The sequence below is a fragment of the Ruditapes philippinarum genome, unplaced genomic scaffold, assembly GCF_026571515.1.
Source record: "Ruditapes philippinarum isolate M1 unplaced genomic scaffold, ASM2657151v2 ctg2120_1_1_1_1, whole genome shotgun sequence".
Taxonomy (NCBI): domain Eukaryota; kingdom Metazoa; phylum Mollusca; class Bivalvia; order Venerida; family Veneridae; genus Ruditapes; species Ruditapes philippinarum.
The window spans coordinates 40,174-112,262 of NW_026855979.1; the positions used below are offsets into that span (position 1 = coordinate 40,174).

The following is a 72,089-nucleotide window of genomic DNA, read 5'->3' on the forward strand; positions in this document are numbered from 1 at the left end:
AACTATATTTGGTTTTTACTTCTAGTGTAATTGATTTATAGTTACAGTCTTTTTATGTGACAATTTGTTCCATGCATGTCGTTTCCTGGTTTGAAAGGAGTGATCTTTTGTTAATGGGCACGTATCTGAAACAAAAGTCATTGATGCTGGTATAACATCACATGTACAGTAAAGACTGTCTTAGCGACCCCCTGTATATAGCGACGTTCTGTCTATAGTGACCATAGTTAGGTGCGCCGAACAGTATTTACTATATAAATGGTCTGTATGTAGCGACTCCCTGTCTAGTCCGTACAACGACCATGATTTAGTCACCCGTTACGGTATTTGAGCCGTGAACAGGGACTTTTGCAAGGGGAGCATGGCTTGAACTAGGTGACGACTTTGGCGAAGAAGTCGCCTTCGGATCAGCGACTTTGCTTCAGTCGCCCGATTTTTATAATTTTCCGTCATACTTATTTACGCCGCTAGGTCTGTTAATAATTTGTTTACCTCTCAATTACAACCAATTACCGTTAATCCGCTAATTAAGAACGCGTGTCAACATCAACAAAGTTCAATACACGCCGCAAGGCAAGAGTTCACTATGTTTATCTATCTCATTACGTATTCATGATTGACGAATCAGAACGCGCGTTGTATCTACGGCAGTTTGCATTGACCAATCGGCGACACGCTAATACACTGTGGCTGTTTGTTGACAATTACACAATATGGCGACAAATTCAATAAATTTTCGCCGATAAAATGATTAAAGACACATGAATATACATAATTGCTGCGGTGTTTTGGCGAGTAAAGATAAACAATGCCAAACGTCTTAAAGGTGTGGTTATGTTTGAAACCTCGATTGTTAATTTTTTTCGGAGCACTTATCTAGAAATTATGTGGAGATTTGTATCTAATGTTTTATTAATACATTGAACTCCGTAAAGTAAACAGGTTGATTATACAAAATTAAATGTCTCTACAGTAACATCTCATTAGTAAAATTGAAATTAAACATTTTTTTACAAACAGATTTATTAATATAAATTACATTTTAATGAATATGTAACTTTTAGATACTAATGTTATGGTGTAGTTTATAATCTTAACCAATTATACATGCAATTTTAACTTTAACCCTTAGTATGGTACTATCCTGCTTTTCAACAAAATATTGGTATGATATGTTCATATATCCGAATTATATAGAGACTGTCCACAGTGACTCCCTGTCTATAATGACCTTTTTTCTTTTCTCCCATCGAAGGTCACTGTAAACAGTCTTTACTGTATAACTTTATTATGCCCCCATTTCGAAGAAAAGGGGGTATATTGCTTTGCACTTGTCGGTCCGTCGGTCCGTCGGTCCGTTGGTCCGTCGGTCCGTCGGTCCGTCGGTCCGTAGACCAAATGGTTTCCGAGTGATAACTAAAGAACCCTTAGGCCTAGGAACTTCAAACTTGGTATGGTGATTGGTCATGACCAGTAGATGACCCCTATTGATTTTGGGGTCAAGGGGTCAAAGGTCAAGGTCACATTGACCTTGTAAGCAAAAACGGTTTCCGATCAATAACTAAAGAACCTTAAGGCCTAGAAACTTCAAACTTGGTATGGTGATTGGTCATAAACAGTAGATGACCCCTATTGATTTTGGGGTCAAGGGGTCAAAGGTCAAGGTCACATTGACCTTGTAAACAAAAACGGTTTCTGATCAATAACTAAAGAACCTTAAGGCCTAGGAACTTCAAACTTGGTATGGTGATTGGTCATGATCAGTAAATGATCCCTATTGATTTTGGGGTCAAGGGGTCAAAGGTCAAGGTCACATTGACCTTGTAAGCAAAAACGCGTTCCCATCAATAACTAAAGAACTTTAAGGCCTAGGAACTTCAAACTTGGTATGGTGATTGGTCATGATCAGTAGATGACCCCTATTGATTTTGGGGTTAAGTGGTCAAAGGTCAAGGTCATATTGACATTGTAAGCAATAACGGTTTCCGATCAATAACTAAAGAACTTTAAGGCCTAGGAACTTCAAACTTGGTATGGTGATTGGTCATGATCAGTAGATGACCCCTTTTGATTTTGGGGTCAAGGGGTCAAAGGTCAAGGTCACATTGACCTCTTGGGTAAAACGGTTTATGGTCAATAACAAAAGAACCCTTAGGCCTAGGAACTTCAAACTTGGTATGGTGATTGGTCATGACCAGCAGATGACCCCTATTGATTTTGGGGTTAAGGAGTCAAAGGTCAAGGTCACATTGACATTGTAGGTAAAAACGATTTCCGATCAATAACTAAAGAACCCTACGGCCTAGGAACTTCAAACTTGGTATGGTGATTGGTCATGACCAGCAGATGACCCCTATTGATTTTGGGGTTAAGGGGTCAAAGGTCAAGGTCACATTGACTTTGTAGGTAAAAACGGTTTCCGATCAATAACGAAAGAACCCTTAGGCCTAAGGACTTCAAACTTAATATGGTGATTGATCATGATCAGTAGATGACCTCTATTGAATTTGGGGTCAAGGGGTCAAAGGTCAAGGTCACATTGACCTCTTAGGTAAAAACGGTTTCCGATCAATAACTAAAGAACCCTTAGGTCTAGGAACTTCAAATTTGGTATGGTGATTGGTCATGACCAGTAGATGACCCCTATTGATATTGGGGTTAAGGGGTCAAAGGGCAAGGTCACATTGACCTTGTAGGTAAAAATGCTTTCAAATCAATAACTTAAGAACCTTTGGCCTAGGAACTTCAAACATGGTATGGTGATTGGTCATGACCAGCAGATGACCTATTGATTTTGGGGTCAAGGGGTCAAAGGTCAAGGTCACATTGAGGTTGTATGTTAAAACAGTTTCCGATCAATTAACTAAAAACGCTTAGGCCTAGGAACTTCAAACTTTGTATGATGATTGGTCGTGACCAGCAGATGACCCCTATTGAGTTTTGGGTCAAGGGGTCAAAGGTTAAGGTCATGACCAGTAGATACTTGATAACCCTTATTAATTGTTTGATCACTGGGTCAGAAGTCATGCATAATAACCTTATCACATGACTAATTGGCTGCTGATAGGGGGCATACATGTTTTACAAACATGAGATTATCATAATGTCAGGTTTAAAATACTGTATTGTTTTATGCAAGAAAACAGTAATTTTATAACGTTAATAATACAAAATATAAAGAAAAAAGCATAAGCAATTTAAGAGTATGTTGAGTATATACAGAATTTATTTTAGTTAGATTTTGTAGAAAGCTAAAAACTTTTAGACATGCTTTTGAATTCCTTCCTGGAACCAATCAGTTCTGAGCAGTGAGTGTCAAGTTTTTTGCTCAAGGAAACATTGGCTTGCCCTTGATGGGCTTGTCTGATGTAGCCTAGGCTGACATAGGCTTGTCTGATGTAGACAAGTCTGACATATGCTTGTCTGATGTAGCCAAGTCTGACATAGGCTTGTCTGATGTAGCCAAGTCTGACATATGCTTGTCTGATGTATCCAATTCTGACATGAGCCTGTCTGATGTAGCCAAGTCTGACATAAGCTTGTCTGATGTAGCTAAGTCTGACATAAGCTTGTCTGATGTAGCCATGTCGGACATAGGCTTGTCTGATGTAGCCAATTCTGACATGAGCCTGTCTGATGTAGCCAAGTCTGACATAAGCTTGTCTGATGTAGCCAAGTCTGACATAAGCTTGTCTGATGTAGCCAAGTCTGACATAAGCTTGTCTGATGTAGCCAAGTCTGACATAAGCTTGTCTGATGTAGCCAAGTCTGACATAAGCTTGTCTGATGTAGCCAAGTCTGACATAAGCTTGTCTGATGTAGCCAAGTCTGACATAAGCCTGTCTGATGTAGCCAAGTCTGACATAAGCTTGTCTGATGTAGCCAAGTCTGACATAAGCCTGTCTGATGTAGCTAAGTCTGACATAAGCTTGTCTGATCTAGCTAAGTCTGACATAAGCTTGTCTGATGTATCCAAGTCTGACATAGACTTGTCTGATCTAGCTAAGTCTGGCATAGGCTTGTCTGATCTAGCTAAGTCTGACATAAGCTTGTCTGATGTATCCAAGTCTGGCATAAGCTTGTCTGATGTAGCCAAGTCTGACATAGGCTTGTCTGATGTAGCCAAGTCTGACATAGGCTTGTCTGATGTAGCCAAGTCTGACATAAGCTTGTCTGATGTAGCTAAGTTTGACATAAGCTTGTCTGATGTATCCAAGTCTGGCATAAGCTTGTCTGATGTATCCAAGTCTGACATAGGCTTGTCTGATGTAGCCAAGTCTGACATAAGCTTGTCTGATGTAGCCAAGTCTGACATAAGCTTGTCTGATGTAGCCAAGTTTGACAAAGGCCTGTCTGATGTATTCAATTCTGACATGAGCCTGTATGATGTAGCCAAGTCTGACATAAGCTTGTCTGATGTAGCCAAGTCTGACATAAGCTTGTCTGATGTAGGTTAGTTTGACATAAGCTTGTCTTATGTAGCCAAGTCTGACATAAGCTTGTCTGATGTAGCCAAGTCTGACATAAGCCTGTCTGATGTAGCCTAGTCTGACAAAGGCCTGTCTGATGTATCCAATTCTGACATGAGCCTGTCTGATGTAGCCAAGTCTGACATAAGCTTGTCTGATGTAGCCAAGTCTGACATAAGCCTGTCTGATGTAGCCAAGTCTGACAAAGGCCTGTCTGATGTAGCCAAGTCTGACAAAGGCCTGTCTGATGTATCCAATTCTGACATGAGCCTGTCTGATGTAGCCAAGTCTGACATAAGCTTGTCTGATGTAGCCAAGTCTGACATAGGCTTGTCTGATGTAGCTAAGTCTGACATGAGCCTGTCTGATGTATCCAATTTCTGACATGAGCCTGTCTGATGTAGCTAAGTCTGACATAAGCTTGTCTGATGTAGCCAAGTCTGACATGAGCCTGTCTGATGTAGCTAAGTCTGACATAAGCTTGTCTGATGTAGCCAAGTCTGACATGAGCCTGTCTGATGTATCCAATTCTGACATATGCTTGTCTGATGTAGCCAAGTCTGACATGAGCCTGTCTGATGTATCCAATTCTGACATAAGCTTGTCTGATGTAGCCAAGTCTGACCTACGCTTGTCTGATGTAGCCAAGTCTGACATGAGCCTGTCTGATGTAGCCAAGTCTGACATAAGCCTGTCTGATGTAGCCAAGTCTGACAAAGGCCTGTCTGATGTATCCAATTCTGACATGAGCCTGTCTGATGTAGCCAAGTCTGACATAAGCTTGTCTGATGTAGCCAAGTCTGACATAGGCTTGTCTGATGTAGCTAAGTCTGACATGAGCCTGTCTGATGTATCCAAGTCTGACCTAAGCTTGTCTGATGTAGCCAAGTCTGACATGAGCCTGTCTGATGTAGCCAAGTCTGACATAGACTTGTCTGATGTATCCAAGTCTGACATACACTTGTCTGAGGTAGCTAAGTTTGGCATAAGCTTATCTAATGTAGCCAAGGCTGACATAAGCCTGTCTGATGTAGCCAAGCAAATCAGCAATCACTCTTAAATAAGATAAAATCTTTAACTATCAGTTGTAAGTAAAATATTCAAAAATAGAAATATGGAAGAACAATTTTGATAATTTTTCCATAGCATTTTTATGTGAAAAAAAAAATGTTGATATTCTATTACAGCCATTTCTGTCTAAAAGATAGATATTCATATCATGATTTTTGAGCAAGTTATTTGATACTCTGGTACTGCTGAATATATAATCCCATGATACATTGCTGTAAATGATATATTTTCCTTTCACAGACATGTTTTCATGAGTTATTGCAAGCAAAAGATGTGAATAACGCCCACAAAATGTCAGCTTACAGTGTAGACAGGAAAAATACATATTTTACAATTCTGGCAAAATGTAAGTTCTAATTTTATTATAGAGCCATAACTCTTACTTTTTTCAGTGAAGAATTACTTCCCTTGTCAGGAAGTCTGGATTATAAGAGCTCATTTCACACACTTGCAAGGAGAAAAAAAAACATAATTTATTGTGACGTAAAGATGAATTTTATGTAATAAATGAAAAGTGTATGCCAGTACTGAATACACAAATAATTCAGCGGGATGTCTTTTTTGTTTTGACAAATCTAATATAAACGGTATGAAGCTGCTGGAGAACGAGGAGATGTGAGATGACATATGTTTGGTTTTATCTAATCAGGTTAAGAATTGATGTGTTCCGAAACTGTAGACTAAATAATGTCTTATTTCACCATTTGTCTGTCCAATCATAAAATTGTAAAATACGATTTTCTTCTTCATGAGTTGAGACAGAAGTTTTCTGTTTTGCAGACTTTCCAATCATATCAATTGCAGTAGAAAATTTTCTGAAAACTCCATTTGTTTTCTTTTATCAAGTGAAATGATAAAATTCCAGCTATTTACAGAAGTGGTATATTTTAAATACAGTACAAAACTAAAATTTGAATGAAAAATGAGTGAAATAAAGAGATTAATTTAAGAACCTGATATTTACAGTGGAATTTCTACAGAGCAGCTTTCCAAAGAGCACTTTAACAGTTGTAATACCAGGGGCAGTATCCTAAAAGCAATATTTTTAGGAGCTATGCCCCTTTTTGCGACGGACGCGCCCTCAGGCGCGTTCAGAGCTAAGTCATCTACACATGGGATTTCGTTGGCTACACTCGCGCAATGTGTCCTAAACCAATTAACAGCACAAGAAATAGTACATAAATTTGATCCTTCAAAACTCCCATACTTTGTCTGGATATCTTAATGTCTTCCATATTTAGCCTTTTCAATTTCAAATTAAGATTTTCCAAGTTAAAATATGAACGTATATTATTGATAAAAACGTTGTAGTCCCGTAGTATTAATGCGCAATATGCAAATTACTGCTGAAACGATTTACCGCTGTCGAAAAAGTAGGACAGCAAAATATACTTCAATAAAGGTGTAACCTCTGAGTTCCAAGACATTATTAGTAGGAAATAAATATTTTTACATTATACTAAACATTATTATTAACAAATCAAAAGTTTTTCGTGACTAGGATAATCGCGCATTTATAAAAGAAGAACTATTTTCGTGACTCATACCGCGGGTTTAGCTGAATATTCAGCAGTTATTAATACATTAATTAGATACAGTACAATGGCTAGTATAAATATCTATTTTTGAAAATGCATGTAAGACACTTTACCGCCATGTAGTCTTTCATGGTAAGGAAGTTATAATATCAGTTCTACATCCGATTCTTGTGGTTTGTTTACATATTTTACTAGGTCATGATATGAGTTAACCTTCGCTATTCTAAAAATAGATTCTGCTTCACCTGTTCTGATTTTTGGACAGGCGATTATAGGAAGTACACATTAAACATGTAATTAATAAACCAGCGGATTGTAATGCAATACTTTTAGAAATGCTATACAATTGTAAGAAGCAAACAAGTTGAAAATGGAATTTAGTGTGAAGTTGAAAAGGACAACTAAACACTGTAGTGCTTAAGTGACATTTAAATTAAAATAAAAACGATGTGCTCTGGCCTCTACATCTTTACCTTGTAAATAAAAATAATCTAAGAAATACACTATTAATTGCTGATGATTTTAACCAATTTTTTTTAATGAGACATATCCAAGAGAAATAAAAATACAAATGACTTATATTTTATTGTCTGTATGCCCACTATGATATAACACGAAGCAATTCTAAATAGCATTCTCAAATGTATAATGTATTATGTTTGAAGTTTATTTGCCTCGATTTATTCTAGAAATATTTCGTTGATAGTTTTTTTTCTATTTACATATCATTTCTTAGAATAAATCGATAAGGACACTGATTTACAAGTTTGACCAGAGTTTTTAGGCATAAATTGCATTCTGTATTTAAGTGCTTGAAAGTAGAAAATCTGAATTATATCAATTTGGAACACAAAATATATTGCTGTACAAATCTCGAACTTGTATGAAACAAATTTTCTCTGTTATATATTTTGTGTTTGTTTTGTTTTGTTTTTTTTAAAAGAAGCCTTAATTAATGTCTCTCCGGTTGCATGTCCGTCGCATTCAGTGCTGCAGCACTTTGATTAATCGGTAGTTGTTGCGCTTAACACACCAGCAGTAACATGACTTGCAGTGCTTTATTGTCATTTGATTGGTTGTTAGTTCCAAGGTGATATTAAAATCAGAAATATAACTATATGATGGCTTGCATGCATGCTCATTCGGGTCTTAATCCTTGATTAACATGACTGTGTGGTGTATTAGTTTAAATTGTAATATGCAAATGGTTGAAAATGAATATCATTTTCTTTTGATTTGTAAATGAGAAATAAATATCAAAAACTTTACTGGTCATTAAAAAAATTTTTTAATTTATTATCAACAGAATTAATTGGTTTAAGCAAATATGTTTATTTTGCAATAGAAATGGAATTTAGTTTCATCCTGCTATCCTTTTTTATTTGTATTTGAACATTATATTATTATTTCATGTTTATAGCTATAATGTTGTCTAATAAAATGTTATTATAATTATGATATCAAATTGGTATATATATATTTTGTATGGATTAAAACATTTTAATTATATATCTTTCAGGCATGAGAAAACGTTAAATAAATATAACCGAATGAGAGTTGCTATACCTGGAGCAAACTTGACAATTTAAGGAACGTACACCAAAATGTTTGTTCACAAGATGAAAGAAATTGGGATCACATGAGGTACATAATAATAAACTATATAGAATTTGCTATTTGTATAAATTAAGTAAGTCATTTAAGAAGTGATACACCAATTTCGTTTATATAGAATTTATGTTAGTTTGTGTTGAAGAAATACTAGCCAGTTGAACAAGCCTGAGTAACTTATTAGTAATGAGTTCAAAGAAAGGATGGCTAATCCTACAATTTTGTATGTCAAAATAACTAGAATACATACTATTTTGTATATTAAAGCTAAACCAAATTAAACAATGTATATTTTGCATATATATTGCACTAAAGTTACAAAATAAAAATTGCAATAAGTAATTTGTATTATCTATGTTGCAACATTTAAGTTTTGTATGTTACTATGGAAAAGTTTCAATCCATGATTGGTATAAATAGCATATAATTTGTTCCAATTATTAATTGGATCAGGAAATGTGGTTCCCAATTTTCTCCACACAATCTTATCTATATGGACAAATTGATGTTTTTCATGGTCAGTGTGATCTGAGAGTATGCAGTGACAGGAAAGTGGTTTATAGGGGGCTCAATCTCTGCTAATGGCCCCTTATCTTTGACCAGGACAAGTTCACTGCAGGGGTTAATAGGGTGTGGAAACTTTGCACTCTTTAGAATTCTACATTAAAAGACGTGGCAGTGGTATAATGGAATTTGCAGCTTGTAAAGTGCCTACAAACTTAGGTAAGTGGTGCCTTTTATTCTTTTCTTTATGTTACCATTTGATGAACCAGATAGGTTAGAAACTAATAGATATTAATAATAATTAAAATATTGTTTATATTTATCTGGTGTTGACTGTGGTTTCTTTGTATTCTTCTTATTCAGCCAGTTTTTCAGAAATACTTGTTAAAGGCCCATTAAGCTACACAAAAGCAATTATTTTTATTTTCAAAAACTTTTTTTGATATTTTGTATTCTGTTACAAGTCTCCAGAAAGCTACTTGTTGGCTATATGACTGGACTGTTTGGGGAGGGGGGGGGGGGGTGGGGTGTTATTTTTATTTGGGGAGGGGGTGTAATTTTTGTTTGGTGAGGGGGCTGTTATTTTTGTTTGGGGAGGGGGTGTTATTTTTGTTTGGGGAGGGGGTAGGGGTGTTATTTTTTTGGGGGGAGGGGGGTGGGTGTGTTTGGGGATAGAGGTTGGGGTGTTATTTTTGTTTGGGGAGGGGGTGTTATTTTTGTTTGGGGAGGGGGGTAGGGGTGTTATTTTTTTTGGGGGGAGGGGGTGGGTGTGTTTGGGGAGGGGAGGTTGGGGTGTTATTTTTGTTTTGGGAGGGGGTGTTATTTTTGTTTGGGGAGGGGGGGGTGTTATATATACAGTGATGGTGATTTTTGGTACTTTGGATGAAAGTCAAAATACTAAATTGTTTACAATTTGTTACCTTTAAGAACAATTGCTTTTCATTCAGCAATATTTTTTCAGTTGACAATCACTTAACATGTTTTAAAGCATTATCAAGACTTAATGAAAACTTAATGTTTGCTCTTTATATAGAAAAAATTTGTACACATATTTCTGGGGCATAGTGTGCCTTTAAGTTATTTAGAATTATTAGTTAATAATTATAATGACACTATTTACACTTCTCATCAATGGGGTTTCAACATGCTATAATGTTTTTTAACTCTTCGGTCAGTTTATAGTATTTAAATGCATATAGTGTTCAATATTTTTATAGCCCCACGCAACAAATTGTGCACCAGGGCTTTTCAATATATAGACGATGGTCACCCTTCGTAAAGACTGACAACTACGTAATTGGTTGTTCTTCCAGTTTAAACATTGAGACTAATATATGCTTTTCAAAGGAAGTTCAGGCAAGGTGTTGAGAGGGGGGAAGGAACATTGTAATGTAATGAGAGACAAGGCATGTATTGAAATAATCGAAACTAACAATTCTTTGAAAGTTAAAATTTCAAAGCATGACTATTTCATTTCATAAATGCAGTGGTGTAAAGATTTGGAAATTTCTGACTGTAAACTTAAACAGAAAATGTACACTGAAATCAATTTTGCACTAGATTTGCACCATACGTTTGAAACATGCCCCATATGTTTCAGTACTTGTTGATATCTAATCCAATTTGTTTCAGTTGTCTTCAAAAATCTCAGAAGATTATTTGAGGTAATATTAAATTCCAGTTACTTCATTTCCTTGGTAATATAATTTGATGTGATTTATAGCCTCTTGTCATGAAAGAAATTCTTGTAAGATCACAGTGAACATGTAGAGCATTTATCTGTACAGTTATGGTCTTTTATAATATTATAAAACACAGAAAAAAAGACATCAAATCCAAGGTCTCGTTATATTTCAATGTTCTGATCACATTTCGCACACATTTTTAGCTAGACATTTTTTTAAAGACAAAAAAAAGAGGTATTTTAACAGTCATGTCATGTTCCTGTTGCCTTTGCCGTTCACCCAAACTTTAACATAGATAACTTGTATTGTCTTCATACTTGGCCACACCAACCTGGGACAAAAGCCTCAAGTAGACCAGACTAAATTTGGCTTTCATTCATAAATGAAATGTGTGGGATAGTTGCTTTAAACTGATTTCTTTCATTCCATACAAAACCAATTATCATTTATCGGGAAAATATGAACCTATTGAATAGCAAACAATTACCATACATTATGATCAGACAAGACAACTATCTGTGCTGACTGTTTTTTGGTCTGCAGTGGTCGCATGGGTAGTAGCCCAACAAATGATCCACCAGGCCTTTCTATTATATATATGACGGTCACCCTTAAAATCCGACATCTATGTAATATCAATTTGTAAAATCCGTCAGTCTTGCAGTCAAAATATTGTGACTACATGGGTATATGAAGTTGCCACCAACAGGTGTAAGGTTTCTTAACATTAAAAATCTTGTAATGTGGCGATCCCTTGGAAGCAATCACATACATGCCAAAACCTCCTGGACATCTGGAGCTGTCCCAGAAATCAGATGTCTGCAATAAAATCAACAAGATTATTATTCATATGAAAATTTTGGACTTGGTTTGATATTCAGAAGTTAATGTAAAAGTACAACATCTCCTACACCCTCTCTTGTAAGTCACACAACTTAGAGTGTACTTGAAGAACATTTGTTTAAAATTTACTCATAGCGTTACTTTCATTGGTCATCAGGGACCTGCCTCTTTCAGAAAAATAGTTATAATTTACCATTTTTGACCTATTTTTATCATTTAATGGAAACCCAGTGTTTTTGTATTGATCTTTGGGTCATTGAGGAAGAGGTTTTAGCTGGAGATGACACCTTGTCAGCTTTAATATGTACAAGGTGATGATGACTTAAATACTTAAAGCATTCCTAACTAATGTAAGTGATCTACTCCCTCCAGTTCTCATCACCATTCAGGAAACTTTCAGAGCTTGGCATTTGTACTTGTTTACTTTTCCTGTATTTGATAGTGATCGGTGGTTTTTCTTGAATGGTTTTTCTTGAATGGTCGCTGGTCAATCAGTAATTTGAGTTTGCTATAGAAATAAAAGTTTTTTTTGTGTGAAGAGTAATATTGTTCATTGAGCATGACGTTAATGTTAAAGGTATCGATATCAGACATTAATGCTATTTTATAAGATAAGAATATTTGAATATTTTTCAAAGTTCATTAAATAATGATACATTTCATTATTGATGCCCCTTTAAAATAAAAAATAAATAAGATGGTTTGATTTATCACCTTTGGTAGATTTCATCAGTAGTAAAGTGTATAAAGCTATTTATTATACACTTATAAATTCCAACAATTATAAATACACCAAAATCATGAAGCACTAATACAATTCAACAGATAGAAAAAGTGCCAGACTTTTTTTCTAAGTTGGTTCCCATCTTAGCCGTGCTTTATGTAGCATCTCAAAACGGGTACCAATACTACTTTGGGCTTGGGCTCTTTTGCATAAAATACTGTGTATGTATTCCTCTGTCATTCATGAAATTTATTTCTTGATAGCTATATTTTTGTTTCTGAAATAACTGAAAAATAGAAGTTCTGTAAATTGAAACTCTTTTTGCTTTAAAATGTTTAGGTATAATTATAATTAAAGGAAAATAATGTTGTAGTAGCTCTCTGAGGGCATGTATTTTGCTACTCCCAGCGTGGTAGTAGCTCTCTGAGGGCATGTATTTTGCTACTCCCAGCGTGGGAAATTGATATCCAACTCAACCTTAGTTCTTGCAATTTTAAGATATCAATTTTCCAACTGTGCCGATAGCAAAATACAATATCTCAGAGAGCTTCTACAGCATAATATTCTGTATATTTATCTGATGCCTGTAGTTTACAAAATTATTATATGAATTTTTTAAAGGAATAATTCAAAAGTACCTATAATTATGAAAGAAATATGTTGGTATAATATTATATCATAAGGAGCCAATTGTGCATGCACATGGATAAAATCTCGAATGATATTTTGTCAGTACATTTTTATTGTTATGCCCCCACAATGTGGGAGCATATAGCGTTGCACTTGTCCGTCCGTCCGTCCGTCCGTCAGTCCGTCCGTCAGTCAGTCCATCCGTCAGTCCGTACGTCCCGAAATCTTGTGAACGCAACTCCTCTTAAACCGGATGGCAGATTTTGCTTAAACTTACAGGGATGAACAACCTAAATGTGTAGATGGTAGTAAAGGAAGGAATTTTTGCTGCGACCAAATTTAACAGAATTATGGCCCTTTGTTGATTTTTTCACTATATACTATATAGAAATTTTGTGAACGCAACTCCTCTTAAACGGGATGGCAGATTTTGCTTAAACTTACAGGGATAAACAACCTTCAGGTGTAGATGGTAGTAAAGGAAGGAATTTTTGCTGCGACCAAATTTTACAGAATTATGGCCCTTTGTTGATTTTTTCACTATATACTATGTAGAAATTTTGTGAATGCAACTCCTCTTAAACCGGATGGCAGATTTTGCTTAAACTTCCAGGGATGAACAACCTTAATGTGTAGATGGCAGTAAAGAAAGGAATTTTTGCTGCAACCAAATTTTCAGAATTATGGCCCTTTGTTGATTTTTAGTTTTCAACTTGTGGCACATGTAGTCCAAAAAATATTTGACCTAGAGTCATAAGATTGACAGAACAGTGGCGTGTGGGGGCATCCGTGTCCTATGGACACATTTCTAGTTTTAACATGCAATATTTGTGTGTGTTAAATAATAGAGACATTATACAACTCTTTTTGTGATTCCAGCATTCGGTAAAGAAACAAAATAATTTTACTATTTATAAATTTTATACAGAAAATTATTTTTTTTGTGGCCCCTTCTGGGTAACCTAATTATAGATATAGAGTTAAACACTTTTCAATTTTAGTTGATTAAATCTTTAAATGCTAGTAATAATTACTTTCATAATTATGCTACTTATAGCATATGTCCATTTTGAAATATTGTTTGTTTAGTCAATATAATTATAACATTGGCACAGGGAACTTAGTGGGGACTTAGATTATCAAATCCTTAGTCAAACCCTTCCCATCTCTTCATCCCCATCACTGTTGTGGTCAGTTTTATAAAATAAATACCCTGCTGCATGCCCCAGCACTACACAAAACCTCTGAATTGACTGGACAGTGCAGGGACAGGTAGTAGGTAAAACCTGGCTCATTTTCCCAACTTTTGACCCCCAGCATGGTTTCGGTTAAAGGCAACCTTTTTATTCAAAAGGCATTCTAATCTGTAATAGGATAATGGTTTCTAATTTTGTTTATTATATTGTACTGGTCATTGAGTTGAATACAAAACTTAAACAGCTAATAGCATTGTTAGTTTTATGATATAACTGTCAATTTAAATCAGAAAAGTTAACAGGTGGATCACCTCTCTACTTCAGGTGGTTAATTACACATGGCAGGGCACTTTATAATCATCATTAAAAAATAAAGTTCAAGTCCTGTCTGTGTGTAAAGATTTTCCTGTGAAGAGAGACAAATAGATTTGGGAAATGATGCTAACAAAATTTTAGTAGATTTGTTGAATGAGTATTATTACCAGTATTTATTCCTATTCTGTATTTGACAGCATAATGCCCTGTATTTAGTGGTTAAGGTATTCCAGTTAAATGTAAACATTGTATAAACATAATATTGACAGACATAATTTGAGAATTAATAAAAAGATTATTATGAATTAATAAAAAGATTATTATGAATTAATAAAAAGATTATTATGAATTTAAATTATATTGACTATTGCTTAATCCTAACAAAAAACCCTTAGAATACAGTCACATGTATAGATCTTGAATCTTGTGTCTAAGAAACTATTACAAGTAATTGAGGTCCAATTCAAGGTTGTTTATAACTATTTGTGGTGGTTGTGGTGGTGTTGATAGTTTTCTTTTAAAAAAATGGTTTGAGTCAAGGTTGTAAATAGTGCTTGGTTTTTGTTGATTTATGGGTACCAATTTTATAATTTCTAATGTGAGTAATTTCTGTCAATTTTCTATTTGAGAAATACAATGTAGTATTAACTGTTTGGATTGATTTGCTTTCCATGCATCTTTGAAATATGATTTGTTTCTGCATTATTTTAATATTTATTTATTTAGTAGTTTAATAAATCAAATACATGGTTGTCAAAGTTGAAGTTTAAGTCTATTGGGGAAAATTCAGTTTTTGCTAATATGTTCAATAATTTAGACATTTATTAATTTACACAATTTGATGATGAATAAGTTTTCTCTGTTCATTTTTCATTCAAACCCACTCCTACTGAAATTTAATGATTCATTTTGGCTGCATGATTTAAATTTTTGAAAAGTTAAATTTTTGAAGCAATCATTATCAGTTCATGTGCAGATCCATAGGGTTTAGGGGGGGGGGGTTTATAACCCTTCAAAGGATCAAACCTCTCTGAGATTTGGGTATCAATTTGATATGTTTCTAAAGTGAAACACACAAGTCCAAGATACATCACTGTCCATGCCTGTCCTCTGTAGGAATCTAACTGGGGATGTGTTCTTCATGTCTTGCTCTTCATTTGTTGGTGGAAGGAGTAGACAGTCTATCCAAAGTTGTTTGCACCTGGACCTCCAGAGTTAGTCAAGAAATCTCACCTACAATAGCTCTAAAGGTGGAAATATTTATGAGAGTACTCTAGAAAACTTAATTACAACAATCAAACACCAGAATAAAATAGTTCCATTGTTAATAATTATTTCACTATGGAAGTTTTTGATATACTGGATAAAATGCTATTATATCATTCATAAAACCAGTTAAATCAGTGCCTTTTAAAACAAACCGTAAAAAAAAAAAGGAAAAAAGTATAAAAGAGCAGGCATAATTGAATGAGCAATTAAAGACATTTAATTTGCTGTATTTGCATAAATCAATTTACAGTGAAGTGAAGAAGCATGTCTATTACTGTATAAATAACCCATCAATAATTTACCTGACATTTATTCTATCAAGTCAGTATCATAATATTTGTGACATCTAATGATGATGAACTGTCTGTACATTAAAAAGTTATGTTTTATCATAGATGACTTCTTTTTTTTCACAACCATGAAAATGATCAACATACAAAAGCATTATGTTTTAACAAAAAAACATGTCATAACAAAAACCTCATAACAACCATCATAAAAGAAAAATAATCAACAATAACAAAACATCTTAAAAAATAAAACATGTCCATAATAACAAAAACTGATCCATTATAACAAAACCTCACCATTAATAACAAAAACCTCACAGTTTATGTTATAGCAAAAAGCATACCAATAATAACAAAACCCTGTCAGTAATAACAAATACCTCAAAGTTATAGCAAAAACCATACCAATAATAACAAAACCCTCTCAGTAATAACAAATACCTCAAAGTTATAGCAAAAACCATACCAATAATAACAAAACCCTGTCAGTAATAACAAATACCTCAAAGTTATAGCAAAAACCATACCAATAATAACAAAACCCTCTCAGTAATAACAAATACCTCAAAGTTATAGCAAAAACCATACCAATAATAACAAAACCCTCTCAGTAATAACAAATACCTCAAAGTTATAGCAAAAAGCTTACCAAAAACAATAAAAACCGCACCAATTATTACAAAAACCTCACCAATTATGACAAAAAGCTCACAATAATAACAAATACCTTACCAATAATAACAAAAACCTTAGTACCAATAATAACAAAACCTCACCAATAATAACAAAAACCTTAGAACCAATAATAACAAAAACCTTAGTACCAATAGTAACAAAACCCTCACCATTAATATCAAAAACCTCACAAAAAATAACAAAAAAAAACTCTCCAAAAATAACAAATACCTCTTCAAAAATAACAAATATTACACCAATAATAACAAAAACCTCTCCAATATTAACAAAAACCTCACCAATAATAACAAAAACCTCACCAAAAAATAACAAAAACTCACCACTTATAACAAAAACCTCACCAATAATAACAAAAACTGCACCAATAATAACAAAAACCTCATAAATCATAACAAGACCTCACCATTAATAACAAAAACCTCATAAATCATAACAAGACCTCACCAATAATAACAAAAACCTTACTAGTGATAATAAAAACCTCAAAACTATCATCAGAATCATGCTGTAATACTGTATAAGCATCAATAATTAAGTCATTAACTGTATCAAAATAAAGTAGTACTATATTACTAATTCATTGTTTCAAATTCAACATATGTTAGGTATGTTTTCAGAACAAACTAATATCAAACAATTTACCAAGTATCGTTGTAGAATCACTAATTGTTTATATATTTTTTTCTGTTAATTGATTTTACTATGAAACTTGAGTGTTGTTGGTTGTTTATTTGATTGTAGAGAGATAATTTTTCCATCAATTAATGAAGCTGTTTTATCAACTGAAAGTGAAAATGTCAACTTTGATGCAGTGTTTTATTTTAGCGGAGGTATATTCTTTATATACAAGACTTTTGCCGCTATGTTCTGCATTTAAGTAAAATTTAGTTTGCCATGGCAGAGTAAAGTTGTGCAAGTACCGGTATAAGTTGGTGTTTTTATATTGTAGACACACCTGCGTCTGGAAAAAATAATGTACAGAGGTGTGTGTATGCGGTAGGGATAGTACCATCCATTATCAGTAAATCAAATTTTCATTTAGACAAACCCCTTGTGCATAATGTCAAAGTGAAAATATTAATCATTAACTAAGTGTGATTAATTTGACTTGGAAAATTTTGATACAAAGCTCATTCCTAGTGCTGTAGAATTAAAGTAATTTGGTTTGATTGCAAACCTTTGGCGTCATCTTTATGCTAAGTAAATAACCCTTGCACTGGGCGAGCAGTGCGTAATTGTGTCACCAGGCAAGCCCCGCCTTATTATATTGCCGTTTTCATACACGGCTGCATTCATCTAAAACTGTTTATGAATGAGAGGCAGGTAACGTAACATAATATAAATATGATATCTAAAACAAACATTGTGGCTGATGTTTATTAATTCTCAGTTATTTTTTTAATGGATTTGCAGTGCCTTTTAAGTCTTGTTGTGACCTTATAATTTAACCAAATTAATTTGGAACCATCCCTTATTTCTGTTAATAATTTCAATCACAAAAAGCTTTAATTTTGCAATATAGTTGAATTAAATACAGTTTTACTGTTCAGACAGACATTCAGTTTATATAATTATGGCACTATGTACTCGTGTCAAATTTACAAGAATTTAGTATATGTAAATAAAACTGGAAAGTAATATATATTATAAAAGTGCACATTATTTCCTGGAATGATATTTTGATACAAACTATCATATGATAATCAACAGTCTGCTGGGAAGATAAGCCTAAATAAAAGAAACAGTAAACACATACAATTGTTAGTAAAAAAAAAAGGCATTAATTTATTATTATCCTGTCTATGGACTTCAGAAATCTCTTGCCTATTTTTGCTGTCTTCAGAACCGCTGGACTAAGTAAGTGTCAGATAACTGGTTATCAAAAGAAGGATTAGTTCTCTAATTTTAATTTAAGTTTTATTTATGTATCTATTAAAATATTTTTTTCATATTTTTACATATTGCATGTTCTTTATTTTGAATCACTTTTGAGACCACTGAGACCACTGTAATAAAAGCACTGAGATAAACCATAAAGAGGCTGGAGTATATCATCAGTGAGTTAATTGATACAGGTATAAACGTGACTGACTCTATCTACAACTACCTGTATTGTTAGTGGTCCATTGCTACGGCTAAGCTGTCATTGAATTGGTTAGTGCATTCAACTGCATCATCAAGTAGTGAAATGTTTCTCCTCTGTTTTTCAAATGGACAGTTATTGTCTGAATGAATCGTGTATTTTCCACACTTACTGCTATCAGAGTGACAAAATCGACAATATCGTTGGATACGTTGTGCTGTCAGTGTCTCAGCTAGTGACATCTAACTTTGGTATGTTATCGGAGAATATTGAGAGCTCCGATTCTACGTGGTTTATTTTTTCCTTTTGAAGAGTTTTAAAACTGTAACTTTCCATTATAATTGAGGATTTTAGTATGTGATTGCAAAATATAAGGTTTTTTTTGCATTTGATATTTATATAGGTTTTTTTTTTATTTTTGTACTTGTAATGGAACTCTTTTTTTTTTTTTGGTATTGGAATTTTTTCTGTCTAACCAATAATCTAATGATGGGAAATTGGCTGTTGGAAAGACAAGATTCTCCGACTAGATCTACCAACTTGCCATATATAAAATGCATCTAATATCATTAGCTACCTTCTTTTAATTAAATGCGTAATTTTTTTAGAGGATAGAGTAAATGTGCATTTTTTTAAGTGGATAGAAATAAGCAGGACTAAAAATGATAATGATTAAGTTTTGAAACAAAATTTGAATAACAAGGACAAAATATTGTTAATTTATGATCTAATGGATTTTATTTAACAAAATTACAAAATTTTGTGATTCTTATGTTTTTTGTTATTTTATTTTTTAATTTTAAATGAGGTTGAATTATTAACACTGAAAAGCCGGAAAAAAAAAATTAACAGAAACAATTTTATTATAAGTATGACTAACAAAGATGTTTTTGACAGATTAATAACCATTGGGGTAAAAAGGAACCTAGGGATAACATTTTGATTGGATTTTTTTTATCTTCGATGGAACATTTAAACTTTGACGAGGTAAGTGTAACGCCAATGTCAATCATTAAAATTGTTATGTGATATAGAACTAGATTTGATTGAATTGTTATTAAAATTTCATTTCATGTAATTTCATAGTATTTTAATGCCTAATTTGATTATTTTCATTATGTTTCAATTTATATTGATACTGGTCTCCAGAAACGATGTCGATTTAATAATATACTATAAGTTATAAAGATTTTTACATACTATAATTATGGCTTATATATGCTATTTGAAATGTATAATGTATATATTTGTTATGTATATGCTGAGGCCCACATGGAAGATCGGGAAACCGAATGTGTAAGCATCACTAAATAGTTGTTACCTACTAACTATGGCTCTATATTTTCAAATTATAATTATGGCCCAATATAAACAGTTGTTATATATAACCCAAGTAGCTAGGCTATGGTTATTTTGCAAAAAACTGTTTATATAAATAAGGTCATATAACCTGTCCAAAATCTTTTATAACAAATTTAAGGTAAAGTAAACTTCCTTTATGTTAGAGAAAAATGAAGTAACTTCATATAAATTAACATCAACCTTAAGTATCGTAAATTTAAATTTAATGATTAACCAATGAAAAGCAATGTTACAAACATGTAGTTCTATACAATGTTGTTGCATAATCAATTGGATGTTACAAGGGTATCATATTTTTGTGAATAAAATAGGCGCCAAAAGTATAGGATTTTCCACACAACAAAAAAAGTGAAAATTTTCTCCAGAATTGTGAAGATTCCAATGTGTACACCTCAAATTTGTAGGCATATGTGGCTTTTATTAAAAGCACTATTGATATATAATTATGTGAAAAAAAGTGAATGTTTTTACTAGTTTATTAAATTTTCCCTTTTTTATGGGTGCAGTTTAAAAGGCATGTATTAATGCAGAGAAGTTTCATCATAATTGTGGATTATGTGTAAAATATGGTGAAATTTGGAATAGTTTTTAAAACAAAAGGTTTATATTCTGAATGTGAATATATTAATGTATTGCTGTTGGTTTTAAGAGTGTTTTTTTTTTCTCTAGTATTTGAATTATAAAGTTGAATCTTATAGTTTTGAGTAAGAAATGCACTAACTCTTTTATATATATATTACTTTAAGTTTCTTTGATTTGTGGCTGTATGTTTTAATTAAGGAGTAATTGGTCCTCTATAAGTTTAACCGGATGAGATAAATAGGATTACCCTCTGTTTGTCTGTACACACAGACATAAGTCACATTATGGGTCTTGACTTGCACTTGTGTCCATCTGCAAAAAAATGGATCCAATGATAACTGCCTACCTATGTTGAAAAATCTGGTTGCTATGACAACAAATTAACCTTAAATATGGCTAAAATACAAATATATTGTGATAATTCGTTTAGTCTTGAAAATATTTTTTGAGGCTTAAAAATATGGATGGATAGCAGTATGGAGATTATGTACATCATTTTGAGCTCGTCAGTGTTTTGAAGAATAAATGGAGCAATTATGATCGATTGCTTATCATGACAAAAGGCAGTTGTAAGACAATGGCAGTTGTAAGACAATGGGCATTATTCTGAAAGCTATATTTCTGGAGTTATGCCACTTTTTAACTTATTTTTTTGTCAAAATTGCTTATTATAAGTAAAGTGATTTCAAAATAATCAAAGTTATTTACACTTGATTATAATGACAAGACACAGTTTTTTTTACAGTAAACATTATTATTTATATATACCAATACTTTTAGAAGTTATACACTGGCTTAATAACTGATATAGATTAAAGTTGTCTCCCTTTATGCCTTAATTAAGTACTATATAGAATACATTGTATATTCATTTCAGTTGTTTCCCTTTGTTTTAAATGTCCATTTGTAAATTATGACATGTACTTAATATATGAAATTTAAAGTTCTCTCCCTTTCTTATCAAATTTGTAAATTAGGTCCATAAATATACAAAATTTATAAGTGGTTCCCCTTTATTGTTTGTTTTAATTTGTAAATAAAATCAAGCAATATATAATATAATTATCAAAGTTGTCACCCTTTTTATCAATTCATTTCATATTCTAGTAATTAAGAAAGTTGCTCCCCTTTTGCGTAAGCTTTCATTTTGTTTATCAGGTTAAATATTATTTGATATAATTATCCCCCTTTGTTTTTAGTCTCTTTTGTAAATAAACTTTGATATAGGCCATGAAACTGTTCTTTAAATACTGTAAGATTATGAGGTGCTAATAAAAAAAATAAAGAATTGTGGTCCTTTTCTACAGTCAATGTATACTGCAAATGAAATTATTAATTGATTGATTAATTAAAAGTTTTAAAAATTCATGTATATAAATTATGCAGTACTCTAACCCCCATTTCAGTAATGACTGCTAGCTACTCTAGCATAGACTGGGACACTATATGATATTTCATGTGTTAGTTTGTTTTCTATAGATAACCAGTCTATAGATTGATTGTGATTGATTTTCAATAAAGACACATTAATTTGCCGTAACTGCTGGGTGAGATGTTAAATGGTGCGAGAACAACACCTACAACCTTGCTGTTGTATGACACTGTTGCTGTAATTGTTCACGGTACAAGATAACTTTAATGTTGTTCCTGATAATGGCTAACTATATATATAAGGTTCTCCATCCATTGATAGATGTATTAGTCCTTACCCTGTTAAATACCTGAAATGGAATTGTCCATCTTTCTATCTGGACAAAACTATTAATCATTTTAAGCAAAAATAATAAGATATGAACTGAATAGCAAACATTGCCAGCCATGATTAAGGCAGCATAAGATGTTCCTGTTGATCTTGGTTCGCACTGGTTATATGGTTAGAATAACTTGCATGGATGTGCTGGCTGATCTTGGTCAGCATGGTTATATGGTTGCAATCATTTGCATAGATGTGCTGGTTGATCTTGGTCTGCACTGGCTATATGGTTACAATCATTTGCATGGATGTTCTGGTTGATCTTGGTTTGCACCAGTTATATGGTCACAATCATTTGCATGGATGTTCTGGTTGATCTTGGTTTGCACCAGTTATATGGTCACAATCATTTGCATGTATGTTCCGCTTGATCTTGGTTTGCACCAGTTATATGGTTACAATTATTTGCATGGATGTTCCTGTTGATCTTGGTTTGCACCAGTTATATGGTTACAATCATTTGCATGGATGTTCTGGTTGATCTGAGTCTGCACCAGTTATATGGTTACATATCACCAGCAATAGGCTATGGGTTAATGTGGCAAAGACACTCCACATATTTGTACACAAACATATCTAGACAAAATTTTACTTCAATCTCACAAAAGATTCTGTCCTATATTTCCATTGACAGAATGCAGTAAACTATTTTATGTGTCTTCATGTTTCTCTAGAATAACCCGTAACCTTGGAAGATGGGTGCTTCATTACTGTACTAAAACAATCGTAATGTAGCAGGATATCTTCTTGTAGAAGAATACTTGGATATAAAGTTTATTGTTGAACTGTATCATTTTTCATTTGGTGAGGATAATGCATACAATCTTAAGATATCATACTCACATATAAGAAATTTGTTCAATATTATTCCTTAATTTGGGATATTAGATTTATTTTTCTTGTTGTTTTTTTGCAAAGTGGTTTGGATTCTTCACTATTAATCACTTGCCAGTTACGATTGTAGGTTCAAACCCCACCCTGCAAGAGACATGCATTATCTCCGTTGTGAGAAAACTACACTTCCCGAGCAAAAAGAAGAACCCACTGACACTCAGAAAATGGTTTACAAAATTTTATAACAATTTCATTGTTTTGATGCATTGAATTTCATCATCTAAGTATCTTGCACAAAACGGCCATCAAAAACTGTTCTTTTTTCTCTCCATTTCAACACAGATACTGCAATTTAAAAGTGTCAAAAAATGTGTTGAATAAATTTATTATTACAGAGCAGTCATGCTAGTTACACATTGCATGACATTATTACTTACTCATGCTTGTGGAATATTCAGCCACACTTGGGAGCATTCTCAGTTAAGGTTTTTGGCTTCAAACTACCCCGCACCACTGTAGGTTCAATCCCAGGTGTCACACTATGGTTAAAGTTTTTGCATGCAAGTTGATATCTCCACAACTGCTGAAGGGAATTGCTTGAAACTTCAGAGTAAAATAGGAAGTCAAGACCTATAACTCTAACATAGATTTTGACAGAATTATGGCCCTTTTTGAACTTAAATTTTTTTACATTAAACAAAAATCGTCGAGCACACTGTCCTACTCGCATCTCTTGTTGTAAATCTATAGACTGTTCAAAAATACAAAGCTGTACCAATCATGAGGTAATGAATTATCAGTCTGACTTGAAGGATTTTATAGAAAACTTATCTTGTGACCTGTCAATGAACAAGTTATTTTTGGGGAAAAACCTCATACATTTATAATGTAGATAATGTAACAGTAGAAAATGGAGGATTATTTAACAAAATATATTTCAATAGTTTGAATTGTAAATTAAATTCATTTGTCAATTTAGAGCAATTCACATGCATCGAGTTTTTAAGTTGATTGGAATATTCACAGTGACACTTAAATGGACATATTAACTCATTCATAAGACATTCTATTTAGAGGGTTGTACTAAAGACATTGTCTAATCAGCGTATTCGGCCATTCTCAGTTAGAATTTACACCCCTATCAAAATTTGATAAAAAATACAGATTAGCAAAAACGCAACACTGTTAGTCTTTTTACAAACTTAAACCATCTGTGAAGTTCTACTGAAATTATTTTCAACATCATATAAGTAGTTTTTGTAAATCGGCGGTTTGAAAAGTGTATCCATTTTACCTTTTTAAAATGCCGGAAATGTTCGTGACAAAGTACCTTTTACTTTAAAAAGGGCTGCTTATAATTACATTGATGATATCTTATTGGAATTTACTTTTAAATATCACATGATACATAGATTTCTAATTGTACAATTGATATCACGAATTACTTGCCTAATTAAGCTTATATACTTTTTTAAAAACCCATATGCAAAAAGTGCAAATCAAGATATACTGCTTAATTGTGATTACGATTTGTCTCATTATTATAAAAGCTACGACCCAGTGTAATTAGTATAGTTCTTGGCATAAATAAAAACCGTAGTATCACTGCTAGCAATTGTATGCGATGTATATGCTTTATTATTAGGTAAATGATCACCTTGCTAAAAATTTAAGTACTATGTGAAGCTAACGAACCTTTCAACCATAAACGCAAACAAAAAAGAAGCCCACTTAATACCCCAAAGCATACATATAGACATCAGACAATGATATTTAGTATAAAACCAATTATCTTTCTTGACTTTATAGTATACTGGTTCACAATTTGTAGTATAATAAAGCATCGAATAGTATCTAATGTAAAATGATAGTAACTAAAGACATAGCAATACAGCATATCAGTCTAAAACAATTGAAACAACAACACCTTAATTAAAAGATAAACATGTATCAAGAAGTACAACAGTTTACCAGATCAAATACATTGCTGGTGCTAAGAATTTAATCATAAATTCACTAACTTTTTCAATTCAGATATGGTATATAAAATAACGAACCTTTCATTGTCAAATCAAAATTTTTATGCTAATATAGATACATTTATATTCAGATATAAAGTTCGGATAAAAACATTCGAATACAATTATATTCATTACCTAATGATAGCTAAAGTAATCTTTTCATTTCTCAAAAAAGATATTAAATTGATATGGCATCTGTAGTAAAACAATTTATAAATGTTTTTTGAAATCTATAACAACTAATTCAATCAAATGAAAACGTATCAATATGGTAATAATACTAGATTCTACTTTTAAAACAAATAAACATAAGCTTTTTGCGAAGAGAAACATTCAGCTAGTATAAAATACTAGCTATAACATATAACGCAAGCATATCAAATGAAGGATCGGAGTCAATCTCGCTAATGATATGTCCGTTATTCACTGAAACTGCTTTTTTGCAGCAAACAAAGAATTGACCAATTCAATGTTGTCACCTCCCAATTATTTAAATGACCTCCGCGAATATCTTGCTTCTCTTGGCTTCATAACCTTTTAGGGTGTGTCCTTGGGTTCAGCCATATCTTTTCTTCGCCTTCTGGACATTGCAATATGTCACGCAAATATTAGTTTTCAAAAGGTTAATCACAATTTCACTACATTGAAGAAGCAACGAATTTTTCCATGCTTGTAAAAATATATTCTTGATTTTTTTTTCCGAATCTTCTTGTTTTATTAATTTACTGAATTGCCGCATGTTTTCAGGTTTAGATGTCTGCACTAAAAGTAATTCCAAAGCTACATTCGTCTAGCTTGAAAAAGACGGGTGTTTTTTAATTGAAAGGTTCGTGGCCCAAGACAACGAACCTTTCATTGAGTTAAATGTTTATTTTATCATGTTTCCCTCATCATAATAATTTATCTTTATAGAATTGTTTTAAATTCACTTCATATTTTGAATTTATAATCACACAAATATAATGTTTATTTGTTTTTTTTTATAAAACAAGCTTTTCAGGCGAGTACGAGGTTTATTTTTTACATAAATCTTTTTCAGTTGTAACGTCTTGTAAAAATCAGACATTCTTTTGATGTTCTTTTTCTGTATAAATAAGATATACTCACAAGATTTTTCTTAAATAATATTATATACATTGCAGGATAAGATATATTATTTTATTCATATAAATTATGATAGGAAAGGTTCGTGACTAATGGTCACGAACCTTTCCTTGTTTGTAATCCGACATGGTTTTGATGAACATCATACAAATATAAATCCGCTTATTTCATTTGAAAACAACATCGTTTGTGATTCAGTAGGCAATAGAAAATTTTCTTGAAATTTAATAATCATGAAAAGTATCAATATCACTTGCCAAAGGATTTTGATGGGAATTTCGATCATGTTTATAACATGCGCTGCGAATAATAAGCAACCATTATAGAAAGAACTGAAACATTTCAACACAAATGACTTCATAGAACATATGTTTGTTAACCGCAGCCGTTTACAAACAATTATAGTGTATGCGGCATCGAGTAAAATATATCACCGCACGAACCTTTCATCACGAACCTTTTCTCAGCATATTTCAGATTCAATAATGTTGTTTATACAGCTTCAAAATGTTTCATTTTTGGCATAATATACTAATGTTTACGCAACTTAGAACATTTCATGTGCTGGGAGTACATATTGCAGTCATAAACCCTTTAAATAAGATAACGAACCTTTCAATTTTAACCCAAACCACGTCACAACGATAAATTCTACATAAATAATAACAAAATTGTGCACACTATGAACATGGTGATAATATGAAAGTATTATATTGTGATATTAATACAAGAATGAACATGTAATGTTGTTTCAATGATAAAAACACTTCTCTTGCAATATATGGTTAAAAGGATAACGAACATTTCATACTATCCGGCGACAAACACTAACCCCTTACCATTTTTTATGAGTTATTGTTACTGAGATCTAATTTACAAATTTAAAGTCGTGAATTGTTCCAAAATGATACGGCATGAAACAAAATTAAAACAATACAATTAAAGCATCTAAATACACGTTCATTTTTTATAAATTGGACGGCGACAATCACGAACCTGTCATTTTCGTAACTTTAGGTGAATATTATGAAACAATTATTCACGATCAAATGGCGAGTTATTGTGTGTTATTTAAGGTAACATCTACCTTCTTAAACCAGCATAGATTTACAGGCAAATAACCTGCAATAATGAGGATAGACGGTGGCGACAAGTAAAAACTAAGGGTGTAAATTCTAACTGAGAACGGCCGAATACTAAATTCCCATGAAAAATGAAAAAAATTTGACAGTCCATGTAAAATTATTATTGATGTTATTGTAAAATTGTGATCTCATATGGTTTTTTTTTGTGATCCGAATCTTAAAAGCGATGATGTTTTAAGTTAGATGTTCTCTGTCATTGTTGTGTATAAGTTGTATATTTATGATCATCAGGAATCCAAATGAAAAATCAATAAAAGCTGGTGGAAAATTTATATAGCTTCATACTGTGATCAAAGTCAATTATAGGCAATTCTTATTTTATTTAACTGTTGTTATGGGCCTTTAAAGTCATTGGACTGAAAATACTAAGTAGAACTGATTGGAAAAAAATATGCTTTCCACGTAACAATGTCATTCAAAGTGATTGGGTATTGCTCATTATTTTATGATTATTTTATCTTGGAAGTTAATTTAGAATTGATCTTGATTTGTGTATTGTTTTTACTTTCAGATTGCATGACAAGCTAGGAGATAGAGAGAATTTTATTCCTGGATTTTAGAGACAATCAGAGGCAAAGGTAGTTTTTCCCAGCTGAATTTCTTGTCCACATTTCTATTTCAACGTTAATGAGCCGCACCATGACAAAACCAACATAATGCGTTTGTGACCAGCATGGATCCAGACCAGCCTGCGCATCCGCGCAGTCTGGTCAGGATCCATGCTGTTCACTATCAATTTCTCTACTTGTTATAGAGTGTGTAAGCGAACAGTATTGGTCCTGATCAGACTGTGCGGTTGCGCAGGCTGGTTTGGATCCATGCTGGTCGCAAACGCATTATGTTGGTTTTGTCATGACGCAGCTCATTTATCATTTATTAGCAGCAAATGGTGTAGTTGTAAAGTCACTTGAGTGTTCAGTTTCTTTTTCAGCTGACATAATTATGTCATTACATTTTTTTGTATGTATATTAACAAGTTTATTTGTACAGACAAATATAGCTGGAAATTCAGTTTAATTTTCATATTTGATAATTTCACATAATATTTAAATGACAATAAAGCCTGTAGAGATTTTAATTTTTACTCGAGCCAGATCACAACATCAAAATGTACAATGTAGCTCTCTGAAATGTAAAGGGTCAAGGTCACATTTTAACATCAAAATGCCAAAAATCTAAAATCGTTTATAGCAATTAACACAGGGGGAATAAGTGGGTTTCCGGGAGGTAATACAATGGATTATCAATTTATTTTCATAGCATTTTTTGTATGAACAATATAAGATAAAACGAGATAAAAAGTTTGCAATTTAGAGCAAAGAGCAGTATCATATTACTCCTATTATTAGTAATTTCACATAATTATAGAACAAGAGCTTTCCATTTAGAGTAACTGAGATCTATTTAACCCTAAGCCTGCTGACAGCAACAGCTTTTAAACCATGTGACCAGTGAAGACCAAGATTTGATGGGTCTCAAGGATGGCCGCACATCAGTAGTTATTATGAAATTTTCCCCTTAAAGTAATGAATGGTTATGTCCATATTGAAAGATGGACAAGTTCATTTCAGTAATTTAGGGTGGATAAGGGTTAATGTGTATGCTGTAAAAGTTTCTATTTTATATTTTATCCATGAGATTATTACCTTTCCTCATCAAATGAGAAATGCAGCTATACTCTTTAACAATACTGTCAGAGAAAACAGTTATCCTTAAATGTTCTCTTTTTATTGTCAGGCATTTAAAATGTTTGTGACAGGAATAACTTTTAGAAATGGCTGTAATCACCGGTCAACAGAACTTAACGACTTCCATTATTTCCTCTAGATGGTGATTATGACTGGAATTCTACCAGGACACTGGACATACTCATTTCTTTCCCCCTGTAATCATTTCCTCTTGGTTAACTCATAAATTCACTTTATAATTGTAACTGTCTCTTTGTCCCATTGTAATAGTGTTGTGTTCATGCATATATTTTACTTGTCTGCGTAAGCTAATATTGAGATGGAAGCGTGCTTTTGGCGAGTCGTCATAGAGGCTGCAGTTTTCTGTCTGATGGCAGAATCTCTCAAGTTCAATAATTTGATGCACTCTTGACATTACTTCTTTGTCTGCTTATATTTACCTTCTTTTTGTGTAGTACCTCAAGTGCTTGTGCATATTAAATGGGTTTTGTGGTTGAATAATTTGGCTGAGTTATGGCCCTTGAATAAAAAAATGTGTTTTGATCTGTTAATGATTTTTGTGCAATTGCCTATCATCAGACAATACATGTAATCACTGATCGCTCTAGTTTAAAATAAGAAATGTTTTCTCTGTTGATTGGTTGTCTGATAATACAGGTAATTTTAAACAGTGATTATTTATAACAGGACAATGAAGTTATAAATATTGAGCTTTGGTTTGGCTTAAGATTTTAATCTCTTGTTGGTAACATTAGATCAGTTTCAGTATGCTTCATGACTTTTTGAAAAGAAAATGAAGGGTAGATTCAGTTTCAAATTATCCCTGAACCTCTTCAGCTTAAGGTAATATTAAAGCCTTTGCTAGCAGTATAAAGCCGGGCTAGTCTGTAGAATTGTACAGTCTAAATTTACATCTTGATATCCAAAAATATATGGTAGAAAGTTACAAAATTGGAAGCTTGACAAGTCCATTTGAAGAAATTAAGCAGGATTAAGAATGAGACATTAAAGCATTTGATTGTATGTCACAACTCATTTAGCACCATGTTCCTGAATATTTTGGCATAGAAATTACCTACACTGAAACAATTAACCATTAAAACAATGCGGGGTAGACTGGCCAGCTTCACTAATTAGCTGCACTAATTGGATAATAATTGTTACTGGCATTGTTTAGATTGGTTTGCATCACTTATATTGTTTATAGGTCTACTGGACTGGTTTACTGATAATTATATGACACTTTGTATTAATTTATACCAGTCTAGCGTTACATTTTGTATTAATGTGGTAACCATTCTGGAGCTAGTACAGTCTCTGGTGGTCAGAATACACAGACTTCTGCTTCCTGTCTGTCAGATAAAAGTGATGAACATTTCCATTAACTATTCATTACTCTTAACACAAAAGTTAGAGGGAGCCAGTCTAACAATGGTATTGCATGACTAAAATTGTTTTATAGTGATATAATATCAATAAAAGGTGTAAAAAGTCATCATCTTAAATGGCCAAAGTTTATAAAGATGTTACTCTCCCAAGAAAATCTTTTGTGTGCCAAGAGATGATAAATTCTGATGAAGACAACCTTGGCCTATCTTTCATTCTTTTATTACTAATGCCATGAATAATTTAGTGATTAAACTCTTAAATTGCTAGATTTGTAAAATAGTCTTTGAACTTTGCAATTGTTCATTATTATTAAAAGGGGTTTTAATATAAAAAATTATCAAATTATTTAGTAGACTGTTTGCCATGCTTTGAATTTTAGAACTGTAAATTTAAAATTTCATTATTAATTTAAAGTATAAAAAAGGCAGACAGTGAATGGATAGGCATGTCAGACTTAAACCAACATGTTAGCTCAATAAGTAAAGCGTTGAACTGTGAATCAGGCAACCTGGGTTTGATTCCGGTCATTTTCATTGTGATTTATGGTCACTGGTCAATGGTCATTCTCACTGTACTTCTGCTCTTATCTGGCATGTGCTGAAGTTATCAGTAATGCAATTAGTACAGGTGAACTGCTTGACAGCCTGCCTAAGAATGATGTGGTAGCTAAACTGTGCTTACTGATTTGGAGGGTAAACTTACACCAGCACTAAATAGCCAACAGTGCAGGCATGATTTTGGTCTGCACTGGTTGCATGTTTAGAGCAAGTTGCCTGCAGCTGGCTGAGGGTTTAAATGCATGATTATTCCAACTCGGAGATATTGAAAGAGAAATAGTTATAAGCTTACAGAAAGTTAGTGATACTTTTTCACTCAGGGTGCCAACCAGATTGCTCAGATAGCTTCTAGGGTCCTTGCAGTTTCCCTTTTAAACTATGCAGTTTTGATAGGATATTCAACAAAATGCTGTCACTGTGTGAAATATTCATTATTAATCCTGAAATTTAGAGTTGTCCAAAACACTGGACTAATTACGAGGGTGTCAACTGCAATACTGTGCAATTGATGGAAACATAAATTAATATTTAGCCTGGAGTAAAAAAAGAACTATAATTACCCTGCCACCACACACACTGTTAGGACCTTCTATAACTCTGTTATAATGTCCACTAATTGTAAAATATAGACAAACATTCTTATGTAGAATATGGAAGAATAATTGTTGGTCTTGATTCCCCAAAAATTGCCCCTCATTTACTAAGGTATAGGGATAATTATATTGTCATTTTACATCAGTTTAGTAATTACTCAGGAGATAATTGTATATGCTTATTACTATACAACCCAATCTATTTGCACATGAATCAAATTAACAGAAAGTTGAGCATCATCTTTTGTTTTGTTAGTTTTCTTTGAGGACATTTGTAGAACATAGTAGTGTGAATGTACTATCTCTTAAAGGTACATTATGCCTCAGAAATCCATGTTCATAAAATTCTTTAGAAATGTCAAACATGAATTTATGATGTTTTAATAATTGATTTAGAGCATGTTCGATGTTTAAACAGCTGAAGAAAGTAGCCCTTAATTATAAGGCAGTAATGTGTCAGTCATAAAGGTAGCAAAATGTAAACAATGTAGTATTTAGACTTTGGTATAAAATGAGCCGTGTCATGACAAAACCAACATAATGGGTTTGCGACCAGCTGTTCGCTTACAAACTCTATAACAAGTAGAGAAACTGATAGCGAACAGCATGGATCCTGATCAGACTGTGCGGATGCGCAGGCTGGTCTGCATCCATGCTGGTCGCAAACCCATTATGTTGGTTTGTCATGACGCGGCTCATATACTGATTCACTATAATCATTCCAATTATTGCCAACAAAGCAAAAGGAGCAAAGAGTATTCATCTACATGTCAAATCAGTATTTTTTATGAAACTGAAACAAGATACCAAAAATAAAATGTTTTATGCATTTCTGAGACATATTGGGTCTTATCAATGTACTGTCGATTCAATATGATCGATAATGGGAAATCTTAAATTAAAAAGTACATAGGGGTGCCAGGAAAAAGCCATATACGAAAACTTATTAGCAAGAAAACAGGTGATTGAATATCATCTGGCCCGATACTGTAGTGGATAAGGTGCTTGTTTTGCATGCGGAAGGTCGTAAGTTAAAAACCCATAAGGGGGTAATACCTTTGGTACTTTTTTTACTTGCTATTTTATGTTTACATGCATATATATTTTCCATGTTTTTATTCACGAGAATGCTAAAGCATAAATAGTAAGTTACAATTCAATTCAACAATTCAAACCACGCCTTCAAACTCTGTGGCACACTCACTTGCGCTGGCGCTGACATGTTTGTCTCCAGTGCCAAGAGAGTATTTCAATAGGTGATTACCACGGAGAAATGAATTGTGAGGTTTTTTTAAAACATCAAGTGGCTTACTCAAAAGCTTATCCCTAATATTCCAGCACACACTGTCGTAGTGATAGGAAATGCACCTTATAACACTTTAACGATGAAATCAAAATTAATACAAAAAGTGTGATGACGTCCCTCTAACAGCGCCATAGCATACTCCTCAACCAAACAGCTCAGGACTCGCGTGCTCACCATAAATAGATAATGTTCGTAAAAAAAAATGTAAGCGGTTATGTCACTTGAAGCACAAAGGCTCAATTGAATTGTATTAAACACGAGGTTTCATTATCTCGTATTTGGCTGAAATGATTATCATAACTTTTACTTATAAGATACTATTATTTACGTCAAGACAGTAATAGTTTCCATAAAATATCGAAAAGAGATTTGTTCATCGTGTTATTTATAAGCATGACATACCCGTTCATTGAAAAAAAGAATATTAGTAAAAAAAAAAGAAATGCTGGGATTTGAACCTGTACCAGTATAGTTGATAAACCTACCACTACACTACAATGTCTCACGGCAAAATTTAGTATGCCCAATAAGTATCACAATATTATTCATACACACATGACATACCTTTCCTGAAATGCACTGATCCATGTTATGTTTACAATGGTTCCGAAATAAATAAACTTCAACAGTATGCACTATTCTCTATTTATTCTGTGCATATTTTGAAATTTTTCCTACAAACAATGAATGATTAAGTTCATAATTATTCAAATATATGCAGGTCTAGTTAAGTCATTCAGTTTTTGGTCTCCGTTCAGAGGTGGTGTTTTACCACAGGTTCCACTGTATTACAGTTTCAAAGGAAAGGCGTCACATTTGGAAACACTTTACAAAAAGTAAAACCGTTCATGGCAAACATTTGTAGCAAAAAATATATTCCGAGCAGCTGAAAGCACTTCAGCCACGTGCGTTGCTTTTGTTGGCATTGCACGAGATTTTTCAAGTGGTCATAGAACGTTATAAGAGAAAATAAGCTACATACATCAATCAGAATTTACAACAATGTAGATATATAGGCTACCTGGTATATTAGCTTAAAACAACAGAAAATATCACAGTGTCATATTTTATTGTATATTGTGTGGGAACTTCTTTTGCTCTATATCCTTCAAATTTCTTTTATGAGATTTTTAATAGCGGTTTTGCTAATTAATGTAACATTTCTTTAATAGCCCTTGTCATGCTATAGTATGTATCTGAAATATACTTGTCTATCTTTTAGTCAGGACAAAATTATTCATCATTTTTAGTGTAATTTTCAAAATATATATACTCTCTTATGGCTGAGTTATTGCCTCTAAGAGTTGAGGCATCAGAATTGTACTCACCATTTATTCCTATGTAATCGTAGGAGCCAACTTAATGCGTTTGAAATTATTGAAGTCTATGCATCTCTTAGCTCCAGCAGGTGAGGTTGTTTTGACCTCTAGTGTAGCTTTAAATTTGTAACACCAGAGGTTAGTCAAAAATCATCTTTCCTGTTTTGGCGCCATATGACCTAAATTGTGTTGGTGCGCTGTAAAACCAAATGAATAGTGCAGACCATGAGCAGATGGCAAGAATGTGCTGGCAGGATGTATGGGTAAAATTTGTTGCCGACAGCTGAAGGAGAGATAACTTCAACTTTTTATGATATTAGGTCAAGCTAAAGTATACCCCAATCTAGAGCTGTCCTTGATTCAGCGCAAAGTGTATTGACATTATTCATCAATATCGGATGACAAATATCGGTGATACACTGATATATAAATAATAACTCTTAATTTCTTGTTTATACTTCATTTTAATACCTGTTTAAATGATTTTAGTAAAATATATCTTCTGTACATACAAATATGTTGTGTCCTGTTTATAAATGTCCTTTGCATGATTTTTTTCGGACCAATAACTTTCTTGTCATCACTACTTCAAGTATGAAATGTGTTCATTATGTAACAACAGCTTAGTGTTCGACATGGCCACCTGCTTTTGTATGTGTTTTGGGTGAATTTTCAGAATTTGTAGACATTTACATAAGTAATCAAAATTATCCATTTTTTAAAATGTGTATCGATTATTGATCGACAGAAAAATATCAACGATACATGGATATGGTCTCTATCGATGACAGCTGTACCCCAATATTTTCTCAATAGTTGTATCAAGCTTCCAAACCTTAACCTTTTTCGTTCAATTACTCTCGTTAACCTTTCATATTGAGCAATTATTATATGAGCCATGATAGTGTTTCTGAGCATGTGCTCATGTGTCATGACAAAACCAACGTAATGCTTTTGCGACCAGCATGGATCCAGACCAGCATGCAGTCTGATCAGGATCCATGCTGTTCGCTTACCAACTCTATTACAAGTAGAGAAACTGATTTAACAGCATGGATCCTGATCAGACTGCGCGGATGCGCAGGCTGGTCTGGATTCATGCTGGTCGCAAACCCATTCTGTTGGTTTTGTCATGACGCGGCTCATATGTTTTATGATGACTAGGTGTTATCTTGTGAAATCATCATATTTCTTGAAGAATAATTACGTCTGCATATTACCTTAATTAAAAGTGGAATTTGGAAATTTTTTATTAATTTTATTATGCTTAGTACCTAAGATCTTTTATTTCTGATTCTGGAACAAAGGCCTTATCATTTTTAATCCTGTTATTTTTTCATGTATAAGAATTTGATCAAGCTTTAAGGCACATTATGCATCAGCAATCAATAGGGTTTTTTAAATTCTTAATAAAGGAAAGACATGTGTTTTATAATGTTTAAATAATGGATTTAAAGCATACTTTGTTAAACATCTGAAGGAAGTAGCTCTGAACATGCAATTATGTGTCATATAGGTAACAAAATGTAAACAAAGTAGTATTTTGACTTCCATACAAAATGCTATATCGAAATAATAATAAAATGCCAGATGCAAAGGTGATCGATATGGCCATTAAGTAACTGTATATAAAAAGTTCTTGAGAAATAAAATAACAGCATTTAGGGAGCTTAATTATGAACCTTTTATCATAATATTGTAAGGCCTTTCTAGCAGAGTCGTTCTGGTTGCTTACGCAAAAAGTTAGGATCAAACTGGAGTTACGATAATGTAAGTATGTTAGTGAAATGCACCCCTGGAAAGTTGCTAAATGACATTCAGAGTGTTTTAAGGGTAACCTTAACCGCCTGCCTGGTTTTGATCTTTAAGATATTTAGCATGTTATGGTTTTAATCTGACCAAATAAGTCATGGCATTTTCTTCTTAGTGTTACACTGTTGTTACAAATTATGAATAAGATAAGATGGTACAAATAGCTTAGCAATACTGTGGCAAATTTTTTCAATATTTTCAAGTCTAATTAATAAGTCGCTGTATTTATAAGATTAAAGAAATTATAGTTTCTTGTGATCAGTTTGATGACTAGTATTGCATATGATGTTAATTAAAGATACAGTTGACGAATCTCCTCTCAGAAATATTAAATTGATATTATTTCAACACAGAGCGTCTTTGTGAACTGCATAGCAAATAACTGATTTGTCGTCAAGCTTTCCTCCTTCAAAGCTCCTTTGATGTGCATTTCAGCAAGAAATTGTTTTAAACGCTAACATATTAGTTAGTTATTAAAGTATTAATGAAAAGGCTTTGCATTTGACATATTCAAAGAGAAGCACACAATTTTCCACTTGAAAGTATCGGGAATATTTTCTGGTTTTACCTTGTTTGGCCGTTTGATGTCGTAATTGTAAAATACATTAGTTTTTAATTAGTTATAGAGTTAGGGTATGAAGTCGGAGATGACATAGCTCAGACGTGAGTCTGTATCCTTCAGATTAGTTACGCTTGTATTAGTTTATGATTTTTAACATAAAAAAAACATGGCTAAACTGATGTTTAATAACTTGTTTACTAATAGTTGATATCCGGAACTCGTCAAATGTGGGTTTTTCCCAGCTAATGTGTAGGTACAAACAAGCTTTGACTGTTATAGCTTCAGATTATAGCTTTATAGATTAGTTACGCTTGTATTAGTTTATGATTTTTAACATAAAAAAAACATGGCTAAACTGATGTTTAATAACTTGTTTACTAATAGTTGATATCCGGAACTCGTCAAATGTGGGTTTTTCCCAGCTAATGTGTAGGTACAAACAAGCTTTGACTGTTATAGCTTCAGATTATAGCTTTATAGATTAGTTACGCTTGTATTAGTTTATGATTTTTAACATAAAAAACATGGCTAAACTGATGTTTAATAACTTGTTTACTAATAGTTGATATCCGGAACTCGTCAAATGTGGGTTTTTCCCAGCTAATGTGTAGGTACAAACAAGCTTTGACTGTTATAGCTTCAGATTATAGCTTTATAGATTAGTTACGCTTGTATTAGTTTATGATTTTTAACATAAAAAACATGGCTAAACTGATGTTTAATAACTTGTTTACTAATAGTTGATATCCAGAACTCGTCAAATGTGGGTTTTTCCTAGCTAATCTGTAGGTACAAACTAACTTTTACTGTTATAACTTCACGGTGCACTACCCTTCACAACAGATTAGTCAACCTGTTGCGCTTATTTTTGAAGCTGTTACTGCAAAGGTTTGTTTGTACTTACGGATGAGCTGGGAAACCCAAATATTCTTAATTCCGGAATTAGTATATTACCACACCATTGTGCATGCATAATCTTAATTGTCATGAACATTTAATGTTAAAAAAATATAACATTTTTAAGGCAAGGAAAGTTGTGTGACGTGCACCTGCTCAGAAGCACAATCATGTTCGCGGTATCACACAAAATTTAATATTTAATTTTGTTGAATCCCCACAGCAACTTGTATTTAAAAAAACATACCATTGTCCAAAATTTATCCCCTTCACCTAGATTACATTCCTGTATTATGCAATATACATGTTTCAAGGCTGGGACAACATCCAAATTTGAGACATAATTATTATAATTGAAACTATGGAAGCCAAAAGATGCCACTTTCACAATTACATTTTATTACACTTTGGTGATTGAAAGGATAAAGCTGGAAAATTGCCAAATAATTATGACATACACAAGGTTTATCAATGTTCTGTTTTGAGCTATAGCAATTCAATTTCTGTTATTTGTAGCTTTAATAGATCTAAGAATTTTCAGATAAAAGGTTATGCTTTCCCTCATTTAGAAATATAGAATGTTCTTAAATTTTCAATACTACTTGATTAGCCTATTTATGCAAAACTTTGCCTTGGAGCAAAACTAACCTAAACACATGTGATGAAAGGGGCTCAATGCAGTATTCTTGCACTGGAATTATGAACTGTTGTTTAAAACCTTTGATGGTGAGTTTTCTCCTTAATGGCTGTTTCATTGGGAGGCATTATATTTGAAATCTGTGAGGACTGTATTTGAAATGAGTGAATGTTGTTTGATCATCAAAGACTATTCAAACTCAGCAAGTAAAAATATGGAATATTTCATGAAGCTGAAATGGTGCACGTTGTCAATTTAAACTTGATAGTTGTTCCTTCAGAATAGAAGGGTAAATTTTCAAACATTGACTTTGGAGATTTTATATAATAATGTACTGACATATGTAATGGAAAGGGCATGAAAACTAGAGGCTATCTGATTTATACCATCAGATTGCCAAGTGTTCTGATGATCCATCTCTTATGTATCATAGGCAAAAATAAAAAAATATGTTCCCTGTCAGCACAAAATGAGACACTAGAATAAATGAACCAAATTGAATATCATTTTCCCTTTCCCTGTTGTCAAGTAAACCCCAGAAAAGTTAAGCCAATCAAAGAGCATGTTCTAAGACAGTTCAGGTAACCATAACTTAAATACCAGTGCACTCCAGGTAATCCACAGTTCATTTATGGTTATAAGATTAAATTCTGACACATTTCAATAAAAAGGTCCCCAAAATATGATACAATTAATATTTAGACGGTAGTTGTGGCCAAGTGGTTAAGTGTCTACCTTAGTACTGAGGAGGTCACATGTTTGATCATATTAGGGTCATATCAATACTGATTAAGGTTGCTGATTATGAATCATTAGACCCCAATACTCTCTCTGTTGCGGGTTCAAATCCCACGTGGAACTTTGGATTCTGCCATTAAAGGGTTAAAGCTATCCATTTAGCTTATGCAAGGACAGTGGTTTGAATTTGTCTGAATTTTAGACTGCTTAAAAATATATGCTTTTTATTTTGTGCCACACAATGGATCATAGTGTAACATTGGTGTAAACAGTGTGATAGACCTTACTATTAATCATGCATTAAATATCTGAAATACAAGATACTTGTTGATTTTCTGAACAATTTTAAAAGCTTTCTGGAAGTAAATTGGTTCCCTCTCTTTTTGCTAATTTTTGGTAGCTCTGGGGGACTGCATGGCTATTTAGTCATAAATGTTTTGTATCATTTTGTTTGAAGCTCGGATCATTTACAAAGGTGCGACAAATAATCAATTTTTAAACAAGAGAGCACAACAAAATCACAAGGTTGTAGAAAGATATCTTCTCTAGGGATGTTTCTTACAGAAAGAAATCATTTATTAAAAAGAAATCATTTATTAATCTTTAATTATTTAAGTGCATATTTAAGGCAAAAAGGGGGAAATGATGAACATGGTCATGAAAATTGTATGGAACTTCACAGCAACATTTAATGGTTTAATAGCTCTGTGTGTGCGGTGTGTGTGTGGTGGTGCGATACAATCATGATTTTAGTCTTACTTCTAGATCAGTTTTGTTTGGAATGAAGTAAGGAATCATGTTAGGACCTTGTGAAAATTTGTGAGTTGTAACATAACATAAATGGCATTTTTCCGGGACAGATATCTCAAAAAGTCAACCCACAGTTTTATTTTACATGAATTTGTTTCACTCACAAATCTGTTTAATCATTCAATGTTTAAGAAAATTCTCCACACTTGTTTAAATGCTCTAAAAAAATGTAAAAATATCCACAACTGAAATTGTATAATTATCTTATGTTTTACAGTGTATAAAAATTAAGTATTAATTAAGCTACGGGTAAACAAAAATAGAGAGTACTAAACATAAGTAGAAAACTTTCCAGCTAGCTAGTATTTGACTTGGGTGCAAGCCACTTTGTGCCTGAAATAATACATGGAGGGTGGCAGCTTACAGTTCTTCTCCCTTAAGTAAAGCTGGGAGAGTAGCTGTATGACCTAAAATGTGTTGATGTGACTTGGAATCCAGTCCCCCCATGGGGGGGAGGGGGCTTATAAAATTAAACTTATCTACCAGGCAGATACATGTGTCACAAGAAGATGTCATTATCTTATGGGTGCAATGTTATCTGTTTAATTCCTTCTTTTCAAAGCTTTTATTGAGTTATAATATTTTTGTGCATTCAATGCCTAAAGGTCTAAAATCTAATTACAGTGTTTACTATACACCTGTTTAATTAAGTTTGGGTTTTTGTACAGGTAATTTTGTGTAACATTATTGTAAAGGCAATTGTATTATAGGTAATTGTGAAAAATAAAGTCTGAATAAAAGATGGTTAATTAAGTGTCATGTTTGGCATAGAATTAAGTCCTTGAATATTAGAGTGGTCAATTTGACAGTACATAGAACTTACAGACCTTATTATTAAGTTATAGTACAGTGTAAACTAGTAGTAAATGGTTTGTCTTGACACATTAAAAACAAGTTATAATTGATAAGCACCAAATGCTGAAAAATTTAAAGGGACTTCACTGAGTGTTTTTGCCTAAACTAAATTAGTTACGGAAGGGTTACCACATAGAACAAATAGTGGGTAACAGCCAAGGAAAGTGTTTTCCTACACTAGGGGAAATTTATTTTATTTCAAAAATTTTTTTGTTCAGTATTAAAAATGATACTGCATGGCACAAAGGATTTTCCTGAAAACAGACCAGAATTAGTCTGACTTTGGATTACTTTAAATATTTTTGTTAGTCCCCTACCGGTTTTCCGGAGGGGACTTTAGGTTTACCCTCCGTCCGTCTGTGACTGTCTGTCTGTCAGTCCGTCCATCCGTCTGTCTGTCTGTCCGTCCGTCAGTCCGTCCGTCCACAAAACTGGATCCCGCGATAACGCAAAAAGTACTGAAAATATTTTAATGAAACTTGATATATGGATAGATGGCAGTATGGAGATTATGCACGTCCTTTTCTTTTCTTCCTATGTTGAAAATTCTGGTTGCTATGGCAACAAATAAACTGAAAATATGGCAAATTTTACACATAACCTGGATCCAGTGATAACACAAAAAGTACTGAAAATATGTTTATGAAACTTGACATATGGGTAGATGGCAGTATGGAAATTATGCACATCCTTTTCTTATCTTCCTATGTTGAAAATTCTGGTTGCTATTGCAACAAATAGACTGAATTTCAAGATTTCTGATTCTAGTTTTTAAGTTTTTTCACTATAAGTTCTTTATTTCGGAAGGTATTTTCTTCAAACTTTAAATATAAGTTGCTTGTCATCAACCACATCATATGTGACAAGGTTTACAACTCTAGCACAAAATTTATCAGAATTACCTCCCTTGAACTTAAAATTTTCAGGAATAAAATCCTTGTTTTTTTTAATAACTTCTTTTTTTGAATGTATCTACTTCAAACTTCATATAAATGTTTCTTATTATCACTCATCATTTGTGAGTGTTCAATACTCTAGCAAGACTATTTCCAGAATTATGCCCCTTTTGAACTTAGACTTTTTTTTTAAGAAATTGGTAATTTTTACTCCAACTTCTTCAATCATGATAGGATTTTAAAAATGTTATATTTTGATAACAGGGATGTTTAAAAGATAACTTTAGAGTGTCCTTCAGTCTGTCTGTCTGTACATAAAAACTGTTTTCTGTGATTACTTTTAAATAACTTTTTTAACAAATTTACTTAAAAAAGGAACATAAGTGAATGGCCAATGGCCCTTCAGAATGTTGCTTGGGCTCTTACCGGTAGGGGACTTATGGATTGCTTGCAATACTATGATAATTGCTTGTTACTGAAGAGTCTTGTGTCAAAAAGGTCAATTTTGTGTGAAACCCTGATTTATAAATGGTAGACATATTCAGAAATAAAGGAAAAAGCTGTAGAAAATATGTAATTACATTTTTTTTCTTTATCCAAAAATCTTGACGACTAATCCCAAAGAACAGGAAGATTGTATTATTTCTACTAAATCTGACAATTTATCACTCTTTGGAATAAACCAGGAGACACATTGGCCTGATTTTAACACTAAAAAAGGAAATAAATGGGTCAAGATAAGCCAGATGTAATTGAACATCTATGTATTAACTAATTGGCCATTCTTGTATCCTAGATCCACCAGAATATCCATAAAAACTGGCTTTAATACGTTTTGATTTTATGTTTGATGACTTTCCTGAGAAAAAAAATAAATCCGCTTTGTCCTGAAAATGGTATAGTTTTTCTTTGTCATAAATAGAAGATGGCGTTTTTTTGAAAGGTAAGGTAGAATCTCTCTGTTTTAGTAATTTGATTGACAAAATTTCCTAAATAGCAAGAATTTTTCTGCATTAAGGTAGTTCTATATCAATGTTGTTTAAGTTTGCCAGGAATAATAAAATAATAAAAATGTTATTTGTGTGCATTTCATAGAATTATAAAGAATCTGCAAAAGTTGCTTCCCCTGATCAGTACAATAGGGTAATCTGAGAAAATCAAGCCAACTAATAAAGAAGGAAAAATTTATTCGTTTCTGAGGCATAATGTGCCGTTATATTTTGTACTTTTAGTACTTTGATTTCCTTACATCATGTTTTATTTTACACTTGATCAAATTAAATTGACACCTCTAGATTTAAGTGACACCACTGTCATGCTGCAATAACTCGGGTCCCTTTATTGTGACAGACTTTTCATTGCCTGAAAAATACTTCTGTGGTTGTTATAGCTACCATATAAAAGGTTGCAAGCTGCCAGTAATTTCATTAAAATCTCTCTAATCATAAGTTATCAGCAATCTACAATTACTGGATGAATGAATTCATTGGTATATAGGGAAATTCTGTTAAAATGTCCAGTGCCAGGGAATGTTAGCTTTAGCTTTGCTTTATTCTCTAGCAATGTATTACAGTTATATGAAGTCAGCTTGTCATTATGAGAAAAAAACATAGCACTTGTATGAGAAAAAATAGAGCATTTGTATCAGAAAAAAATAGCACTTGCAAGGAAAATTTAGAGCATTTGTATGGAAAATATAGAGCATTTGTATGGAAAATATAGAGCATTTGTATGGAAAAATAGAGCATTTGTATCAGAAAAAAATAGCACTTGCAAGGAAAATTTAGAGCATTTGTATGGAAAATATAGAGCATTTGTATGGAAAATATAGAGCATTTGTGTGGAAAATATAGAGCATTTGTATGGCAAATATAGAACATTTGTATGGAAAATGGTGCTTGTATGGAAATATGTGGCATTTGTAAAAACAAAATTTATTTCTTGTGGAAAAAAATCAGTATTTAGTTGGAAAGACTCCAAAATTTTAAGATTCTCTTGATCATGATGAAATTGATGATGATGATGATGAAATTGATGATGATGATGATGATGATGAGGATGATGATAATGATAATGATGATGTTGATATACAGAATAAGTGGTAATAAAGCAAGTTTGAATCAGATAACTTACAATAAGAATTTAACAAATTGCAATATTTTGTGACAAATACAACTTATTAATATTATTAAAAAAATGTTTATGAATCCAAAAAGAACAACCACACGCGTACATTCAGTTTTTTTTATGCCCCCCTTCAAAGAAGTGGGGGTATATTGTTTTGCTAATGTCGGTCTGTCTGTCTGTCGGTCCGTCGGTCTGTCCGTCGGTAGACCACATGGTTTCCGCTAATTATCTTGAAAAGTATTTATCACAAAGTCTTCATATTTCACATAGTGATTGGTCATCACTAGTAGATGACCCCTATTGATTTTGGGGTCACTAGGTCAAAGGTCAAGGTCACAGGGACCTTAAAATGTCAAAAGAAATTCCGCTGATTATCTTGAAAAGTATGTATCACAAAGTCTTCACATTTCACATAGTGATTGGTCATCACTAGTAAATGACCCCTATTGATTTTGGGGTCACTAGGTCAAAGGTAAAGGTCACAGGGGCTTTGAATGTCAAAATGGTTTCCGCTGATTATCTTGAAAAGTATTCATCACAAAGTCTTCATATTTCAAATAGTAATTGGTCATAACTAGTAGATGACCTCTATTGATTTTGGGGTCACTAGGTCAAAGGTCAAGGTCACAGGGTCCTTAAATGTCAAAAGGGTTTCTGCTGATTATCTTGAAAAGTATTCATCACAAAGTCTTCATATTTCACCTAGTTATTGGTCATAAGTAGAAGATGATGACCTCTATTGATTTATTAGGTCAAAGGTAAATGTCACATGGGCCTTAAAAGTCAAAATGGTTTCCGTTGATTTTTCCATTATTGAACACTTCCATGTACCCATTTTTGGCAAGTTTCTGTAATAAAATTACCAATTATGTGAGTCAATGGCTAGAAAGGGGGGTATATGTGTCGTTCGACATTCTTGTTTTTTTTTTTTTTTTTAAATGTTTGAAATATTTAATTGAATGGAAAAATAATGATACTTTAATGCTAGTAGATGTCTACTGTCTATGATTGTAATAGTGTTTAATGATTGTTGACAGATTTGCATGCACAAAAAGACACCATTATAACTTAAATGTTTTTAGTAAATTCCTCAATTATATTAAACAGCTTTTTTCAGATATACTTTTTTTACATTTTCTACATTTTAAAGTTAAGAATTTTAAACATTGACTGTTTATTTTTAGCACAGGGAGAAGTTCTTAATAAGGGGGAAGTCAGTATTGATTGTTTGATTGACTTGTGACACATGTTTTATTATAAGAATGTTTAAATTTATTACATTTCTGTCACACAACTAGTGTGAAAATTTCCTGCTTGCATGCAATGAAAATGCCAGGAAGAAGGGAGAATTAAAACAATAAAATAATGTCATAAAACATTGGATACTGTTAATTGATGGCTTTTGCTGATTTCGGCAAATTATTTGTCAAAAAATTTAGCTTAAGGGCTTTTTGAAACATTGAAACCAATTTTAGGTTCACAAATCTTAAATTATATCTTTTGCTGTTTTTTGTTAAATATATAAAATCAAAAATTGTCAATTTTCTGTATGAGTAAACTATAACATGAGTAACTGACAACATGTAGAGTCTTTGGTTGAATTTTCTTAGAACATGAAGTTATTTGACAGAGTTATGCCCCTTGATGAGTTCATTCTCTCCCCAACAGATGTACACATTCAACTCAAATTTGACATATGGATACTGGTACAGCAAAGGAATGCCCAGGCTAAGTTTGAATTTTGTCATGGTTCAAAAATTTTTGGCAGAGTTATGCCCCTTAAGATTTGAAAAAAAACAGAAAATGAATTTTCAGTTTCCGTTCATTATCTCCCCAATAGTTGTACACATTCAACTCAAATTTAAAATATGGATATTCATAGGGATGTGCAGGTCATGGTCAAATTTGGTCAAGGTTGGATTATTTTTGGCAGAGTTATGCCCCTTTAACTTTGACAAAAAAGGGAAATTTTCAGTTTCATGATTTCATGTTCATGATCTCCCCAACAACTGATGTACATATTCAACTCTATTCAAATTCGTAATGAAATACGAATATTTCATAGTAATACACAGGTCAGGTTCAAATTTGGTCATGGTTCGAAGATTTTTCTACAGAATTATCCCTCTTGAACTTGAATAAAATAAGAATATTTTACTTTCCATTCATTATCTCCATAACAGTTGTACAGTCTCATTCAACTCAAATTTGACATATAGATACATCATAGGAATACACAGGTCAAGTTGGAATTTGGTCGTGGTTCGATGATTTCGGACAAATTTATCCCTCTTGAATGTTGGAAAAAAATTGAACTTTTATTTTTGTGAAAATGTATGTAAAAGGCTGAAATCTTGTGTGCAGATATATAACCAGAAAATACAAGTCAAGTTCGAATTTGATTTTGGTCCAATGATTTTTGACAGAGTTATCCTTCTTGAGCTTAGAAAAAAAGGAACTTTCAGTTTCTGCTCCAACTTTTGAAGGAATGTAAGTCTGAGGATGACATTGCATGTGCTGGTATTTTACCAGTGGTGTTATGACACATTTCTTGTCTCTCAAGGCTTTAAGGGAAAAGCTTATTTGCTGATTTAGTACTTTGAATTCATTATTCTGGGACAGTTGGAGTTTTCATCTTTTTTTTTTGTCTGGAAAAAAATATTCAGAAATTTAAATTTAAAACGTTTTACAGATTGCTTTAAAACATTACTCAGTGAAAATTGCGATTTACGAAGGCAGTCTGGGATATGTCTTGCGGCACATTATGTTGATGGTATACCAAAGTAATTATGATTCTTAACCCAACCTGACAGATAGTTCTTAAAACAGAAAAGCTGATTTTTTACTTGAATGATTTGTTTTATGAGGAAGAAGGATTTATTTAAATAGAAAAAAAACCTAGAGGGGATAAAAAAAGTTTGGAAATGGATAACTTCAAGAATAATCTTACACAAACACTATTTTGGTAATTCATTTTCCAAGACTTTAAATTATAACTTAAGTGCTTTTTTTTTCTTTGGGGAAAGTTGTTTATTTTCTGGGAAGCAGTTTATTGGCTGTGTTACTGTATAATGAGGAAAGTTTTGGCTGTTTCTACAACATTTCTCCCTTCATTTCATACCTCACTTGAAAAATAAGCAAACAAACAAACTACTCATTTATATTTTTGAGAAGAAATTACATTCTTGTATATTTATAGAGCTAAGTCAAGTGAAGTACCTGGGTACCCTGGAATAATGATTTTTTTGTGATGAATGAGTGGTAGCTTGTTTAGTGCTCACAACATTTTACCCAGATGTTATAATGCCACTGAATTGTAGAATTGTTGTAGCCACATTCTCCAGATGAGACAAAAAAAATCAACTTTTAGAAAAATGTACAAAGATTTTAAGAGAAGTGAAAATTATCAACAATCAATTTGTATTATGATTTACATGTTATATGCAATAAAAGACTGATTTTGCAGTATTTATCAGCATATTTCTTCTGCATGACTATCACAGTAATGGGCTTTTTCTTTGCATTATGTTGACCGTTATTTTGTAATTTGCATGAATCGAAAGTGCAATTTGCAATGTGTAAATTACTGTCTTTGTTCACTTGACAATATTTAACTTTTAATATATTTTCAAAATTTTCATGAAAATTAGCATGAATCTGGGGCCTTGCTGCTTTAACTATTGTTGACAAAATACGCTAATTCATTGAGATAAAATGCACTTGCATGCGTGTATTAAAATAAGTACTTTTAACTTAGATACATTTTACCCTTACTGCAGTGGGTTTGAATTGCTTTGGTTTCTTTCTGTTATTAAGCTGTTCAGCTAGCTTACAGAATGTTAGTTGTCCCTAACTCAGATTCCATGTGCTAATGCCTGGACACCTGAGGTCTTCCTCCACCAATAAAGTAAATTTGCCATATGACTGTTAGTAAAGTGTTAGTAAAGTGCTGATGAAACTGAAAACCCAACTCAAAAAATGTAATTATTTAATAAGTCATTATATGTTTACAAAGTACTTATTCATACTTCTTATTCAATGCTATGAAATAATGCATACTTGGTTTGACATTTCATTTTTGGTACAAGTACATTTTGTATTATATATATTGCTTGTTTAATGTGAAGAAACATGTAAATCAATTAACACACTCCTACACTCTTCTATGACTATATGTCAATTACTACAGTACCCGTAATATAATTAGAATTTATTACATTGACAGACATGATCTATTATAAAAATTACAAATAGATGATGTTGGTTAGTATTAGATACATGAACCCATATGGCATATCAATATATAGCAGATAATGAAGTGTCAAGAAAGGTTCCGAAATTCAGAATTATTTAATATCTTTCAAATAGGCTAATTGCTTTGACATAATGCCGTCGTTTTTTATGATTAATATATTGATATAATATTAGAAAAAAATGTGATGCCCAGTTGTCGGGAACCAACATTGAAAAATTACAAAAAGTTACGATATCGTACACGATTCCAGACATTACTGGCAATTACCTCATAATTCACCTCCTTCCGCCTTTCACAAGTCATTATCATAATCATATTCATAATTTGCTGAAGGCATATGGAAATTAAATCTTTAATCGGTGCCGAATTTCAGTTATGGTAAGTGTTAAGTTACACACAAAACATGCAACTAGCTTTCAATCATCACAGCATATCTTCAGACAGTTTGTCTAAATAAAAGTGCTCTAATTAATACCTTTACACCACAATCATAGAAACTAAATTACCTTTTTACCCAAATGCACCCTGGGAATCTGTTCAGATTGATTTTAAACATTTTTGATCAATTTTGACTTTGTCTTATTAATATCTCAGCTGGTTTAAACCATTAGTTATTGTTGTCTGGCATTTTAAAGATAATCATTTTGTATTTTATAAAGTTCTTGTGAAATTGGTGAAATGATGATTTTAATGTTTGAAATATTTTGCTTCTGACATTATTTTCCTTGTTCTTTTTATTTAACCTGGTGACTCTTTAAGTATTGTTTAGACAGAAATATGTTTTAGAAACTGTCTTGATTGGTATTTAATGATGAATTATGGGAGTTTTCCCAGCTTGATTCCGTCTTTTTATGTTTCTTTTTATCTCTGATATCACAGTTAAAAACCACCACCATACCGTAGTGCACTTTCTGTAACATTAAATAGGATCAAAGTGTTAAAATTCTTACATTTCTTTACTGGTTTGGGTAACATCAACTTGACTCCTAAATGCACATTTAGAAGAAAATATATTCATTTGTTCTTTACAACCAAGCACATGGTCCATTAATTCAATCACATTAATATGGTCTGCTTGATTAAATTCTGCAGGGATATTCAAGCTTTATGCACAATGGAATATGTTCTAAAACATGAAACCCTGCTTTAATGGGTGTATAGGGCAGCACCCCATGAAGAATTATTACCAATGTGATTTGTCTTAATTTGTTAGAAACAGACTGGTTGTTTTTATTCATTCCCTTAGTTAAATAGTGTGACTGGTTTGGGAGTTTTCTGTGGTTCCCTGAGGATAAGAAAAAGCTATAAAGGGATCACTTGGGGGCTTGGCTTAATTTCCACCAAGAAATCCCCTGTATTTCAGAGAAGGTTCTTGACAACTATTCTAAATATAGGTATTTGTGACACTTTCTGAACTTTTGTTAATTCCAATATATAGAAAATTATACTTTCTAGTGTCAAAGATATCCTTAAGGTTTGCCAACTATTTTTTGTAAGAAAAAATTCTAAAGGTAATGAATTGGTTATTATAAAATTGCAGTTATATGTAACCTCCAGGATTGAAGAAACTGTAAGTTTTACAGTTGAAGTTTTGAATTTTAAATGTTTAAATTTTTATCCTGTATTTTCTAGACTAAAAATTGCTTTGATTGGAACAAGAATGATTGAACAACATTTTTCTTGACATAGTTTCCTACAAAAAAGAAAAGAAACATAAACATATAGAAACTGATACTTAGAATGTTTGCAATCAGTCTAGGAGATTATTTTTAAGTTTTCAAGTCTTATTTTCAAGATGTGTATCAATTTAAATGCTACATTCTGTTGACTGCAAGAGTAGAAAGATAATATTTAAGTTGAAAATTGTCATGCTATTTTCCATGTTGTATAACAATGATACATTATTAGCTCGACTTTTCTATGAAAAGGGGAGCTATCCTACTCGCCCCGGCGTCGGCGTCGGCGTCACACCTTGGTTAAGTTTTTCGTACCACCCCACTTTATTTCAGAAGTATTACAAGTATGGCTTTGAAACTTACCATACTTGTTCACCATCATAACCTCCATCTACAGACAAGAGTACATAACTCTGTCAAGGTTTTTGACAGAATTATGGCCCTTTTTTGACTTAGAAAGTGTATTGAGCTTGGTTAAGTTTTTTGTACACCTCACTTTATTTCAAAACATTGGAGGTATTGCTTTGAAACTGACCATACTTGTTTACCATCACGACCTTCATCAACAGACAAGAGGACATAACTCTGTCAAGGTTTTTGACAGAATTATGCCCCTTTTTGACTTAGAAAATACATTGAATATGGGTAAAATCCACTTATTGCCTTAACCCTTTGAGATATTGCTTTGAAACTTTTAATGCTATTTCACATCATTACCCCCATCTGTACGCAAGAGAAGGTAACTCTGTCAAGGATTTGTTTTAAAAATTAAGGCCTTTTATCGACTTAGAATCTTGGTTAAGTTTTTAGTACCAGTCCACTTTTTGACTGAACTGTTTGAGATATTAATTTGAAAGTTGGAATACTTGTTTACAATCATGATTCCCAAACATGTCCAGGAGAAGGTAATTCTGTCAAAGATTTTATTTGAATTATGGCCCTTAACTGTCAATGTTTTGTATTATAGGCAAGCACTAAAAACTTAAAAAATCTAAAAAAATTCATTCCTATCCACTTGTTCACTTTACCATAAATTATGTCATAATAAAATAATTCTTCACTAAATATCTTAATGCTCATGGCCATTGTTCACTTTAAAAATACAGAGATTCTTGTATTGCCTTTTACTGCAAAAACTTTTTTTATTGGCAAGCAATAAAAAAGTCGAGCGCGCTGTCTTACGGACAGCTCTTGTTACATACCTTCTTTAAAATGAAGAAAGTCAATAAATCAGTCAATGTTACTTATTGAGGGGGTACTTTTACTGTTTGTAGGACATTACTAATTGCGGGGGTAATTTATCTGTTTGTAGGACATTACTAATTGAGGGGGTACTTTAACTGTTTATAGGACATTACTAATTGAGGGGGGTACTTTAACTGTTTGTAGGACATTACTAATTGAGGGGGGTACTTTAACTGTTTGTAGGACATTACTAATTGAGGGGGTACTTTAACTGTTTGTAGGACATTACTAATTGAGGGGGGTTTAATAACTTTATCTGTTTGTATGACATTACTAATTGAGGGGGTACTTTAACTGTTTGTAGGACATTACTAATTGAGGGGGGTACTTTAACTGTTTGTAGGACATTACTGATTGAGGGGGTACTTTAACTGTTTGTAGGACATTACAAATTGATGGGATACTTTAACTGTTTGTATGACATTACAAATTGAGGGGGTACTTTAACTGTTTGTATGACATTACAAATTGAGGGGTACTTTAACTGTTTGTAGGACATTACTAATTGAGGGGGTACTTTAACTGTTTGTAGGACATTACAAATTGAGGGGGTACTTTAACTGTTTGTAGGACATTACTAATTGAGGGGGTACTGTAACTGTTTGTAGGACATTTCTAATTGAGGGGTCAGCCAACAGTATAGAGCCTGGTCATATGCAGGGATGTGCTGGCTGGCCTTGCTCTATACTGGGGGCAAAGGCTGAAAGCTTTCAGCTCCAGCACTTTAAGAGTTAATTAAGTCAGCTATACATTACAAGAGGTTTATTCTTTAGTACATCTGTCTTACCAGTTACAATAAAGAGACTGGCTGTGAAACATTTTAATGACCATGTAACTTGGTTTTCATTGGTCAGTATGGACCAGTTAACTGTCAGATGAAAATGTTTTATTGGTTGTAAAATTGTCCCTTTGAAATGAATTAGGGGCTTTTAGTGGATTGACCACATACTGGTTTTAGTGTTTCAACTGATGGACATGCATAATAAATGTGTTATTTCTTTCAAACTGGGAAATAAATGATTTATGTGAAATGATGTTAGCTTTTGATTGAAAAAAGTGGAATTTGGCACTTTGATAGTTATGCATAATGTGAGTATGTATTTATAACGGAGGTATTCAAGAACCTTCAGGTATTTATGTTAAGATATCCCAATTATGTAAGATAGGTGCTTCACTTTTTAGAAATTTTATACACTCAACACAGTGTTACTAATATATATTTATGACTGTTTTCTTTGAAAATTTAGATCAAATTATATTAGCTCAATAGATTATTATTTGAATAATTTATAATGGTTTAAATTTTATAGTAAAAGTTTTTAAGAGTTTCTAAGTGTTATAAGATATAAAAATTAAAGACCTGCATTTTTGTTTTAATATTTGATTTTCAAAAAATGATATTTTTCTGTAAAATTTGTAAAAAAAAGATTATTATTTCAAATATAATACAACTAATAAGCAAATATATTTCAACTGACAGAAAACAATAAAGATGGTAATTCTGTATAAAATTAAAGATCTATTACCATTAAACTTTGGCTTCTCTCCATGATAAAATAACCAACTTTTCTTGAAAATGTAACAATTTAATTAGTTGAAATATAACAAAATAATAAATATGAAATTCCAAACTGGCACGGAAAGAGATTGAACATTTAGCTTATCACAATTGAAATTTTCTTCTAGTTAACTAAACAAAGAATTCATCGTATGATGAAAGAACGTATATTTCATCATTTAATTCAGCAGCTGGGAGAAAACTATTTGGCAGAAGTCGTCAATTAAAACTCTTACTTTAGAGCATCAATAACGGACTTTAGACAACCTCCGGATATTTCCTATGACAAGTTTGTTTAACCTCGTAAAATAATCTCATATTTTGATTGGATAAGAGGCCGGTTTTTTTATTCCGTGGAAATGAACTACAGCGGAATAAATACAATCCGCAGAATAAATACAATTGCAGATTACGAGAGTCTTATACGAAAAAAAAAATCATCGGAGCAGGGAAGATGGATGATTGTCTTATTATATTATGAATCCATTTTTTTCTCCCCAGAAAAACTTTCTTTATTGATATTGATAAAAAAATGACAGAATATAGAAATTTGGAGGAAGATAATGAAGTTATGTGTCACTTGGCTTAGAAGAGACTTTACACATACAGTAAAATTACTCCTATTTTGACCATGATCACAATATTATTCTGAAGTTACAGCTTTTTGTATCAAATAAACATTCTCTGAAAGGGCAAATAAAAAGGGGGGGGGGGGGGGGAGAATTACGTGAAAATAAATTGATGAAACATAATATATAATTTAAATGCGGAAAACTGTCAGATGCAGTTATATGTTATTGAAGTAAAAGTTATGTAGATTGATAATGTATATTATACCCTGTTTTATCTATGTCCTTGAGGAAGATATTCAAGTTAAAATATTGTCAGTAAGGTTGTTAGACACAGCTCAGACCTCATGTCCTCATGTTTGCACATCCCTTGTTTCAGCAGTATCTTTGTGTCAGCAGTGCCCTGGTGTTAGTAGTGCCCTTGTGTTAGCAATGCTCTTGTGTCAGCAGTGCCCTCATGTTAGCATTGCCCTTGTGTCAGCAGTGCCCTCGTGTTAGCAGTGCCCTCATGTCACCAGTGCCCTTGTGTTAGCAGTGCCTTCGTGCCAGCAGTGCCCTCATGTTAGCAGTGCCTTTGTGTCAGCAGTGCCCTTGTGTTAGCACTGCCCTTGTGTCCAGCAATGCTCTTGTGGTCAGCAGTGCCCTCGTGTTAGCACAATCCCTTTGTGTCAGTATTGTCCTCATGTATCACTGCCTTGTGTTAGCTGTGCCTTCGTGTCAGCAGAGCCCTCGAGTCAGCAGTGCCCTCATGAAAGCATTGCCCTTGTGTCAGCAGTGCCGTCATGTTAGCACAGCATTTGTGCCAGCAGTGCCTTATGTTAGCACTGCCCTTGTGTCAGCAGTGCCCTCATGTTAGCACTGCATTCCTGTCAGCAGTGCCCTCATGTTGGCACTGTCCTTGTGTCAGCAGTGCCCTTGTGTCAGCAGTGCCCTCATGTCAGCAGTGCCCTCATGTTAGCAGTGTCTTTGTGTCAGCAGTGCCCTTGTGTCAGCAATGCTCTTTTGTCAGCAGTGCCCTTGTGTCAGCAGTGCACCCTCGTGTTAGCACATCCCTTTGTGTCAGTATTGTCCTCAGGTTATCACTGCCCTTGTGTTAGCTGTGCCTTCGTGTCACCAGAGCCCTCGAGTCAGCAGTGCCCTCATGAAAGCATTGCCCTTGTGTCAGCAGTGCCGTCATGTTAGCACAGCCTTTGTGCCAGCAGTGCCCTTATGTTAGCACTGCCCTTGTGTCAGCAGTGCCCTCATGTTAGCACTGCATTCCTGTCAGCAGTACCCTTATGTTGGCTCTGTCCTTGTGTCAGCAGTGCCCTCATGTCAGCAGTGCCCTTATGTCAGCAGTGCCCTAGTGTCAGCAGTGCCCTCATATTAGCATTGCCCTTGTTTCATCAGTGCCCCCATTTTAGCTTTGTCCTTGTGTCAGAAGTACCCTTGTATCAGCAGTACTCTCTTGCCAACAGTGCCCTCATTTCAGCAGTACCCTCATGTTAGCACAGCCCTTGTGTCAGCAGTGCCCTCTTGCCAGCAGTGCCCTCGTGTCAGCAGTGGCCTCGTGTCAGCAGTGCACCTTTGTAAGCAGTGCCCTCTTGTCAGCAGTGCTGTATTGTGTCAGCAGTGCCCTCATGTCAGCCAGCCCTTGTGTTATCTTGGCCCAGTCTAATGTTAATATAACATTTATATAGTATTCTAACCTGAATTGGGGTTGGTATTGGACCCAGTTGACCCTAGACATAAGATTCATAGTAATAAGCTTAGTAGTTAACTTTTTACTCATTCATTTTAGTTTGAATTTTAACTGAATAATTTAAAAATGTGTTTTCAAAAAATGATACTTAAATGACGTCAAAAAATTAAAAAGCCATTAACCAGTATCTTTAAATCTTCTAATAACGCTATACATGTTTGCACTGAATATTTTCCAAGCAGATACGTTGGTTGCTTTTTTTTTTTCCAGTTTTTTCACAATTCCTTGCATTCATATTAATATAGAGATAGTCAGAATCTGTATTTTTCTGAGTGATATTTTTTTAACGTGAGCTTTAATTTAGACTCTTAAGTGGATAGCGTAGGACAAGCTCTCCCTCACAATGGCACCAAAGTCATCAAATATTAAAGTCTTCCTTATTTCTAATGTTGCTCACATTTTTTTTAATATGCATATTATATTGGTTTGTTTCTTTTGATGCGGAAATTGAGCAAGTGTCATTTTGTTGTGTATTTTCAGATGTTACGGTCAACAAGGGTTTGAGAAATGACGTGAACGTTTGATGTCGCAGATATTGATAATAATGTTAAATGGTATTTTAGTATTTTATGGTACACATTGGTAATATGTAAGTCATTGCATGAACTAGAGAGAAAATGAACAAAAGTAGATTATGATTGTAATGTAAATTATTGTTTTAAAATAATCGTCATTAAAGTTAAAAGGACAATTTTAATACTAAAATGTCAATGTTTGTGAATAATAATAGTCTTGAGACTGCCTTCAGACATGTTGCTTGGTTAGTTGTGTAAATGCATGTGTTACGTCAGGAAAGGATGTCAGTGTCACGTATCCATTTTAGTTTTCTTGAATTGTATAAAATTAAAACTATTTGTTTTATTTTGTTTACCATCCAAATACCAGTAGATAAACAGGTGTAGAAATTCAGGTGTCTATCTAAGAAGTTAACAACTTGATTGAGGAAGGTTTTGTGTTTGATTTCTGGCCAGGTCATTTCAAAGACCATTGTTATTAATGGTCTCATCACAGGCAGCCAATAGTTGATCGACCACCAAAACAGACAAAATTGGCATAAAAACAAAACGGAAAAACAGATATGTTGTCATATGGTGGCCAGCAACAACAGGATTGTTCTAAATTCTTTGACCCCCTCTGTCTGATATCAGTGTCAGTTGGCAGGATTGTCATCTTGATAGGACTACAAAAAAGCATCGTAAGGCCAATTTTTTTTTATATTTTGGTTTACTGATTTTTTCCAAAAAAAGGTAAGGGGTCGGCGGCGGCAAAAAAAAAAAAAAAAAAAAAAAAGTTTCATAACTATAAATGGTGGTGCCATACATATACATAGTACTTACTAGAGCAATGAAATTAATACATCGCCGATTGTCTATTCCAAAAGATTGTTTTAAATACAAAAAAAAAACTTTTGCTCATATTGCCATTGTTTAAAAAAAACACACATGAAATCTACCAACACGATGACTTTTTTGACAAGTTGGCAAGCGAGCTCTTCAAAAGAATCTGTCATTCTTTGATGTTTACACACTGCCTGTGTAATCTGAATCATCAAAGGTGCCGAAAATCAGCTGACTTGCACTCATTTCTTTATAGATCAGATGTTAAAAAAAAAGTTGTCAAAAAGAGTACACAAAGTCATGTTCAATTTTGCCCATTGTGAAAATATTTTTATCGATAAAAAGCAGGTCAATTTTTGACAAAAAATCTATTAAAAGTAAGTGCGGCATTTTTTTTATTTTGTTTTTTGAAACCCTGTATTCAATCTGCTTTTAAAGACTAATTTTTTTTTTGTTAAATCTGAAAATACTGATCTTGTCAATTGCAGCAGATTTCTCTCGCTCTGTCCTTGAATGTAATTGCTTACGTAATTTGGCGTGGGTTTTTTTTTTGTGTGTGTTCGTTTTTTTTTTTTTACATTTTTACGCATTTCGACCTTCAATGCAGTTGATGAAATATGATCAAAGCCTAATTTATAATTCTGTGAGAATGGCTTGACCCCATTTAACAGACATTCTTTCATAATACACCAATAAACACTTTCCCCAACTTAGCAGACGACAGGGGAAAAAAGAGTCAACTCGGCCCTATACCAACTCGGCACGGGTCAACTCGGCACGGGTCAACTCGGCCCACTTTACAAAAATATATAGGCCTATAACGTATTTACTTTGCTTTGCATGTTGTTAAGGTAAATGATTAATAAGAAATATCTTATTATTATTATATAATTATACATTGTACCTCTGCTTGAAAAAAAGTACATTTAGAAAAAAAAAGTAATTTATTTGTCTTTTGCAGATTCGATAAAATTAATATAGACACAGGCACGATTATCGAACCTGGGAAAATATGAAAAGATTGATTAAAATAACTTCATATTTTTTCTTCCCAGGTCCGAATACTTGTGCCTGTGAATATAGATATAATAAAAATGTGTTTCCTTAGATGCATTTTGTTTGTTAAAGTAATTTTCAAAAAAATATGAAACAAAAACGTGTTTACTTAATAGCATAAGCTTCTAATTAATTGCAGGTGGTTCACTAATCAAATTTGAATGAATAAGTCAATCATAATTATCACCTAAAAAATCGGTATATTTAACATACACATTGATTGAGATAATAATAGCCCGTGACAATAGGAGTCCTTTGATGTCCTTTACCCATTTTTTAGTGGGCCGAGTTGACCCGTGCCGAGTTGGAATAGGGCCGAGCTGACTCGGGGGCCGAGTATGTTTTAGGGCCGAGCTGACCCGGATTCGACGACAGGCTATTCTCGAGTAAAGATAACCGGTTGCGTATCTCATTGTATAAATCGTATGTAAAATAGTCTGGCATATGGTAGGTTTAACAGTTAATTAAAATACTTACCGCGACATTTCTTTGACAAGTCGTTATTAGCAGCGTATTTCAAGACAACACAGAATTTTTTTGGGGGCAGATTTTTTTTTTTTTTTTTTCATTTTCCCAAAATACAGAGTCGGCGGGTCAGTACACCGAATATCAAAAAATAATGGCCTAATTTAAAGTTGGGCATAGTGATACATAGTATAGGTCATAATTTTGCAACTTTCCAGCTTCAGTGGTGGAGGAAAACCTCATTTCTCCATCTGTGCATAGGCAATGTGTAGAACCATTGTCATTCTGCAAGCTAGCTGGATAGCTTCCTTACATGAAAGAATCGAAAGTCCTTGTTGGGATTCGATCCAATAGTGAAGAGGGCATTTAGTACCTTGAAGTCAACGACCTTTACCACTAAAATCCTGATTATTCATTATAAAGAATTTTTGTTGAGGTGGTCTTTTGACACAGTGTTTACTGTAGCTTTACGCTAATATCCTGACAACAAAACATTACAATTATATTGATTTAACTATTGTAATAGGTGGGTAATTCATGCGGGGAGAATAGAGATTTTATGTTGGCAATTGCATGACAATCATTTTAATTGAAAACCATTACCTCGGAAACTTTTGACAAGAACTATTGCATTCATAGAAATTAAGTATATTTCATTTAATTCTTGTTAAAACATGCATACAGTATAGTTTATGTAAAACCTAACATGCCATATGCTTCCATTTAAAACGTGCCTCTCCCCAAAAAATGGTGTCCCTTAAAAAGATTAAAATCTTGTCGTCAAATTAAAATATGTTGTTTTGGTAAAAAGTTTTTTTTTCCATCTCACCTTTTTTGTTCCTAATAAAAATATTTCTTTAGTTGCACCAAAATACAATATCCTTAAATTAATGTTGAACATCCTTTATTTAATGCATTTTTTATACCCTATCAGTTTTATGTTTTTTAAAGCAAAATTTCAGGAAACTGCGTTTGGGGAAATTTAAAAGGGAAAAATTTCTTTCAAATTAAATTTTGCAAAAAACCCCGGGTTTTAAAGTGTCTGGGTTTAAATTTTCATATTATTTAAATGCTGTTTATAAATTGACTTAATATTTTTGTTTGTTTCCCTGGCTTTTCAATATATGATACAAAGTTCTAAATGTCTGTCAGAGTCAACCCACAATGGCGGCCATTTTTGTGTCGCCTCTACGGAGTAGTGGCGACATATAGGGATCACTTCTTCGTCGTCTGTCTGTCCGTCTGTCCGTCCGTCCGTCCGTCACAAAACTTGTCCGGACTACTCCTCATAAACTACTGGTGCAATTTCATTTACAGGAATGATCAGTACCAAGTCTAGTTGTGCATATTGTCAGCATTTTCCGGTTCAATGATTTTTGTCAGAGTTATGGCCCTTTAATAATTTCTAATTTTAAAGTTTGTCCGGACTACTTCTCTTATACCACTAATGCAATTTAAATGAAACTTTACAGGATTGATCTGTAGTTCAAGTCCTTGCGCATATTGCAGGGGTTTTCCGGTTGAATGATTTTTGGCCGAGTTATGGCCCTTTGATAAAAAGGTGTTTTTTTCTGTGTGTTGCCAGATACACAAAAGCTTGTCCGGACTACTCCTCATAAAACTACTGGTGCAATTTCATCCAAACTTTACAGGAATGATCAGTACCGAGTCTAGTTGTGCATATTGTCAGCATTTTCTGGTTCAATGATTTTTTGTCAGAGTTATGGCCCTTTAATAATTTTTAATTTTAAAGTTTGTCCGGACTACTTCTCTTATACCACTAATGCAATTTCAATGAAACTTTACAGGATTGATCTGTAGCTCAAGTCTTTGCGCATATTGCACGGGTTTTCTGGTTGAATGATTTTTGGCCGAGTTATGGCCCTTTGATAAAAAAGGTGTTTTTTTCTGTGTGTTGACAGATACGCAAAAGCTTGTCCGGACTACTCCTCATAAACTACTGGTGCAATTTTATCCAAACTTTTCAGGAATGATCAGTACCAAGTCTAGTTGTGCACTGTCCATCTGTCTGTCCGTCTGTCACAAAATTTGTCCCAACATGAAATTGGCCATCATGAGGCGACAGGTGATTACTGATCGCTCTTGTGATTCCTCGGTCCTTGAGACGAGTCATGTCGATAAACATGCATCTTGAAACTGATTGGTCAATATTTACAATATTTATTTTGGATTTTTTATATTTTGGTAAAATTACTTCAGCGGTTTATATCAGAAGAAAATGATGACATTATAATACTAGGCTATGATATTAAAAATGATAAATTGTTTTAAGATAACATAAAGGTTCGATAGATATCAGTTGAAAATCTCTAGGGAGTTGAAAAGTTAACCTTCAAAAACAGCTTGGTGCAGTTAAAGATGTCTTAAAACGTGTTTGGTATATTGTGTTTAAGTCATCGGATAAACATGACATTGATAGAAAAGAAGGGATTATGACAATAACAACAAATCACCAAGAAATTGACTTTAATACGACCTCCATCTGTTTTCTTGTAATCTTCTTTAATCTGTTTAAATACTACGATATTTTCAAATGTCATCGAGTTATTTGTAGTGTTATAAACGAGGTATCAAGGAATGCATTTTTTTCTTCTTTCTTTAACTTGTCTAAAATAAAATTTCATCGAAATGAACGATGAAATGAATGAAATGATGAATGATGGAAAAAAAAATTCTTCTCAGTAAAATGACTGGAAAAGCAAAACTTTATGAAATATCAAATTTCTAAAGATGTTAATAGATATGAATTTTTTTTACTAGTTATGAATATGGATTAATGATTTGTTAATATTCTCTTACCGTCACATGAACGGTTTTCTTAGATCATTGTGCATGTCTTATCAACAATTTGACTCCAGTTTGTAGAAAAAAACTGAATTTTATTGAAAACTGACAGAAGCTAAAATCAACTATAAAAGCATTAACAAGCCCTGTCCCATTTTTCTTCCACATAGAAATGATGTTGCCAGGATTACTGGATGTCCACTTAACTTGATGGTGGTGACTTGTTCAGAATCCAAAAATCATTTTCAATTTTAGCAGAATTTTTTTAAAAGAATACAAACAGAAATAACTACTTAACTCTACAAAATCAATACAATCATGTTTATTGTTAACAAGAGATTTAATATGTGTGTGTGTCAAGGTGGCATATGGGTGTAGGTTACATCTTATGTGTGTATAAAAATGTAGGTAACAAGATATGTGTAGGTGACATGATATATATGTTGGTTGTGTGGTATATTTTTAGCTGACAAGATATGTGTTTAGGTAACAAGATAGGTCTTTAGGTGACATATGGGTGTTAAGGTGACAAGATATGTGTTTAGGTGACAAGATAGGTGTTTAGGTTTTGTTTGTTTGTTTGTTTGTTTCATTTTACGCCTTTTTCAACAGTATTTCAGTCATATAAGTGGGTAGTTTCCTAACCATCGTTCCTGGAGAGTTACACCAGTACTAGACAACCTTCCTCCGCGCTAAACTACCAAAGCATCTCCCGGGGATCGAACCCACGCCAGAGAGGTACCTGGATTAGAAGTCATCGACTCTAACCCCTCGACCACGGAGGCGGTTATTAGGTGTTTAGGTGACAAGATATTTGTTTAGGTGACAAGATATGTGTTTATGCAACAAGATAGGTGTTTTGGCAACAATATATTGTTTAGGTGACAAGATATGTGTTTAGACAACAAAATAGGTGTTTAGGTGACAAGATAGTTGTTAAGGTGACAAGATAGGTGTTTTAGGTGTTTAGGTGACAAGATAATTATTATGTGTTAAGGTGACAAGATATGTATTTAGATGACAAGATAGGTGTTAAGGTAACAAGATATGTGTTTAGGTAACAAGATAGGTGTTAAGGTGACAAGATAGGTGTTTAGGTGACAAGATAGGTATTTAGACAACAGAATAGGTGTTTAGGTGACAAGATAGTTGTTAAGGTGACAAGATAGGTGTTTTAAGTGACAAGACAGGTGTTTAGGCAACAAAATATGTGTTTAGGTGACATGATATGTGTAGGTGACATGATTGGAATCTAATAAATGTGTTTGTCTATAAAACAGATATAAGATAGGGCTATCTCTGACAATTTGATACACATAAAATACAAATTATAGTGGTGAGATAGGCAGGAGTTTTATGTCTGTTAAATCGTTACCTATTTGCTAAAGTTACCTGTTCATGAAATAACAATGATAGTTTACTTATCAGTGAGACTCTTGTAAAACAGTTTGATCCCAAGCTGAATAATACCAAAGATTTTCTTAACAGTTTGGGTTAGAGGTTAGATTTTAGAGATTCTATTTATCGGATTTATTTTGTTAACGTTTTGTCAACAAATGATCAAATTAGACATAATAGAAGTCTATTTCTGTTGTATGCGTTGGAGTTGCTGATATGTTTGGGACTCGGTTTGTAAACAATGGATGATAAGCCTTCATGCGAAAATAAAAAAAAGTGATAAAACGGTTGTAGAGATTAATTGCAGAATGAAATATTCAGTTGTTCTGAATTGATAATGAAGGGATGAATTAATGATGCTCATCTTAGGTTCAAATTATTCAATAAGATAACTTAATTGTAATCGGAGAGTTATTGAGCAACGCTACTGAGCTACTGATAACGATTTCCGACTTATCAATTTGTTTTCCTTTCTTTTCGGGGTCTAAAATCTAACAAATCATCACCCCAGTAATAAGGATGAAAAATATAATTCAAGTTTAACAACTGGAAAGATTTTAATAGCTACTTGATAAGCTACAAGGCCTTCAGTCATTTTTTGTCAGTCAAGTGGATAACGTCATTATTGGTTTTAAACTGGATGGAATATTGCAAGAATTATAAAAAAATTCTTGACAAAAATTTTGATGGATTTTAGAGAAATCTGTTTTTAAATGGAATAAATCAATAGATTTTATAGCAATATCACTTAACTCTTACCATCCTAAAAATCTTAAATGGACTTGTCCATCTTTTAATTTGAACAAAACCATTAATCATTTTTTTAGAGAAAATTTAAAAAAATGTTCTACCTGAAAAATAAACGATGTTGACAATGATGGGACACTTTAAAACTATGGATGTACTGGGATAATGCTGGGCTGAAGTGGTCACATGGTTAAAATTTAGTTGCCGTTAACTGGATAGAATGAATAAAGAATTAAAATTCCATAAAAAGTATGTGACAGAGTTTAAATTTGACAAATTTTAAACTTAGAAGATTTTAAACATTCTGGTTTTGCATATAAAATTTGGAGTATGACAGAAAGGCTAAATAAATTTTGGAGTTAAATCAAAAGCAAATAAAAGGTGAGTATACAATGGTATAAAATATCTCATATTTCCTGTTTTATTTTGCTACCAGTCCTTTATTTGAAATTTCAGTATTGTTTGCAGTATAAATGTCCAGCTGGAATTTGAAGTATTGAAATAAGAGAATAAAAGTGGCTGGTCATGTGAATTGGGGGAATCATGGTGGTTTTACTATTAGTGCCGGAGATTTCTTTGTAGATTTCTTTGTAGAATTTTAGAATACAAACTAAATCTGTAAAACTAATCAAACTCTGGCCATTTACAATATGTGCCATTCCATAAATTGTTGGCTATTTATGCTGGTCAGTAATACTGGTCAGTTAGTTTATGATGTCCGAGCCTCTAGCAATGTCTGTTTCTTCTTTTTACATCATCACCCTTAGAGATTTGAGGGTCAACTTTTATATTAAGATAGACAGCCTTACACTGACCACTGCCCTACAAAGGTCTGGCTAATAATGAGAAATCTTGGGATACTAATTTCAGTCAGCATGTTTTACATGCAAAGGGTCAAATAATAATTAGAACAGAGAATATCATTGGATCACTAAAATCCCTGGGGTTTGAGGCGAGAAATTGTAAAATTATTATGGAAATTACAACTGGAAGAGTGGCTGAAATAGGATTAGTTTACAGAAAATTATCACTAGATGTCATATTTGTATCAGCTATGCATGCTGCAGGCATTTCACTGGAATGGTCAAGAGTAAATTCCAATAATTTTTGTAAATGGACAAACACATTTAATGACCACTTTGGTGAGTGTGAAAACATGCTTTTAGTTGTGATAGATGTGTACTAGGGATTTGGAATTCTGATAACTTTAGTGTGCTCATGAATATTGTTAGTGGTTTGGTGGAGTGGATTCTAGAATGAAGAATTAATTTATTCCTGGTTGTAGAACAGAACAGAGCATAATTTTATTACATATTTGTATATTTGTCTGGTTTTAGACTTACTTAAGAAGAATTAGAATTCGTATGGAATGTAAGTTTTATATTTATACAATTTACAATAATAAATTTAGATTAATTGGTATAAATTATGCAAATTTTAATGCTTTTTATTGATATTACAAAGATTAACCTTTGTATTTGAATATCTCAGTAAAGTTAAAAAATTTCCTTTGACTTTAATTGTAAAGTATATTTATTGTTGTTGGTGATGATGATGGTGATGATAATTATTATGTTGATGATGATGTTGTTGATGATACTGATGATGATGATACTGATGATATTGATGATGGTTGTTTTGGCAATGATGATATGGTAGAGGATGATAGCAAAAAATGTTTTATATCAGTTGATTTCAGATATCTACACTTCATTCACCAGAGTACAGTAATTTATTGCGCAAATTTATAGCATAAAAAGTACCCAGATAATTGATGCCATTCCAGTACTAACAGGCTATTTAAGAGTTAATCTGGTGTGTGTGAGTTTTATTGGGATATTTTTTTCTTCTTTGTTTTAGATTCCGCTTTTATTCCTGTTGAAGTATCAGCAGCATGTGTTGTTTTAATTACTGTTTCTTTAATTAGGTAGATTTTCAGTGGTTTTTGTTGAAGTTTGAAGGTACTTGAAGCATCAATCTTTGGGTTTATTTATAGAGGAAATTGGAGTGTGTATATGGTAGGATCTAGTAGACTGTGTCTAGATCTAATAGCTATATACAGCACAAATAGTGCTGATGTCAGCAAATAAATGGTGATTTAATTGAATTTAGGAACTAAATTAAAGCAATGTGTCTCTGTTTTTAAATGTTTTCGTTTACAGTTTCAGTGCAACTGGTAGAAAAAATAATTACAATTTACTGATTGAATGATATAACAGTACCAAATTGTTAAGCTTAAGCCAAAGGTTTTGCTGGGAGGCATTAGTGATCTTGCATAACATAATTGCTTTAATGCTCTTCAATGGTTGATATGTTAAAGTAGCATAATACTGAGTTTTTAATGCACATAGTAAAAAGCCAGGCCTGCAACCTGTTTAAAATATGCTGTGAGAGCAACTTTGAATGTTAACTTTTTATGCTGTGACTACCTTAGGGGTTGGGCATGAAGATTTGCTCTTGTCTGTCATGCCATCCTGCTATCACACTGTCCATGTTGGGGCATTCGTGTTCTAAGGACATATTTCTAGTTGATATATAATCCTTGTAAAAAAGCAGTGAAGAGACCCAAGTTCAAATCTGGGCAAGTTCATTATGCAAAGTAAGATTAGTGTAATCACAGCCTGTGCCACCAATAATCGGCCTGCATGGCTTAGGGGTTAAGATAGCAGATTTCACATCACATGCCCTCACTGCTGTTGGTTCTTATTTCACTAGGGTGTTTAGAATTTCATGTGAGAAAGCTATAATCCAGCAAGTTTACAGATGGTGGTGGGTGGTTCTGTTCATGTGCCTACTTATGCCTGTAATAAGGCATGGTAAGGCATGTAATAAGGCTGAGGTTTTCATGCATCAGTAGAACTGGAATGCTACTACATGTACATGGCAGTCATTTGGGACATAAAGCCTGCAAAAAAGAGGTCATGCATGTGTGCAAGTTCAAAATGTCAGAAACCATGAAAACTCTCAATTAAGCATACAGTAATTTTATTTGGTTTAAATAGGAAAAAGAGCAATTTCAGGAGTACAAAAAAATCTCAACTTCGGACAAGCGCCTGAGAACTTGTACCTTGGGTGTCACCAGTAAAGAACCAGATTACAGCTATTAAACTGTTGGGTAACTTCAAATTTCCATTTTCGGCAGGATAATGGTTAAAAAAACCACTCTTTGATCCACAAATGGCTGTTTTTTGTTATCGCAAGCATGAGAGAATTAATGTAATTAAACGTTGCTAGAATAAATTCACAGAAAGGCTGTATTAAGGTTTCAATTTTTTTGTCGTTTTTCACTGGCATTGATTGATAATGTACCCAAAGTGTCTCCGAATTTTGTATTCCGCTGAATTTGAAAATATCAATTAATATAGTTTTTATAGTTTTCGAGATTTGTTATCTTACCTCCGGTATCCATCTATTGGATCCATCGTACTTTGCACTGACGATACCTTTGAAGAAGGAGCCACACAACGAACACATAATTAGATGTCTGAATCAGAGCTTTACGAGGAATCGGTAACTACACAGTCAGCATTCAGTAACAACGGTTTCGGTACAGGCTAATAAAAAACGAAAGACAGACGACAACGATTTTTTCATCCCGCCGCATCAGCCAAGAAAATCTTTCTCGTTTTAAAGTTTTAAAGAAAAATTAAATATACAACTTACACGCACAGAACACCACGTCCAATATTTAGAGAAATGTGTTATTAATAAATCAACACCAAGATCTTTACGGTTAATTTAACCCCACAGGTCCCAGTAATTAATTCAGTCCTACAAATTAAATGGGAAGAAGCCCACATAAACTTTGGACTACAACTCACCAAAATATTATTAGAATATTGGAACACAAGGAAATCACAACTGGTAGAAGAAATTAGGGAGGTAGAGAAACATCTAAAAGACACCACTTCAACTGACGAAGTCGACCTAATTGCTGACATCATATCAAAAATTGTACTATCGGTCAGAAGAGATCTCAGTAAACAAAAAATCAACCCAAGATCCCGAAAAATCCTCTAAACAAAACACCCGCCAGTGATCATCCCAACCAAAAGAAACTGAAAAAATATGCCCAACAGAAGATTCAGAACAAAACAATTACATGAACGAAATCTTCTCCTCCGTAACTATCATAAATTTGTCATAAATTTATCAAACTACAATCTCTCCACACCCGAAAAAATGATTCTTTGTAGAGGATTGTCATTCTGCCCCCACCCCAAGAAAAACAGACAAAATAGAATTACAACGAGACTTACTACTTTTCGACAGAAGAATGAGACTTAAACACTATTTTACAGATACCACATATAACAATCCTGACCCGTTCACACAAAGCTCAGGATGGAAACCACCTGCAGGCAAATCAATGAACCTCGATGCATTTTCTGTCAATCGTCCATCATGACATTCTTACAATTAAACAGTCACCGAATACAAATTATAATATTACACACCGATGAGTACCTAGCAATAACAAAACTTCAACAAAATAAGGATATCATTATAAAACAAGCCGACAAAGGAGGAGCGATAGTCATTTTAAATAAATCTGATTACATTGCCGAAGGTTTAAGACAACTCAACGACAAAAACACATACAGGACCACACCTACGATCTTACAAACAAATCCACCAGAGAGATCAACAATTTTTTAACATATCTGAAGAAACACTCCCTTATGTCACAGGCAACACATCAGCTACCTTACTGCGAAAAATTGCAGGACACCCATCTTCTATTTATTACCTAAAATTCATAAGCCTAATAACCCCGGACGCCCCATCGTCTCAGCTTGTGGAAGTCCTACAGAAAAATTATCTGAATTTGTAGATCACTTTTTACAACCATTAGCACGTAAAGTCCCCTCATATATTAAAGATACCCGTCATTTCCTAGAAAAAAATACACGAATTAAACAACGTACCTAAAGACGCATTCTTAGTCACAATAGATGTGACAGCACTTTACACTAATATTCCACACAAAGAAGGCATTTTAGCAGCCAAATATGCACTACAACAAAGATCTGAACAAGAACCCAAAACCTGGATCCTTCTAAGAATACTTTACTTCATACTCAAGAAAACATGTTTTCAGATTCAATGATACATTTTATGAACAAATTGCCGGAACCACGATGGTACCAAATGCGCACCTAGCTATGCGATAATTTTTATGGATAAGATAGAACAAGAGTTCCTAGCTAAATACCCGATATCTCCACTGGTATGGTGGAGATATATTGACGATATATTTATGGTTTGGCCACACTCGAGAGAGGATTTGAATGCCTTCACTACGGCCTTAAATAGTTTCCACACAACGATCAAGTTTACGGTAGACATAAACCAATCATCAGCAAACTTCTTGGATGTTACTGTCAACAAAGACTTAAAAGGAAAATTATCAACCACACTATACACAAAACCAACGGATGCACATATGTATTTACACTATAGCTCATTCCATCCACGTCACCAAAAAGCAAGTATCCCATATGATATAGCCAAGCCGTCAGAATAAGGAGAATATGCAGCACTGACGAACAATTTGAAATATGCACAAAACAACTTACGGAAAACCTTATTGCACGCGGTTATCCCAGAAAATTAATATACGAAGCCATCAAAAAAGCCAAAATTACCAATCTTGATACCAATGTCGATACTAAAGCACAAAAGGAAATTATACCGCTTATAATTACTCATAACCCGCTTATTCTAAGAACAAATAATATCATCTCTAAATACACCCACCTCCTGGAAAACGACCCCACTTTAACAATGTTTAATAAATACAAAATATGTACAGTATTTCGAAAACCAGCATGCCTAAGAAACACACTCACAAAATCAGACATCAATCCCCAGATGAAACCACAAGGATCACACCCATGTAAAAGAAATTGTATCGCATGCAAACATATCAGCAGTAAATCTTATGTTAAAGTTCATTCAACAGGAAAATACTTTCATATCAAAGGCACATATGATTGTAATTCATCCAGTTTAATCTATTTAATAACATGCAACAAATGTGGAATACAATATGTAGGACAAACCGGCAATACTATAAGAGAACGTCTATATGGCCATTTCGCAGACATAAAAAATGCCAACAATTATAAACCCGTTTCCCGCCATTACACAACACACGAACACAACGTTAATGACGTCGACGTAACTATGTTATTATCAACACCTAAGAACGTCAACATCCGCCTCAGAACTGAAGAAACACTTATATCAATATTTAAAACACGATCACCATCCGGACTCAACTTAATACAGTAATAATGGAAATCCAAAATAATTTACAGAAACAACAGTTAACAGCGAACAACGAACACTTCATTGAAATATCCAAAAAAACTACGACAATGTAAAACCTGCAACAAATTTCTGAAAGGATCAAAAAGTAACTTCAACCGACACTTTTAAAATTCACCAAGACACGAAATTTACGATTTATATGCTACATCTGCAACAACTCTTTTAGCCGACGTGAACACCTCCAGAAACACAGTAATACGATACACAAACAACCACTAAAACGATACCTCACCAAATTAGAGAAAAAACACGACAACATTGAAATAAAGCCTATCAAACCTTGGAAAAAACCTTTTGAAGCAACCACCATACCAAAATTCCGTATAATACCCGGCGTAAAATCATGGCTACAGAATACACCAAAATCAACAACGGACGAAATTTTAAAAGAAATGATAATAGATCCGGAATTATCCCCACTTCAACTGTCACCCTTTAGAAGTAACAATCCGTCGCCGTGCAGCAGCCACACAAGCACATCAACCAATTGCCAGGATGAAAAAGAAAACACTGAATGACGTTGACATAAAAATTTATTCCATTTACGGTATTTTCTCTTAAAAAGCATACAGCTAAATATAGATTATGGGTAAACCCAAAATGACATAATTTAAACTATTTTTAGAACAAATCACGTGACGTAAAAGTATACCGATTTTTTGTACGTTAGACAATGGTTTTTCTATTATTCTGATATTTTATAACCCTGATGAAGACTCGTGAGAGTCGAAACGTCGGTTAGCATCATTAAATAAACTTTAAAACTTATCCTGTGTTGATTGTTTGTTCCACTTTTATTGTTTTATTGTGATATAGTTTTTATATAAAATGACACTTTTTCAGTTTTCCATTGTAATTTAAAAGTGATATTATTCAAAATGTAATAACTGAACTTTTTTAGCTCACCTGAGCACGAAGTGCTCAAAGGTGAGCTTTTGTCATCACTCTGCGTCCGTCGTGCGTCGTGCGTCCTCTTCAAAAAATGGCGTCAAACTTTTCAAACAACATCTCCTCCTAAACTACATGGCCAATTGCAACCAAACTTTACAGAAATGATTCTTAGGTGGACCCTTTCAAAGTTGTTCAAAAATTTAAATTCCATTAAAAACTCTGGTTGCCATGGCAACCAATAAGAAAAAAACTTAAAAAATCTTCTTCTAAAAAACCGTAAGAGCTAGAGCTTAGATATTTTGGCATGAAACAAATCTTCTAATGAGTGCCTACCAAGTTTGTTCAAATCAAAGCCCTAGGGTCAAAAATTGGCCCCGCCCCAGGGGGTCATTGATTTTCCCTATATGCATATAGTAAAAAACTTAAAAAATCTTCTTTTAAAGAACTCAAAGAGCTAGAGCTAAGATATTTAGCATGAAACATGTTCTAATAGGTGTCTACCAAGTTTGTTCAAATAAAAGCCCTGGGGTCAAAATTGGCTCCGCCCGGGGGTCATTGATTTTCCTTATATGTGTATAGCAAAAACTTAAAAAAATCTTCTTTAAAAAAACCCAAATAGCTGGAGTTTAGCTATTAAGCTTGAAACATCTTCTAGTGAGTGTCTACAAAGTTTGTTCAAATCAAAGCCCTAGTGTCAAAATTGGCCCGCCCCGGGGGTCATTGATTTTCCTTATATGACTGTGCTTATAGCAAAAACTTAAAAATCTTTCTTTGAAAAAACCCAGATAGCTAGTGTTTAGATATAAAGCATGAAACATCTTCTAGTGAGTGTCTACCAAGTTTTTTCAAATAAAAGCCCAAGGGTCAAAATTGGCCCCGCCCCAGGGTGTCTTTGATTTTCCCTATATGCATATAGTTAAAACCTAAAAAAATCTTCTTTTAAAGAACCCAAAAGAGCTAGAGCTAAGATATATTTAGCATGAAACATCTTCTAATGAGTGTCTACAAAGTTTGTTCAAATAAAAGCCCTAGGGTCAAAATTGGCCCCCGCCCCCGGGGGTCATTGATTTTCCCTATGTGCATATAGTAAAAACTTAAAAATCTTCTTTTAAAGAACTCAAAGAGCTAGAGCTAAGATATTTAGCATGAAACATGTTGTCATGGTGACTACCAAGTTTGTTCAAATAAAGCCCCGGGGTCAAAATGGGCACCGCCCCGGGGGTCACTCATTAGCTTGACTTTTTTTTTTTTAGATATATACATATTATATATATATACACATATATATTTAATATTTATATGAAATAATATATATATATATAAATATATATATATATATATATAAATATATATAAATGTATATATATATATACATATATATATACATATTATGTATATATATATATATATATATATGATATATATATATATATGTATGTATATGTATATATATTATATATATGTATGAACATATATATATATATATATGTGTGTGTGTGTATATATATATATATATATATATATATATATATATATATATATATATATATATATATATATACATGCATACATATACAACCAAGTTTTGTTCAAATAAAAGCCCTGGGGTTAAAACTGGCCCCGCTCCAGGGGCCTATATACAGGTGAGCGACTTTGGGCCATCATGGCCCTCTTTGTTTTCAATGATCATTTGGGAAATCTTAACAGATTTTGTAGAGTGATTGAGGGCACAGGCTTCAAATCACTTGCCACTCACCATTGTTGGTTTGAATCGTATCAAGGGACTCTGGATTGTTTCATGTGAGGAAGCTTTCACGCTAGCTTATAGAAGGTTGATGGTTCTACTCAGGTGCTTGTTTGTGTCTGAAATCATGCATGAAGCTAGCTAGCTAGGGGCACCTGAGGTCTTTCTTCACCAGAAAAGCTGGAAAGATGCATTATGACTTTTACAGTGGCAGTGCGACTGGAAATCCAACAAAACTAACAAACCCCACAAAATGAAGAAAACCAACAAAATTAACAAAATTCCAACGAAAACAAGTTTAACCTATTTTGAGGCTTTTTTTTTTTTTCTTTTTTTTTACACAATTGTTGACCCT

General features: G+C 33.2%; 1 long non-coding RNA gene across 1 annotated transcript; it reads left to right on the top strand.

Annotated features, from left to right (window-relative positions):
- The first annotated feature begins 5,659 nt into the window (after nt 1–5,659).
- On the top strand, nt 5,660–55,547 carry LOC132745033 (uncharacterized). The gene is made up of 5 exons (XR_009627778.1): nt 5,660–5,886; nt 8,598–8,722; nt 9,212–9,412; nt 28,237–28,303; nt 55,436–55,547. It is a non-coding gene; the product is annotated as an uncharacterized LOC132745033 (long non-coding RNA).
- The last annotated feature ends 16,542 nt before the right edge of the window (nt 55,548–72,089 follow it).